The sequence below is a fragment of the Opisthorchis viverrini genome (assembly GCF_000715545.1).
Source record: "Opisthorchis viverrini unplaced genomic scaffold opera_v5_57, whole genome shotgun sequence".
Classification (NCBI taxonomy): domain Eukaryota; kingdom Metazoa; phylum Platyhelminthes; class Trematoda; order Opisthorchiida; family Opisthorchiidae; genus Opisthorchis; species Opisthorchis viverrini.
Genome location: NW_008751714.1, coordinates 1,150,749 through 1,222,837, shown reverse-complemented (window position 1 = coordinate 1,222,837; position 72,089 = coordinate 1,150,749). Strand labels below are relative to the sequence as shown.

The 72,089-nt window shown below is 45.0% G+C and overlaps 2 protein-coding genes across 2 annotated transcripts in view; one reads left to right on the top strand and one right to left on the bottom strand.

Moving 5' to 3' along the window:
* Positions 1 to 5,663, top strand: part of T265_03852 (hypothetical protein) — a gene marked incomplete at both ends in the record, with an annotated part of 10,545 nt that extends 4,882 nt beyond the window's left edge. The window contains 2 exons of the mRNA XM_009168433.1: positions 3,735 to 3,966; positions 5,219 to 5,663. Of these exons, the coding sequence (XP_009166697.1) occupies positions 3,735 to 3,966; positions 5,219 to 5,476 (490 nt within the window). The remainder of the gene's footprint in view (positions 1 to 3,734; positions 3,967 to 5,218) is intronic.
* Positions 5,664 to 13,247: 7,584 nt separating this feature from the next.
* Positions 13,248 to 48,874, bottom strand: T265_13347 (hypothetical protein; the record flags this gene model as incomplete). Its single annotated transcript, XM_009168458.1, has 14 exons — positions 13,248 to 13,428; positions 13,481 to 13,949; positions 15,709 to 16,237; positions 20,603 to 20,879; positions 21,308 to 21,577; positions 22,793 to 23,028; positions 26,266 to 26,537; positions 27,112 to 27,200; positions 29,102 to 29,279; positions 41,325 to 41,539; positions 44,436 to 44,560; positions 45,531 to 45,753; positions 46,610 to 46,711; positions 48,648 to 48,874. Coding segments are annotated over 14 exons (3,375 nt in total), but the record flags the coding sequence as incomplete, so codon positions are not given.
* Positions 48,875 to 72,089: the final 23,215 nt, after the last annotated feature.

Below are 72,089 nucleotides of genomic sequence, written 5' to 3'. Positions count from 1 at the left end.
AGCCGCTTCAGCTCTCATCCTGAGGGTCCGAACGATTCACCAGACCCCTCTCTGCGGGCCAAGCTGGCAAGAGATACTGCGTTCTACGTGAGCACCTTTTTAGTAGAACTGCATCGCCATTATCATCGGAATCATCAGTAAATATTAGCGATTAAGTAGCATAGAACCGGGACAATTCCTGGTGACTAATGGGACGAAAGGTCAAAGGAGGCCTACTACAAATGACCATATTTCCCTAGGGGAACAATTAGGAACAAGGTACTTACACTTTGTTACAGCAACCAGGTAAAGGCATCTGAGCATCATATCCAATTAAGACGCCATCTTATGGTTCTTTTAATATCCTTCATTAATCTCCCCACCATACAACGACACAAACTTTAGCTACCGGTCCGACAAGGAGGTGACAGCCCCTTGAACCAGTTAGATGTCATGTACTTAGGGTCTGTAACCACGTGCAAAATGGATCACGCAGGTCATGAACGAGAAGGGACGAAAATCACACAGCAGTCAGCTTGATTGCCGGCTCTTCCCGCGCGTTATTTCATCTCCCCTTGGGACTTTCAGCTACCAAGAGATCGCAATCGAAAAAGTGTTCAACACTGATGCTCCGGTGCCACACAACCATGATTTATATGAAAACCTTATTGTGAAGAAAAGAATAGAGGTGGATGGGGAAGGGACTTGGTGCTAGCTTCCCAAAATCGTTCCGAGGTGACTGCATCTCGAGACACTCATTCAGACAACCTGGATAGAAACTGGCAACCAGAATGGCATTAACATCGATTAGCAGTCCTATCTCGCACCGTCTCCAACTAGAGAACAGTACCCGGAGTGGTATCCTTAGACCCCAAAGTTCGTATTCTACATGCAAAATTCGGACGAACCAGGGTGGAGGCCCATTTTGACGGACCACATCGTGTAACCCTCTGGATGAATGTAAGACAGCTAATCAAAGTCCACTTCATCACGGAAGTCCTGTTATGTCCAAACATTTAGAAGCATTGAGGAACTTGTGAGCTATCTTAGCCTGTCCATATGAGGAATCTGGGCTTGTCCTTCCCAGTGAGACTTAGGAGAATAGCTGAACTTGCCGGGAAACTCGGTTGACAGAACAACCAGACTCGAACCATAAAACTGGGTAAACTGATAATATAATGACAATATATAATATAATATATATATATATTATATAATATAATAATAATATAATAAAAAACCGAAAATGTTTTGCACGAAGTCGATACCATCTATATTCAGCGCAAAAAATTTACATTGCTTGACACCAACCAGGTGTCAATGGTATCTATCCATCGTTGTGTTTATTCTCGTTACAACCGGGGTTGCCTGATTCCCCCGTGTTTACCAGACTCACTACGAGCCCCCCTTTTAGTGCCCACTTTTTTTTCAAAAAAGGGCTCGTAGTGAGTGTGACAACCACAGAAGGATCAGCCTAACCCTGGTTGTAAGGAAACTACTGATAGAACCTATGCTTCGTCGCCATACGGTGGCTCGTGAAACACTGATTCGAGATCAGCAAGCAGGCTTTCGGTAGGGGTTGCGTTGACCAACTCTTCACATTCCATCAGGTGGTGAAACAACTCCATACGTACAAGCGACCCACAATTCTAGCACTCCTGGATTTCCGAGGCGCATTCGACTTCGATGGTTCGTCTGTTCTCTTGGACACGCCTGCCCATCAAGGAATGCCCCGGAAGTTTGTGAACATAAGTTCTCTTCTCAGACTTCCGGACGTGTGAGAGTATTAGGAGGGCTTTCCAAAAGCCATGTGTACTCTTTCCATTCATAGTTAGTTTCATGATCGATGGGATAATGAGACGAACGCTGGAAGGTCTTCAAAACTCCGATATTCAAATAACCTTCGATGAAAACGTTGTCGATCTGGAACACATAGACGACATCGTTCTCGTCTTCGAAGAGGAAGAGGCTCAGGTGTTTTTGGATTAATTGACCAAAGTCACCCCGTCCTTTGGTATGCACTTTTCCCGGATATACAGTCACTGAATAGGCCACTTACAGTCTAGGGATAAGCATTAGACGTGGAGCGTTTTGCGTATCTTGGAGGTTGTATTAGTTGAATCTAGTGTGACAGATGACGTCATTGCACGAATCTGCGAGGCTTTGGTGGCGTTTGCTAATTTGAGACACAAATGGCGTCAAAGCGGTATGTCTTTGAATCTCAAGGGACGTGTGTATCAAGTTACAGTGCGGGCTGTCTTGGCCTGTTCGGGCAGCGGAACTGAGACGTCTACAGGTGTTCGACATTCGTTGTCGCAGAAACATAGCTCGTGTGGGTTTGTGTCGGCGTATCCGTAACGAGGCAGTTAGAAAGCGAGTTTTCGGTTGTGCAACGGACACTTTCATTGAAGAATGTGTCCGGCACCTGAAGCTGCGTTGGTTGGGACATGTGTTGCGTATGGCGAACCATCGTTTGCCTAAGAGAGTGCTGTTTTCCGTGCTCAGTCCAGATTGGTGGAAGCAACCAACCAAGTGGCCAACCATTGACCTGGCGAATGGGTATGAAGGATATTATGAAAAGTTTGGGTGCTGTCGCTGCTGTTCACCTCCCAGGTTGAGGCCGCGTGATCTCCACTGCGTCTGGTTGCAGACGCTGCAAGATATGGCTGCCAACCGATGTCAGTGGCGTTCTTGTTTTCAGTTTCTATCAAGATTGCCTGAATAAGTGTCTGTATGTGTAGGCTCCTCGGACTGATTGTAGTAAGCTAGCACTAAGTTCCTTCTCCGTGCACCTGTATTCCTTTCTTTACAATAAGATTTTCATATAGATTATGGTTGTACGGCAGCGAAGTCTCAGTGTTGCACACTATTATCATGCTGTCGGTGGTGATTATTCGTCAGCAGTCTAACAGCAAATGTGTTGGCCTCATTTACGAAAGATAACTTGGTTACTGGTCCTTCAAAGAACGGTCATCTCAGCACAGAAACCATGCTGAAACCAAAATTGTTAAGATAAGTTGATTTACCGCAGCGTTCGAGAACAGAGGAATTTTCACTCAAGCGCTTTTCCCGTGTAACCATGAGGCCATTTTTCTTTAATCTACTTTCAGCATCAAAGTCCCACCACATTTTCAACTGAGACCTTACGCTATCTGCTTCGATAACAGGAAAGCAAGTTATGCCGATAAACATGTTTCATTTTCCATCGATGTGGATTTGAACTGGGACAACCCATCTAGTGCCGAACGTGCTGTGATCGAGGCACTCCACAAGAGTTCTTTTGCTGATGCACAAACTGAGGCTATGGATGCGCAGTACATGGAGAGTTGGAAGGCTTTGAGTGTAAGTACATTATACTGAGCTGTACTGTCACCAGACGAAGATAATGTGATAACGCTTTCAGTCTTCGACGGAATCCTAGTAAAGCTACAGGTTTTCAGTTCCTAAATAGATCGAATACACGTGAATGCAATTTAATAAGTACGTTCCACTAAGTGCCAAACAATTGTTGCACACATCATGCTGTCGGTGGTGATTATTCGTCAGCAGTCTAACAGCAAATGTGTTGGCCTCATTTACGAAAGATAACTTGGTTACTGGTCCTTCAAAGAACGGTCATCTCAGCACAGAAACCATGCTGAAACCAAAATTGTTAAGATAAGTTGATTTACCGCAGCGTTCGAGAACAGAGGAATTTTCACTCAAGCGCTTTTCCCGTGTAACCATGAGGCCATTTTTCTTTAATCTACTTTCAGCATCAAAGTCCCACCACATTTTCAACTGAGACCTTACGCTATCTGCTTCGATAACAGGAAAGCAAGTTATGCCGATAAACATGTTTCATTTTCCATCGATGTGGATTTGAACTGGGACAACCCATCTAGTGCCGAACGTGCTGTGATCGAGGCACTCCACAAGAGTTCTTTTGCTGATGCACAAACTGAGGCTATGGATGCGCAGTACATGGAGAGTTGGAAGGCTTTGAGTGTAAGTACATTATACTGAGCTGTACTGTCACCAGACGAAGATAATGTGATAACGCTTTCAGTCTTCGACGGAATCCTAGTAAAGCTACAGGTTTTCAGTTCCTAAATAGATCGAATACACGTGAATGCAATTTAATAAGTACGTTCCACTAAGTGCCAAACAATTAAGGTAGTAAGATCTTACGACTCTCCAGTAGTGCTTGTCTGCGATTTGTCTATAACGTATAATTTTTCCGATGCATTGATTGCACCTCGTCGCCCAGCGAACCTCTGTTTTGGACCATAGTTTTACGGGCTTCACATCTGTTTCAACATTTTACGGTCATTAACACAAGTAGTCACATTGATAAGAGGAGTTCACGGGGAAGGACACCATTCAGCCTACCCTTCAGAATGATCCGCCTTCAAAGAGGGGAAGATTCCACCGGAACTTGTTGAGGGTTGAATGCACAAACTGCGGCCCGATAAGGAGAACGCAACCACTAACTTTTCTGTTCGAATTTCTCCAATTCAATCCGTAAAGAACGAATTCTTCGTATGGAAGGAGAACGAACACTCAGACAAAAAGCCCACTTTTGAGGTGAAGACACCGCGTTTCTTTTTTAAAGTTATGCTGCAATTGCTATCTCATTGTTGCAGATTAGATGTGGGAGTTTGGGTCCAAGATAATTAGCCTAGTCGTTGGATTCCGTTATGCAAGAAAAAGAAATAAGTACTGTGCAACCATTTCGTGAGCCGCAAACGCCCGACTGGCCCATGGCTGTCAGATTGTCCAGATAGGTCAAGATCTGGTTGACGTAAGAATCCTGTTTAGTTTAAAAATTTATAGACCGTGCGAACTGGTTGACGGGCTCGTGTCTGGAGGGCAGTATCCCAGCATTAGTAACCATAGAGTTACGCGACCAGTCCTCTTTTTACCCGGTAAAGATGAAAGACCTCGGGCTTTTTGGAACCCAACTCTGTCCTTGCCCTTCCGTTCTTGTTTTATGGGAACCAACGAGCATCCAACAAGGCTAGGACAAGTCTTGTAATTTGGGATTATATGCGAATACCATACATCATATCTGAAGTTAGTAAGCTTTATTTTGGTAGATTTCCAACTATGATAACTCAACCATACATTTTTGTTTCCTCTTACTGCATAACCAAATGCGAAACAATAATTAATTGTCGTTTAGTTTTTAAGTTGATACTCTGTTCTTGGGCGAACAGTTACCTTCCAAATTATCCATGTTTTCTACCTCTGTGTGAAGGATCGGATGGAAAGCTTGTTTGGACGGTTAAGACGCATCGAACATTTACAACAGAAGACGGATAATTTTGCCTCTGTTGACAAAGCATTAATGGAAGCGAATGGAGAGCGTGTTCTGCGTGGTTCCTTGGTCCAGATATTCATCTTGCTTACTGTAGCTGGTATTCAAACCCTACTTATTCGCGCTTTTTTCGACTTCAACAGTCGTTTCTACCGAGTATGGTTCGGCAGACGATCAGCAACCAGCGCCCGATGTTGACTTTGCCATTCTAGTCTCCTTTTCTGTTTTTTCGACGCCGCCATTCATGTTGCTGCTCCCGTCTTTCTTCGCCTATTGAAATACTCACAATCCCGAGCTTCCGTGATGTTATACCGTTTGTTGTTCGTTTCGTTGGTCGAGTTTTCCCACATCATGAGTGCAATGTCAAATTCCATATCAAATAAACACGTATCTTGTCTCCACCGTCTTCTTTCTTTTCCTGTACTTGTTGTATTCAGCTTGAGCCAATTCAGCAATAGTTGATCTGGCTGACTTGTCACTCAGAGTGCAGTCACGGTGTGCGGTTTTCACATGGGAGTTGGGCACCTAAGCTGATAGCATAGCCGTGGCCGGTTTCGCCTACCCTGAAGACAGTCTAGAACCCAGTGTCCAACAGTTGCTGCCGCTTGGATGTGATTTACGTTTCATAGCGCATTAGGTGAACAAACCCAAGTGAACCCGACGCGTATGGTGTGCTTGTTTGTTTTGAGGCTTCTTATAGAGATATCTGGTTGGTCAATAGTCAGAGGTGTGCAACAACAATTGCTACAAGTTGCTCAAACGCCATGCATGATCTGTTGCTTAGAGCGTTTTCTCGTTGACCTTTTCTGTCCGCGTGTGTGCTTCGGCAAGATAACTCCTCATCCGACAGACTTCATCATATTTTTCCTGAGTTCTGCTCCTGGTACGCTGGGTCAGAACTCGCGAGAACCTGTCATACGTGTTGAATCCCCGCACTTAAGTAAAGTCTGGGGTTTTTTCGACTTACTGTGGGACCGGGGTCAAATCCATGGATTTATGGACCTTGAGCGAGTGCTTCTCAATCAAGCTTCAACGCCATTGGCGCCAAAGAGTCACCCAAGTCTGGCAACTCAGAGAACAGTCAATATCTAGAATGTTGATTTCTTCTGAACGTATAATGCTTGTTTATAGAGGCGCATCTTTTCATCCCTTCCCTGTTTCACACATTTGATTCCATTCCAAAGTACGTATTCATTAATGTTCTGTACTTAACTTCAGCCAGAGAATGCATTCAGTCAAAATGGATGAAGATGAAGAGAAGCGCTGGCGGCTTGCTTCTGAAGCCGGGCAGAAATTTAGCTCACTCTACTATCGTGCATTCGATAAACCCAATCGTCCAGAGATACCTGGCTTCTTTATGGATACAGTGGTGCTCTTGTGGAATGGCAACCGAGTGGAAGGAAATGATGCCGTAGTGCAATTCTTGAACAAGCTTCCCACATGTTCGACTATGCTTCATTCACTCTCTGCTCAACCAGTACACAGTACGTTGTTCATTGGTTTTGATTGTTTTTTTATACGAGATTTTGAGTACTGTTTTGTCACAGCTCGCCATGCGGGGACCATCTGACTGAGCTACTGTGTTTCAGGTTTACGATCATCTGTCGCTCCTGAAGGCTTAAATATCCACTTCTCGGTAATACAGAGCTTCGCGCATATCCGCCGAGGCCTCTAAGATAATGAGGTTTAGCAGGAGCACTATTTCCACTGGAACGAAACGTGTTTATGGTAGACGGGTTTCAGAAAACTCCTTTCCATGACTCCCAAAAATGTAGGGAATTTTTCAGTATATTAACTTTTCATCTGATCTTGATGTGAGGGTTTTCAGTTTTAGAGCCTTGCACACCCTCACCTGCTCCTTCAGAAATCCACTTACAATCTGGATTCGTCAGTTTTTTTTTCGCATCCTGCTACCAAAATGGAAAAGAGTAACAGTGGTCAAACTCTAACTGAACTAATAGATGAACTCTTCTAACTGGGCTATCTTTGATGTTGTTGATTGGCGAAACTATGAGCGCCTGAACAACAATGCCCACGTTTTGGGCATTGTTGATGATATTCTTTCCCTGGCGCTGCCCCTCGCTGGAATTGTGTCATATCCGTTGGAACGCACATTGCTGGTATAGGTATCCTTTATAATATATATATATACATATAATATATGTATTATAATATGATCTACTACAACACCGGAATCCTTGAAAGGAGCCGTTACGGAAAACCAATCCCATATCATTATTTGGGTACTGTATGATCCGAAGATGACCCACAGAGGTACCTGTGGATATAGACGAAATTCCTTCAGCGGATGATGACAGGGTTGCAAGCGCTTACACAAAATAACCTGATCCCTTGCTGACTCTCACTACGGCGTAAGTTGTGTACAAGACGGTGTGCACGGTGTACAAGGTTGTGTAAGTGCATTCTAAATGACGGTTGTGATATTCGTTCGCCATTCGCAGCTCTTTCGTTTCATGGCCAGGCACACCAATGGGAGCACATGGACCACTTTTTCACCCTAACATCAATGGTGTCATTCGTAGATATGTCAGATTCAGATGTCAGATTCTAAGAGATGTCAGGGGTTTTTAAGTGGCCCTACTCTGACAGCAGTACTCCAGAGCGTATTTCGCACCTATTTAGCTGTGGACTCTGCACCTCACAGTTTGTCCAGATACTTGCTTCGTTTCCCCTTTCGTTCTATCCATTCGTCTTTTCCCACCACAAGGTGTCTTCATGGTAACCCTTTCACTGTGCTGCATTCCAAGCGTTATGTTCAGGTTTTGATATGTTCCACACTTTTATCGCGTCAGTAACTGCGCGCTATTACCGCACTGGAGTTCACATAATACAGCATACCTTGCGCATTCAAGTCGTAAATATACAGTTTGCTCCCTTCTGACACGAACTCATCATTTCTCGTTGCTTTAGAAAGCCTCAGTGGAGATCGGTTATTGGTCCTTGTGAATGTGTTCGGCACCATCAAATTCGACCAACATAATACCCGCCAGTTTTCGGAAACCTTCTTCCTCACACAAAAGGATGGCCTCTGGCGTGTTCAGTCTGATACATTTCGGTTTATCGATTGATGCAACTTTCATCCATTATTATACACTTTGTAAACATTCCCGAACCCACAAACCCATACATCTGAGATGCCTTCATATTTTCAAGTATTTTATGACAAGCTACAAGGGCGTTGGTTACCAGACTAAAATATTATTGCTGGGGCTTGAAACTGCCGCCAATATCCCTGAAATCCTCGTCATTTTTGGGACAATATATATATATATATATAATATATATATCTTATATATATAATGGGAAGGAAATCATTGCCTATTACTTTGCGTTTTATTACTAGGAAAACCTTATGCAGCATTCCAGAGTAGCTAACTCTAAGAAGCCAGATAATGTGTTTCTTACATTGTGACCTTTCGACAATTTTTGTGATATGTCCAGGTTAAGTTGGTTGTCCCTATCAACTTCTTAGAATGGTCGGACAGGAAGCATAGACTCTAGAATTCTATACATGGTAGACGTTGAATAATCCTCGGCTTTCTATTGAAACAGAAGGTCTTCCATAGGATCATGTGAGATATTTTAGGATGTCCGAAACGAAAAGATCCAATTTTTCGAGATTGGCCCGAATAATGGTCTACCTCAACTAGCTTTATTCTAAAACGATCAGAGTTGGAGACTGGTGAGGAAAACCAATGTTTTTGTATGGATATCTGCCTACCCCGACGGATGCAGTCCAGACTGATGTGGTGTGAGTGTTTCATATGCAACGAACTGTTGGGTAATTTGTTCCCCTATAGAATGATCATTTCACGAAACTAACTAGAGGTGTTCTTTCTAAAAAAGTTTTGTTCCTACGAAAGTTCTGTCACATCAATACGGAAAATTCCTTCGAATCCCCTAGCATGTTCTAACTGGAACGAGAGACTTACTCTCGTGAAAACCAAATTGATTTGCAAATGAGTGTATTTCTCGAAAACGGTCCAATTTGGGTTCAAGTAGCTCATAAGGTTGACGGAAACTCGGGGACTGCGCCTGCCTTATGAGCCTTAAGAAGGGCGGAACCGGTCGTGGGTTGTCGAAGAGTTTTCAGCAACTCTGTGAGTAGTTTCCTTTATGAAAATAACTAGAGGTGTTCTTTCTAAAGGAGAAAGGTTTTGTTCCTACGAAAGTTCTGTTGCATGAATACAGAAAAAATCCTTCGAATCCCCTAGCATATTCTAACTGGAAGATTTGTGGTTCAAAATCGTTTCTGTCCACTTATCTGGGTTATTCCAGGTTATTCCAAACTGGACCTCACCTATAGAAGTGTCTGGTTGAACTAAGCATCTGATCTTTATAGCTGCATCTTTTATAAAGCCAATGGCGAAGCATGAAATCAGATGACCAAAGTTGTGAATGAACATTGCTTTAGTTGGAATGCAGTTGCGTATGAAGAGACCGCATGCTCCGTTGCTGCTTATTTCATTGACGAACTCCACCCGAAAAAAAAACAGTTATAGTGGGTTCCTGAAAGAAACGCTTACTTTAACTTCGTCGCACCTGACTACTTCCAAAAATAAACCAGTCGCGTGAATGACCCTTACCGGGACAGCCTTTGTCCGTCGACTAACAAGTCTTGCTTGAAGGGGGCACCATAGAAGGATACGGGACTCGACTATGCGAAGTCTGATTCGACACTAGACTGTTAGGTCTTCAGTTGCCGCTGTAATGACGGCATCTTTTTCAGATTAATTCTCAGTCTGAGCCTTCCAAGCAAGCGTTTTGTCAAAACAACCAAAGGTACACGTGTATTAACACCCAAAACCAGGTCAAACACTTGTACAGCGCGTCATATATAGTGTGTATGCGGCGACTCTATTCTGGAATTTCTGTTGCCTTCTGGATGTGGTATTCGGCGAATACTGGATCATGACTGACTGTTGGGTCCAAACTTTCTGTCAATCAGAGCTCACCTTGATGCTGGACAGGCAAACGATCTGATCTTTTGGCCAGTCGCGAGCGGGATAGGCTTGTTGCCCGTAGCTTTACCTAACTGCAAGCGCTACCGGTGCAGAATTCCGCCTAAAAACTGCCTAAAATATACCTTTACTGTGTCGTATCCTGAATCGGATTTCAGTATGTGGGACGTTGCCTGGAACGAACGGGTTTCTCCTTTGTAAGTCTGTGTTCCAATGGTAAACCTAGGGATATGGCAGTCGGTTGCGCTACTCGACCTCATCATGTCAGTGGGAGTATGTGGAATTAGACGTAGCATTCCCCTAGTATACCTGTCTCACAGACGACGCGAACCAAAACGGCTAAGATCCGCCAGTATGCCTTTCATGCCGGACATGCCCTGTCCGCACTGTCTTCCAGTAAGCTTCGTCGTACAGGACAGGACAAGACAACAGATCATCTGCCAGACAAAGACCATGACCGGGCCAGTTTAGTTGGCTACTTCGTATGATGTTGAGTAATTGATATGTTGCCGAAAAACATTACACTTTGACGTTGCCGCCATCCCCGCGATAGGTGTGCAGTACAGGCAGTCGGCTTGTTTTTCGGATACATTGACTGAGCTTCCATACGACCTAATCCTGGAAGCATTGTTGTAAATCGTCCAATATGCCGATAAACTAACGTAACATCGTCACCAAAGATGCCTGGTATAAACGAAAACGACAAAACACCATCGAAATGAGATAAGCAAAGAGACTGCTCCGGTTTTGGTGTCAAAATCAGCGAGTTGCTGCGTCTCACACCAGAGAAGGTGCGAATTGTGTTCTGTGGCCCTTGGAGGTGTGAAGTCTGAGTACTGATTAAATCTCTCGTCATCGATACCTCAGAACCGCGACTGGGCTTGTTCCACTATTCATTTTGTGACCGGGAAACCATTTATTGAATATTGAATTTCCTAGAGAACGATGAAAGCCTGTGCAATTGCAGCCGCTAATTTATTTATTGGCCACAGCTGCGATTTGACCTGTACTTATCCGATGTTCTGTATACGAAAGAATATCGGTCAATCAGGCTGTATGGTGCTAGGCAGCCCTTATCTGTGGAAGTATCGTCATACAGCCCATTGGGAACTTATGTGGTTTGTTACGCAGTCTCTGGACTGCTTGCCAGATGTATCTGCTGTTCACTTGTACCTTGGATTTTCGTATGATATTGCGTGAAACTGTATTCTGTTGTTTTATTGACTCATGCATGTATCTGCAAATAATCCCCTTAATTACCAGCATTCCAGAGTTTTAAAGCTGCAATGGTGTTACAAGTGACATTGCGACCATCGCTATAGGGCGCAAGATAACTATCGACTTGCACTAGCCAGAAACCTGTGCCGTGGGAAGTTTCTGAGTGATATGGGCTAACGGGCTATTTTGCGCACACTGATTTAAGCTGTTCAGTGGCCCACCCATGAGTTGACAAACACGACCATCAAATTAGCATGCTGATGACTAGAAGTTCCCCTATCCTATTAACATTGGATACAGGGAGTTCACCCGATTGCATGTGGCTTAGCACAAACCGCTTGCGGTGCCGTGCATGCGGGCCCACCACCATAGTCCAATGGGACAGGCAAATCTGCGAACATATCAGCCCACAATAATTGGCCCGTTGTTGACTGAGGTTTTTCAACTTGATGTAAACATCTTATCGCCAGTCTGGATAGCAAGAAAAATGCAAAAGTGCAGTGTTTCATAGTTGTTCCTTGACGCTTTCTTCAACTGTTCAAGCCTTCGTAGAAGATGTCACTTTTAGCCTGTCTTGGCTGACGGAAGATCTAGCGCGATACTGTGGTTAGATATGCATATCACCAATGCAGCGAAACCTATTTAAAAAGATCCTCCGGGCCCTCAGTCGAAACCATTGGCTCAAACGTTTTTTCATAGTGTGGTTTCTGTAAGATTACCATAGCGAGAATAGGTAAAACAGTCGGCACATATGTCCAGAAATGGAAAATATATGAACTGCGCTCACTGAACGTGAGACATTGTCAGGGTCACATGAACACGCTTGCAGTGTAGCAGTTTATCAGTTGCACAAACCAAGCCATGGTAAGGTGACGCAACCGTGGAGCCCTGTTGTGTTGGTCATTCACTCGACACAGCCGAGAATTCTTTCATCGCGACAACTCAAATCACAACAACAATGGGAGATTCACGACGAGACAGGAGCTAGTACTATGCATAAAGTACCTAATATCAGCTCTTGTTATCTGTCCGCCAAAAGTCCGGGTTAAAACATCACTTCAAAGCCAACCGTTATGAAGCGTTAAGTGGGATCACAAATCATTGCTTAATGAATTTGACCATAATTTTTTGGCCAATGCGTTGAGGCTCTTTTATGGACCACTCAACGGACAATCGGAAAGATACCATGGATGGATTGTTAGGAGCTATCAGTTAAGCCACCCACGAACCGAAATCGTTTTGTACAAAACGTTTTTCACTTATAAAGAGGCCAAAACACTGATAAGTACTACTCGTAGGAGAACAACGCTCACTTGCCTAGTATCCAAACGCCTGAAACGGATAGGGAACAGCGGTCAACTACTCAAGTGCGTCAGGGCTCACCTGAAGCGTGTGTCCGGCGTACCATCTGACAAGGTGAAGTGCCTGATGCAAACAAGTGTGAGGTAAACTAAGTCTGGTTAAAACAAAGCGCGACTTTACAGTTTTATCTGTGCCCCTCTCTCCGTTTGAGAATAAACCCACATTTATTATTTAGTGTTTCATATTTGAATTTCTCACCACACAAATGAAACGACAGTTGTGTAAGAAGAATCATCTCGAAAAAGGATTTAAAATCTTGTGTGTAATGAATGACCAGGTTTGGGAAAAGACCGCAGCACAGAGAAATGATTTAGCATAATTATGAAACGCAGTTCCGAATGACGGAAATAAATGCAAAGGCGAGGAAAATGTAGACAAATGGACGAAAACAGCAGTCACCGGTAGTTATTTCGGTAACGAGTCTTTGTGTAAACGGGGTCGTTTTTTATCCAGAGCGGGACTGACAACCGACGGTCTTTTACGGATTCCATTCATTGCCGTCGTCTTGGAAGATGCATCGCTCGGTGAAGACGATGTTTCGTTAGCCGCCGCAAACGTTTCAGTCTTTAATTTCCGCTTCAATGTGACCTTGAGCGGTTCTACACGCCGTTCAGCTTCGCCNCAGCTTCGCCCTAGGTACAATCTCCGGCTGAACATTCTCGATTTCCTCTGCAGTTAAGTTTTCTGTGGTTTCTTTGATTCCCTTTGCTGCCTTTATTCCTTTGCCCGTGGGTTTTTTATCTGAATCCGCGAGCTGAGGTCGGTGGCCTGGACCGGTGATTTTCATGCCCTCGTGATCGGTACAAATCCAACGGAAACTGGAGATGATTGTTGAGCTAGTGATAGAATTCAGGCCGGTCTTTGCAAGATCCCACCGTTCCTTATCCAAGTCATCCACTTCGATCTTCGAATCGAGCGCGTGGTCCAAGCAGTATGAGTTTGGACAGCGCCAGCACAAGTGAGTCGAAGGATGTCCACATTGATCACAATAATGCCAAGGGCAGTACCAAATACCACTAGGTGGGCTGGACAGTCCCAAGCAATTCAGGTGGAACGATTTAGGGCAGCTGCTCTTGTCACAAAGCAATAATTCACCCCCGTCCCCACATCTGTAAGAAAATATAATAATAGTAGTAGTAATAATAATAATAATAATAATAATAATGAAATAAGTCGCTGCCGATAGTTCGGTAAAAATACATCCTAAGACTACTTTAACATGTATGCCTTGAAAACTGGAATGAAAATTGAACGCATCTCACGGTCCAAGCAATATTTTAATCCAAAAACAGTTGGCAGTGCTGCACTGGCAACAGAACAAACAACCCGAAACGCCAGATGATCATTCACTCATCGTTTAGCTGTAGCACCCTGTCGGTGACTAACTGCCACGCCATAAGAAGGAAGCACAAGGGCTGGGAGACTCCCAGGTTGCCCAAGCCTAGACAGGGGAAGTCGAGAAGCAGTGGTCGGGTTCAAATCACGGACCTTCCGGTCAGTAAATTCGCGTTCTAACCGCCTGAGCAATCTCCAAGGCGATGATCACGAAGAAGAGAATTGTTATTAGCAGTGAATGCGCACTGAATAATTTAATGGACGGAGGCTACGTATGGCTACTTCCCGTGAGTTGGATCCTCATATATTATGGCTGGAATGTTCTGTTTCTAACCATTCGCCAACAATCCGGGGAGCTTAATTTAATATCTGTAAGTTTTCTTTGAAGGATCTTTTTTTATTGAGACTCACGGTTATGTGAGGGGGCTGCGCGATCGCTTCGCTACAGGATGACCATTGACTGGCTATTTATATCAGGGTCGCTAACGACTCGTTATCTACCACGTCGATTGGTTCATCTGCAAGTGTGTTTTGGGTTTGACCTCAATCCGTCTTGCAGGGGTTACGCGCGTACTGAGCCGTGCAGCAGAATCACTCTAATGATTTCAGATAGTTTGCATTTCGCAGGGTCCGGGTAAGGAAGAGCAATATCTTCAGTATACTTGATGTCCGTGAGCGAACACCCTAGGAGTGTTCCCTTGACCTCTGCCTCTTGACTTCTCCTGTCTAGGGTGGGTAAACTAGCAGCCCTCGTGCTTCTTTCAGGTGGCATGGCAGCTAGGCACCGAAAGGGTGCTACAGGTGAACGACTTTTTTAGATAATGAAGACTCATACATCAACGATCACGCAGTTAAAGTGGGTGACAGAGAGGACCCTAAAACGACACTACTGGGTTTTGTGAACCCAATGGAAGATACGCTTTAGGCACATACGGGTTTCAGTTTTAGACCTTGTCTTGAAGTGAAGAAACAACTGATGTAAACCTGATCAGAACGAAGCCTAGCTTGATTCCCGCTAATATTACTCTCCTGATGATGGCTAACCTGCGTAGGATAATAGCAGGTGTGGTCACTAGACTCGTACCCCGGTGGTACTCGCATGATGATCTTGCGTATTTCAAAATGAGCAGCAGTATCTTATCGAAGCTCACCATAGGTAGGTGACTGCCACATGGTCCAATTGAGGCCAGGGCTGACTTGGAGTTCGTGGCCTCCAGTTGACGTGGTGTGAGCCCTTGTGCTAAGTTTTTACTGCTTAAAGACCGCTGATACCCAACAAAGGATTGAACGCTTCGCTCCTCATTGTGTGTGAGGTGAGTGCCAACCCCAATCGTTCGCCAAGATGGGTTACCTCCGAACTTATTCAGCCGACGTGAATATTCATATCATTCAGCAGAATCACGAGATCTATACCGTCTCATATAAGACTTTTGCTACGCCATGGGTTAGCTAATCCTGCTTCAAATACGGCAGAGCATATGAATTCACCGACTGCTTGTGCAAACGAACCAGGCGGAATCGCTTATACGTTACCTGTAGCAAAAATCTTCGTGTGGTGGAGGACGCAGACCAAGCAAAGCATACTGATCGTGCGCAATGTCTGGCTGAGGCGCCGGAAGCTTGGCCTTGGACATGGCGGCTCGTGCTGCTGCAGTTGTTGGTTGAATGAGTGCGCGGTCCCGACGAGCCGAAGCATGCGTTGAGGCTGCCGCAAGTAAACTGACCACAGAGAAAGCCTGCGGCTTTTGTTCTGCCACTTCTTCGTTTGTTGTTGAGAGAGACCCCCGGCTAGCATTTGTGTCTGCAGGCGTTTCGGATGCAGACCCTTTTGCCTTCGACTTCCGACGTTCGTTAATCGCCGATTGCGAGGACACCGGCACTTCAGCAACGTGGGATTGAACCGATTCAAAACTTTTTGGTAAGTTGAGCGTGCTGGCGCATGTATCTGCGCCACATAAACAGAGAGAGGCTGCCCCCATCAAACCAGTGGAAAGAAACTGCGAAGTCCGGTAATCAACGGTCAACTCCTCGTTTGGCGCGATTGCCTTCAAGGCGAAAAGACCTGTAAGGCAAATAAAAAGGTATACAGTAACCCCGGGGAGGAACAGTCGAGATTAGGAAAGCAAAAGAACGAAAGGTATTGAATGAATGAGATATGAATAGATAAAAAATACCCCTCGGCTTCTGAGCATAATTTCTATCGCTGAACGAAGACTTGGCGGTGGTATCTTCAGTCTATAAGAAACGACTTGAGATAAAGGGAATTCCATGCAGGTTAATCCGTCACTGGCTTTACTCAACACTTAGCCAACACGATACGAGTGTATCCCAGTAGCCAAATCTTCACGCAACAGCGACATGAGGTGGAATGGCGAATATGAAGGTCATCCTAGATAAGGACTTATGGTTAGTCGTAACTGAAGCAAACTGCAATGTCGAAGGACGGAACTATCGACAGCACTAGCTCGATCTATAAACTTATGGATCGAAATCGTTTCTTAAGAAGTTCGAAAGTAAGTTGGAGTATGTTACAGATGATTGGCGCCATAATATTGACTGATGGCCCAAGCAATTTAGTAGTTTGATTAGGGTCACAACCATGGATGTTTTACCAACCTGGTAGGCAGTTCTCGATGTGGACCGTAACCAGAATAATGTGGCTAACATCTGTTGCCCTGTCTATAAGGATGTAAGTCACACCATTAGGTAAGCAGTGAGATAAACCTGCTGAGAAAGACTCACCGTTGTTCGCCTGGGGAACGGTTGTCTACGCAACTTTGAGGCCTAAAGAGAACCAAGCCACCCGGACAGTGTTCACCCTAACACGTTTGTCAACTGGCGCTCGCCACACAAGCCTCTTGGGTTACCAACGCTTTGCGTTGTTCGGGCTGCCCAAAGTCAATACGTGGACCAAAGCAATTCCTTAGAAAACAAAAGTGACTGCCTTGTTGCTGAAATGGCACCAAGTCTTCAGCTAAATCAGCAGCTCCAGACCGGAAGCTGCTACAGTACTGACCGTTGGCTCAAATAGTTTCAGTTTGTTGTTTGAATGATTTGACAATCATCACCAATTTGTATTTTCGTTGTCCATTTTGTCATTCGTACTAGAAGTTTGAATGGAACGGGTAAATGAATAACATATTTCGAAAATAACTAGTGACACCCTGCAGTAATAGCCATATTTGCTGTTGGTTTATTCGCTGAGCTCAGCAACTTGATTACAAACGTTTCATCACCAATCGAGATGACATCACCAGTGTGTTGTTAGGCAACGTAGTGGTGCGTAGCGATGGGTAAATGGCTATGTGCTGAATAGTGCTGCGTGTGTTAAACTACGTGCTGCTAGCAGGGGCGACCTTCGATCACGATTGATTGTTGGGTCGGGAGATTCCATCGGTTGGTCTGTTAACCTGTGATCTAATTTGTCGCTGACCATTTGGTCCCACTCTCGTATTTTGGTCGCTGCTCGAGTGACCTCTGTCACTGAACTCTCTGGGTTCCAGTTTGTGACCTCGATTCGTGATGCAATCAAATCGCCCAGCTCAATGAACAAACATGACCCGAGTTACCAACATTCTCCTCAATAGTCCTATTTGTGTTCCCGCTATAATCGTCATACGTTTAACACGTCGCGTAAATCTAAGGCCCAAGCGAGGTTAAGAAACTAAGACGACCGATGGTAACGTCTGAAAAAGTTGTTCCAACCATTTGTTTACTGTTGCTCATAATGGACCATAAGACACCACACAAAACAGCCAGAAGAAAATATGACGATCTGGCGATAGGATTTAAAAAACAACACATCTTTGAGCCTAGCCTAAAATGAAATGAATAATTGTTATTGTAACTTGCTGTTGCGCAGGCGGACAAGTCGTTAGCTCCACAGATAGAATTCGACAGAGTCACATTTAAGATACGACCTTGAGAAAACAAGGTCCGTGATTCGAGCCTAATGCCGGCAACTCGACTGCTTCTATCTAGGCTTAAGCAAACTGGCACTGTCTCTGCCCTCGTGCCCCCAGTGACTTGGTACTTGGGTGTTACATCTGAACGATTTTTTTAATCAGGAATCAGAACTGGAACGTCACACTGTACCACAGTGTTCGTCAAAATATGGTTCCTGCCTCATGCCTCCGTCACCACTCATTAAGTCGCTTTCCACACAATCAGGTGGACCTATCACGAACAGATTAACATCGTTATTTTTGAGTTTCGTGTAAGTGGGCTCATCTTCCATTCTATCAACCGTACATCACATACGCCTGAAGGGCATTTGTTTTGTCATTCACGCCGAGTCTTGTTAAGTCCCTGTTCAAAGTTTTGAAAGGAATAATTCTATCAGATCACTCACTGTTGAGAATTTGATGTTGACACTTTCATCCAGCTACAAGCTTAGAAACAAGCATCAAATGCGATACCTGAATCCAGTAGCCCATGGAACCGTGAACTGATGTGAACGCTACCATCATCCGGGAATATAGATCGTTTTACCGATGATTTGGAGGCGCCTTCGAGGCGGTAGTTAATACAATTGATGCGTAAGTACGGGCCTGTCAGTGGACCTTTAAGTGGGGAGATTGCGAGGAGAGCTATGCATTGAAGTTATTAGCTTGGATGCAAGAGCGCCATTGAGGTCGCGGCTGAGCCATGTCTGACAACGTCCATAACCATTGATGTGGCCCGTCTTGGGTTCCCCATTCATGGAGACAGTAATGACGGGCGCAACTGAGTTCGCTGCTAATGGCTTTTATACATCGCTGCCAAATAATTGTTTGACTTCTCCTGATTCGTCTCCACTCTTAGCGCGGTTGTGCGAAAAGAGCACGCCGAGGGAGTCGGTCGACCTGACAAAACCATTTGACGTACTTCAACATCACTGGTCCGGTGTTCACACCGGACTCGGGCAGGGAGGGGAGTCTGGTAGGGAGACTTCCATAATCCTATTTATGATGCAGTTGAAGTGGAAAGGTGGAAAAGGAAAGCCTTGCCTGATGTAGTGAACCCATATTAGAGCTTCCCATAGGCCATTACGTGTCCATGAGAGTTGGCGAACAACACCCTAAGGAGGGTCAAGAATTTATCGGGGGCCCCTTTGCTCCACAGACACTGCCATAGTGCCTGAGGTTCCACAGAGTCAAAGGCAGCTTTCAAGTCAAGCAAAACAACCAACAGTGGTCGCTGGAAGCAGCATCCCTGTTCCATAATCTGCCGCATGGTGAAAATGTGATAGATGCATCCACTTGCAGGATGGAATCCTACCTGGTCTCTCCCTGTGTTCAATCAACCTTTGAATAAGAAAAACGAGGGAGCACCTTCAACGCCAGAGCTACCAGGCAGATGCCACCGTGGTTTTCACACAGCGTCCGTCAACATTTTTGGAGATAGGAATGACTGCCGATATGTCCCATTCTGCAGGTAGTTTCTCTCCACTCTATATCGCACCAGTGAATATTATTAGATGGGTCACCAAAGATTCTCCACATTCTTTGAACAGTGATGGATACAGACCTTTTGATCCTGGTGCCTTCCCAAGTTACAGTACGGATATTTCGTACTTTCTTTCTTCTTCCGACAGGCGACCAAGGTTTACATTCCATTCGCCCGTACACACTATTTTTCACAGGGTGTGTTGCATAAGGCCAGCTAAACTGTCCGCTGAAGTGTTCGACCCATCTTTCCAGTCAACGCTTTGGGAGTGAATTTGTGAACCGCCTTTTTCACTTATCGTTTTACTGAATGTTGGTTTCCTAGCGCCAGTCGTTGATGTACGTTGATATAGGATACGGCTTTTCCTGTAGCAAAACCCTTCTGCATCTTCCGACCTTTAGACATTCACCAGTCTCTCAGTCTTTCATGAGTCTCTTCACTGTTTAGCCTTTGAGGGATTTGCATGAGCTGTCGTATTCCTTGCCTGATTGTATTGATTTCCTGACATCAGTCATGACTAGCGTCTCGACAATATACAGTGGTCATTTGAGCGTATCCGAGACGCCGGACAGAGAGCACTGAAAGCCACTAACATAGATCCTTTCACATTATGCCACACTTCATCCACTTGGTCGCTACTAGTACAGTGTTGGGTTACCGTGGAGAGTTGTCGGGCTAGTTTAGATCGACACTGCATTTCTTCGAAGATGATGGATAGGCATGTTTCTTAGTGATTTGCGGGAGCCGATTTCTCACAAACTGAGTGTCAATCGACAATCCTGCGCAGGCGTCCACTGGTTGTATCACAATTGACTCGAAAAACCCCTAAAGAAACCAGCGGATCGTATGATTATCGGGCGGTACATAAGTTGGATGTTGTGCTTCTGACCCGTATATTGGACGAAAGGAAGGAAACCCATCAATAAGGAAAGGAAAGCCATGGCAATTTAGTCTGGAGACAAGTGATTCAAATAGAATATGGAACATCGGAACAACTCACCAACATGTGGTTTTTCTCCAGTAAGCCAATTGTCAGCCTGCAAATTCGGTTCACAGGAGTGGTTGATGAATCGGGAAAGGTTACCCTGTTTGTGCGCATCTACAACGAAATCCAGATCGGAACTGAGACGGGCAAGATAGGTTTCGGCTAGTGGTTGAAAGCCTTTTCGTGACGAACTGATGTTTGCCAGTGCATTTGGACCAAGAGCTTCGAGAATTCGCTTATTGGCGTCGTCCAGTGTGATGATTTCTCCGACATATTCAGTGACTAAATCACCCTGTTTTGTGAATTGGCAAACAAAAAGAGAGGCGTGGTTAGAAGACTGAACAAGCAGAGGAAAGTATGGTATATTTTACAGAAACCATATTACGGAAATGGAAAAACACGACCACTCTCGTAATCTACCTTCTTATCTGGCATACAGCCAAGGATGTGGTCCAACACTTCATTTCGATAGTGTTAACTGGATGGGGACTCTTGCCTACATGCCAGAGTTTCCATTATAAAATTCTTTGGTATCGTTCGCCGAACGATCCGAGTCAAAAAACGGTATACTGAGCGATTCGGAGCTTAGTATGAATCCCAAGTAGGTAGAAAAGCGATCTGAGATTTCGTCTCCTGAATTATAGTGCCACATGCAACCACTGGCAGTCAGGTTGCTCGAAATGAAAACAGTTGAATGGAACTGTCGTTGCTGACACTTACTGATTTGAACGATTTGTTGGCTTTCAACCCGAAGCCACGATTGACAGTCCGAAATAAGGTCACCCGATCCGCCTCGGATGTGAGAAGCATTTGGGCGAACCGTCTATTACCACAGTCCTTGGTCCCAAAGGAGCAAACTGCACTGGCACAGTCGGCTCGATTCCGTACATGAATGCAACCGGACTTGTTTGAACACATAGTATTTGTACTTGATGAGGTCGCACAAGAACAAGGCGAGGATGGAACTCTGGAAGTAATGAGTTTGTGAAGCTGGGCAAAAAAGAAAAACAGATGCTGTGATGAAGACCAACAGAAACGTAGGGGTTGCTCACGAACAAACAGTTGGGACTTTCACCTCTATGACTGGAAACAATACATTGAAGGGCTAATCCCATCCTGTATCGATCTGGCCACTTTTCTTTTAAGCTAACCCTAGCTCCCTATTATAAGGCTTTATTCAGATCAACCAAAATAGTTGTACTACGGAGAAGCATCATTGTTTCTATCTGGTGTTGCTGTCAAGGATGATGATGATGAGGATTAGCGCGGGAATGCGAGTGGCCGGATCATGCATTTACGGTTCAGTTCAACCTTTCAGCTCTTGGCTATTTTTCGTTTCATAACTTTGAGATACCGTCCTTCCAACACAGGGTAACTACATCTACGGACAGATTAGAAGTGCTTTCGCTTCCTAGATCCCAGTAAGTTGCCAAAATGTACCATGTCTCGTCCGTCCGTCTATGACGTGACGAACATCAGTTATAATGCAGACGAAACGCTCGTGTTACGGTGGTGAAGTTCCTTTCGGGTACTAATGTTAATCGAACTTCTGATGTAACCCTGGCAAAGCCATTTTTTATTCACGTCAGACCCGAAGATAACCGAAATTCCACAGAAAATTAGGAGATAACATGAGTAACACAGCACGCCCTATGAATTGGGTAGTCCTGCATCCGGTCCTCCCACAGGTCTTGGTCTCAGATACCGAAATCTATCGGAAGAGCGGTAATCCATGAAGTATCTGACGGGAGGATTAACATCTCACTATTGTTCATGCGGATGTGTACTACTGACGGACCACGTGATACCCAAGTGCACGATAGTTCAAAACACAGTGGTTTTAACCAAGTTGACGTGCCTGTAGTGCGTGAGGAGTTTGGGATTTCAGATCATTATACGGGTTAACCTCAGGACAGTCTACCTCTAGGTAGTGCGGTCTTGGAAGAGTGATCCAGTCAGGCAGGTCGGTGCAAGCACAAAGTGATTTCCGAAAGTATTGAAGACAGGTGTCTGTACAAGCAAAGAAACGGTACCTGTCAATACAGATTAGGAACTTACTATACGGATTCCCTATAGATGGTGAAAGGACCTTGTATTTTTCAGGACTTCAACTGCCTCATAAAGCTTTATGAATTCTAAGGCGATCAAACCAAATCACACATCCATATAACTGAAAACTGGTTGTGGTGGAGCGTCTCAACTTACTTTAGGCCACAGTTTTTCAGGGAAAATACTGCTGTGCAATGGTGTCAGTTCAGCCAGTGCAAGTGCTTTACTTTCTTCTTCCAAAGACGGATGGATACCAACATCAGCGTCCATGGATGCCGGTGGCAAGAGTTCCTCATCCGGCAAAGGATCGGCATGCATAGAAGTCAATGGTAAACCTCGTTTGAGCACATGGTTGACGTATAGTTGATAGGCTTTCGGTGCGCGCTTCAATGCTGTGGATGAGAGGTAATAATAATAATAAACTGAGACAAACAGAACAAGGATCACAGTAATGTGGTAACCTAGCGGCCACGGGGGGTAAATAAAAAGTGTACTGTCATCGTAATTTTTCATAACAGAAAGGTGATATAATCTCAACAACAAAAACATAGTAAGCAGTAAACAGGTTTGGATAAGGTTCATTCAAATATTTTCAGTTCACTGGACAATTAACAGACTTGAATCTAGAATCCGTTAAAAAAACTTGCACAATACTTGAAGCCCTAGTGTCTGTTCCTTTGGATAGGAACACGAGTCCATCATACAGCTTAACACTATTGGTAATAATAATAATAATAATAATAATAATAATAATAGGGGAAAATAAACGTGAGTCAGAGAGCATCTATTTTCTGCTTATCGGATCCCAGGATCGTAACATAAGACAGCAACTATGTCCGGCCGCTATGAGAGTGGATGATTGGAAAGTTCGGCAATGCAGAAACTACCTGTCAGGGCGCGCCCAGACAGAAGAAAAAGCACATGTGCACAGAGTGACGCATCCCCAAGGTCACCATCGGTTCGACACGTCCGGAAAGTAGGTGAGTCGGCGGCTCCCACCAAACACGGTTTAGCAACACACGACCAGCGTAGTGGGCCTGAGAATGTTCACGACCGGAACACCACCATTGGCTGTACGGAGCGAACAAGTGAACGACCATATTTGGCCAATTAGTCATCCTATATATTTACGCAGACGCTCTGTATGTTTTGTCCTGGCAATACAGCCGTGTCCCCAGTTCTCTGTCTTCTCCCTATCGCGTAGTCTGGCAGGCTCAGTGCAGGCGTAACCAATAGCTCGGCCACCTAACGTAACCCCACGGTCACTGCACACTCTAATCAACCAGCTTTATCTGAAACTGGCTTCTTGAAGTACCTATGACGCCGATACAGCTGGAAAAGTCTCGAAGTCTATCCAACAAACCTGAATCATGGAGTTATAAACTACAATTCAGACGATGATGATGACAAAAGATATCGACTGCATCAAACTGAAAAGCGAAGACGTGTCCCTCCGAAATGTCCATATTGGACAGCTCTGATGCACAAGATTTCCAAAGGGAGGAAAACAATGACAATAAAAGGGGAGGAAACCACGGCGAAAGGTTATTCGGCCTTCCCTGAGTGAGGGAGCGATGCATCTGTTTCGGTCAGCTAGCTTTTCGGCTGACTATAGTGCAGTAGTTCCAGGTGCTATAGTTCCATTCACAGAGGACAAGAACAAAAAAATTACAGCAACGCGTTGGAGGTGCTAAATGGTTCTATTTGTCCGGTATGGCAGCTATGCGGTGAAGGCAACAGTTTCGATGCAGGATTGCTGGTGACTGTGAGACATGGCCACATCCATAACGGTCACTTGCCATTCACTTGTTCCATCCCAGGGTCCCTCCCAGGGGACGGCAGTTAGCTACGCGACTAAGCTAACTGGTAAGGGCTTTCACGCTTCGTTTCCAACTGGGCCCTGGGTCTTGTCTTCCCTACATCTGGCTCGGAGAGTGTGCCTCTGCGAAATAAACGGTCCCCTGGCGTATATGGCCTAACCAGCGTACTCTATGGAGTTTGACCAGCTAATCAATCGAGGGAAAAGTATCCCTATTGAAAACCATCCAGGATACTTCAGTATTTATAATCATGTGTTCCCAATCGACTGGAGAAAGCTTCCGAGGGACCGATTGTCAGATATAGATTCTTCGAAGACATGCACCTAGAGGCCACGTCTCCGATTCACACATGGGGACATACTGAACTGCAACACTGTACACTATCCTTGACAACCAAGCTGCCATGGCCTTCTCGATTCGGGGAGTGATTTCATCCCTTGTCCGTTAACTATCTGGCCACTATCTAACTATCTGCCTACCCATCGATAGGTTTATCTGCAACCATGTGATTTGCGTTTGATCCTGTCCAGTCTTACAGAAGTGCTCTAAAATTTGCTGATGTGAAACGCATGCTGAATACTGAAACAGAATAATCTAGGTTAGTTAAACTATTTTGTATTTCTAAAAGGTCTCTGATGGGTGATTCTTTGCTGAATCTCGACTGACGGTGAACTCTTGCGCAACCTCTTCACTCGCGGATCACTTTTGGAGGATTAAAAAAATTAGGTTATATCAGACGGGTGAGGATAATTCAGAAGGGCCGATGATTTCTTCGTTGTGGAAGTTCTGTGGTGCTATCTAACATTAGACAAGAGTACTTACCAGGTCAACGGACGGTCTGAGTGCTGTTTCTAGGTCCAGCTAGTTATCACTGACTAGTCAGGAAAACTGAATTGAGAAGTAGCTAGCATAAACAATTTGTAAATACAGCACGTAGAATAAAAAAGCTCATTGGTGCAATGAGAAACAGCGGTAACGTTCGCGGTTTCAGAAACACGAAATGACCTTCAATTTGCGCCAAAAAACCTCCAGATCTTGTAGCCTACCATCTGGTTGACCCATCGTACAAGGATATATTTTTATGACAAGCGTGTGACCTTGTACGAAGCTAAGCCATCGAAAAAAACTGTTGCCTGTTCCAGCACGTTACGAACGGACCGCTGTACTTGGAACACGTCATGAGACCCTGCCCAAGACTTTTGGTTCACACATACAATCAGCAGAATGCAACAAAATGCAATCAAAAAATACACGGTCGCTTCTATTCTTGGATGGCATTCATAGCTCAACTAAACAATCCTCAGCAAAATCTGGCAGTACCTTTAACGATGGAGCTGATTCAATGCATTATAAAAGACACTGGCTTCACGTTACGGGAACTACTCAGCCTCTCTAAGCAACCATAACCTCACACAATTGACCGGCACATCAAGATAAGTGTCCGACATATCGAGACGAATCTAATCAAACTGTGGCACTCGATCACTGAATGAAAGTGCACCAGATGCACGCAGTCAATAAACCAAGAGCAAAGTGCACTCAGCGACGATGGATACACGTGACGCGATTTCCACGGTGCGCGAGGGTTACGGGTGTACTCAGGTCCTAGTGCGCAATTAGAGTTGGAAACTGATGTATCCAACCACATCCTGAGTGCTCGTTATCGTCCATATGGCCATCTAATGTGGGTGAGCACCGATGTCAAGCCGGATGGTATCGGACCTGTAAAAATTGAGCGACAAAAAGAGCTGAACATCGTTAGAAAAGACCGGATTCTTTACTATGCAAGAGAAGAAATGAGTGACTCACCACGCGTGAACGCTTTTTCCACGCTCTTCGTACCGTGACTGTCTTTCGCGGCGGAAGACTTGAGGCCGATTTCGTAGGGTAAAACAGCACCCCGAGCTACCCACTGATACTCGTCCGAGCCCAAAAAGTGCACGGGGAACGTGCCCTCAGGATGAGTCATATTGAGGATATTGATGGGAGCGTTGCGGGCGTGAATAATTTCACAGGGCCACCAACGAAAATGCATGATCTTAGCCCAAATGATTTGAGCATAACGTGGAAACACTCCGTTTCTGAAGTACATGAGAAATCGAGGTAGGGAATCGTCGGGTTTGCGAGCAGGCAAGTCACCCATAGGGCGGTCTTTCAGAAAATACTGCTCAAGTGTGCATCTGCTGCACACCGCCCTTGACTAAATGTTAAGCTGGTGATTCAAGAATACCCGTGTGATATGAAATCCAAATGGCTGTTAGTATTTTAAAAATTGCACCACTCCGACGACAAAACAGTTGTCCACCTCCGGAGAGAGTGCATGCAGAGTACCGGACGTTTGAATAGGTTACGAGCCCTGGGAGAAACGCGCTCAAAAGATGCTAGATAATAATCAAGAAGCATTGCATACTATGGATAACTGATTGTTGTATAGCACCTATGTTAGGAAGTTTGGACTCAGTGGAGTCATTGCTTCCTTTTCTGATTAGACGGTCGCAACTTACAGACAGAAAAAAGAAATAAGCGACCTTATGTTGAACACGTGCTTCATTATCAGTTCGCACGGTACCCGCAATGATATATCACACAAACATGACATTAATAATAGCGCGTAGATTTTATGGCCATTAATCAGCACCTATCACAACACTTTACCTGCAAGACTGACAAATAAAGTTGCCATCGTTGGGAGCAGACTGACTGCATTCTTTGTGGTATGTTGCTGGGCAAGTTTGACACAACACCTGAAGCAAAATAAAAGGGATTCACTTGTACAGTTGGGACATATGAAACTTGAATCCTACTAGAACATAGACAGTGAAGCTAAAGCGGACAATTTTTCATTTGGTCGGTGGAGAATGCGAATCAACGATGTGACGGTAGCCTTGTCCTAATGAACGCTTTTTGAGAAGGTGCATTAGAGTGTAGGCGTCTAATCTAACTAATCACTAACCGTTCAGCTGTAGCACCCTTTCGGTGCCTAGCTGCCATGCCACACGAATCAGGCACGAGGGCTGGAATACTGACAGGGCGCCCAAGCCTAGACAGGAAAAGTCGAGAGACGGAGAGGCGGCTAGTCAACAAGCAACAGATTAAACCTTGCACTGAAGTTAGCATTCGCAAGCGTGAGTGAACCATCAACCACTGGATGAACCGATGGGCCGTAAGTTATCGGACTCCAAAAGTTATGAATTAAGGCTCAGGGTGATCGGAATATGGAGAACGGACACCAAGTGTATTGCTGCGAGGGATTCCACCGCTACAAAACCAAGGGTTTGGCAATTAATGGACGTTATAAAGAAGCATTCGGTCAAATTCTAGGGAGCTCAGACACATGAAGATTCTCGCCCTTATTGGAACGCGTTAGACAGGCGTACAGAAACGAATATCTCAAAATTGTGTTTGGAGTTCCAGGCAGTTTAGCTTCGCCTTCGATCAGTCGTTGACTTAATCTGACTATTAGCAAATGGAGGACAGTTGGCACTATCGATGAACGTGAACAGGTTCCCAATCTCACTGACTAACGAGTCTGCAATGACGCACAACACCGCAAGATCCTTAAGGTGCACCCATCTTAATAGTATAACTATTATTGTTATTATTAGGCTTCCAAAGGAAGTCAGAAAAAGAAGTAAGGTCATTTAGAAAAGTGAGAGTAACCGGACGTTAGACGGTACAGTATTAAGCATTTTTCTACCACGTGATTAAGATCACCCGACCACATGTTAACTGGCTGGAAGATGGCGGGTCGGACTATTGCTACGGACTTGTTGGAGGCAACCCACGGATAATACCCAGTATGATTGAAACAGATCTTTGGCTTTTCAACATAGAATGCGTTAAATTACATAATGAACCAACTCTCTAATAGCATTTCAAGATCTCCGTACACTACCATCTCCTATGAGAAAAAACACCCTGGGACATCAGTGAAAAACCTATAGGAAAATTAACGGAAACCAGGCAGATTTTACGTCTTTTTGAGGAAGGCATGTCGAATTTCAAGGAATCTGTTCTGAGGCATACCCAGTGGTAGGAGTCACACCAGTAACACGTCTTCGATTGTTCAAGACCAGAAATTTCCACCAATAAAGTAATCCAGAGAGTCCAGACCGGAGTCAAATAAACTGCTGTGTCGGAAAGTGGCTCTTGGCATGGCCATGTAATATAACGACGTAAGATACACAAACCCAGTAACAAGTGATTTCACTGGAAACGCAACAGATTCTCATGGCGAGCGTAGCACGAGGTTCTAGGAGAAACAGAATCAATAGTGAGAGCGTCTTGTGCAGGAGTGATATAAACAAGAAAGCTATACAGTTTATATTAGTGTGTGACCAGACAACGGTCAGCGCGAATTAGCTCCTGTGCTACAGTTCGCTCCCCCCCAAACCAACAAGCCCTAGGCAACTAAAGATAAATCAAAGCTTTCCTAAACCCTAGTACCCTGGACCAACCGTACTCCTTACAATTCGTACAAGTCAATCATTTCACGGGTAAGTTGCTTGTCTGTGACACCAGTGCTCCACTGACCAACCCAAGGCAAGTGAAGTCTGCTCCGACGAACTCAGGACAACAAACTCAGGAAAAACAACACTTCGAATTAGAGATTGGAAGACAATGGCTAATGGTTTTAAAAATGTACCTTATCCGCAGCTATAGTATTGAAACACTGGAAGCACCAGTTTGGATGTTGGGTTTTAAAACCGTGGGTCGAAACCAAAGTGTCTTCGTAGTGCCGTGGACAAACAATATGGGACAACGACACCTCTACGGATCCGGCCGGCGTACACAAATCACCGGTGTGGAATGCAGCTGGACACCTGGAAGATAAGAAAGCCATGAAACGAGTGAATATTAACAACTTTGACAACAGTATGGAAAAGAATATCCGCGGGTAACAAAAGATTTGAAATCCAACAGTCAGTGAGAATATGTGCACACTAGATGGACGGCAATTGACATGGTGGTTGAGATCAGGCAACTCAAAGTATGAACTTTGATTGGCTGATGTGTTGATCCGTATACGGCCGGTGACTGGCCGAAAAATTAGACTTAAGATCATATTGGTAAAAAAATAAAATGTTATAGCTTACAGGGAATATCGTAGCTACGAGAATTCAGAGATATCGAATGAAGGCTACTAAAGAGGATTAGTTACAAGAACTGCTAGGATCCTCTCAACAAAACTTCCTCGATAGAACCGCCGACATACAGTAGGATCCCATTCCAGCGACCTAGTTAGGACTAGGAGGTGTTGATTGTGACGAGATACACAGAAATCATCTCCGAAAACGCCCTGCTTAGAATAAAATGGAAGAACTGGAGAATCTGCAAATATCTGTGCAAGAAACATCTACTACGTAAAAAGTAACGAAGGGTAGGTGTGAAGATTTCAGTCACAAACAACTGAGATTTGTCATTTTTCGTTTATAGTATTTCTCCTGATCTAAAGCGGTCACCATGTCGTGGTGGTCGGGCATTTGTGGTGCAATGATCTTGCGGGCTATACTGGATGAAACTCAGTTCCTAAAGGTCTCATCATGCCAGGAAGGCCAACAGGGAGCAGCCCGATGAAGAACAGCGAGTCCTCGTATTGCGAGTAATCGTGTTACGAGGCGGTCTGGAGTCAAAGTCGTACTGTCCTCTGCGATAGGAGTGTGGGGCATTTTCACCAGGTGACCACCATGTCCGTATTTATGGAAGCAACGATACTGCCTTCCCCCGACGAAGGACGGGTCAGAAAAGGACAGTCCTAAAAACCGCACATTCCGATCGGTTGACCATGACTGTCGGTGCATTATTCAATACGGTCGAAATGCCTCTAAAACCAAAGAGTCTGGTGCTGCTCAAAAGGTACCTGCTGTGCACAGCTGCATTAGAAGTGATACTGTAATTCTTTACTACCTACGCCATCGGAACAGGCCGGTCCCCTGCAGCTAAGTGGGTATGACTATTGAGTCATTGGCTCAGGGAAGGGTTCCCCAAGAAGACCCTAACAACCTCTGTCTCGAAGTCCAGACTGTTGAGTCAAAGGCTCATAGTTGAGTACGTCAACTAGATACCCCTCTTCGCTTGGACAACCGAAAAGTATCATTTTCCCTTGCAGCTCATCGCTCACCGGCCTTCTCCCTCATTCCCTCCCAAACCACCGTACAATGCAGTTCAATCAACCCATCTGCCAATCTCCTGGCCACTACTCCGTGTCTAAACCACCACCGAAAAAATAAACCGAAATCACCTATTAACTTCAAAAGATCTGATCTACGTTGCAGTCTTTAATGTCTGTACTCTATATCGAATTGAGCAACAGCGTCCCTTGCTGAAATCTTGCTTTCTCTTTCTATCGATGTATGTTGCGTCTCCGAAAAATGCATATAAGACCCTACTTCGGTCATGCATCTCAAACCGCTTAGGACGAGCCCACCTATTCCACATTTTACTCTCCGGGCATCCAGTAATCCTGACGCAATGGCTCGTGGTATCTACGTTATGTGATTTGCACTCAGTCCCACGGCTGAAAGCGCCTTACTGGATCCCAGTAAACAGCCGTACTTGCGCTGTGCGGTCGCCTGACTCAATTAATATCAATGGGGATTGATGCAGTGAATGGTGTTTGTCTGTCGTATCAGCGCACGCCCTGGAAAAGTGACTGAAAAGAGACTGAAAAAGTGTTCGGAGGCCAGCCATCCCTAATAACCGAACATCACATCATTTGGACAGATGTGTCACGTGCAGGACACGGGCCAAACGAAGGCATGCCCTGATTGGTCAGAATGCCAGCCAATCCGGACCGAGGATCTTTGAATGGACGCTTCTCGCCCCCTCACGGTGCTTCTAGCACTACCTTGTGGAACACCCTGTGATTACTCTATAAATACAAATGTAATGATTCTCTTTTTGTCTCCATAAAGGGCTGTGTAGAGCTACCGTGCCTTTTCATATACGATGGTGGGCGGAGCAGGAAGGCAAGGGACCGATACAGAGTTGCACTACCGTCCAGCAAGTCACAACAAAAGGATCTGTCGCGAGTGATTCGGCCGGCAAGAAGTCCGGAAGAAACGCTATTGGGTAGTAGGTTTGGAGTCGATGCTGAGCGTACGGTTAATGGGGAGCGGCTCCTTCAGTTCGATTAAATGAACACTGGATATCGCCGAGATCAGTAGATCTTATTGCTGCCAGAAAGACTATACCAGCCACTAGCGATCTGATGGTGCACACAGATCCCCCAAACAAGGGATAATCAGTAGCTTGAAGAACGATAAAGAACACTGGTGGTTTCGCTGCAGGCAAAAGCAGCTGATTCGATCGACCGGCAAAAAGAAGACCTGTCAACGAAACGATATTCGAAAAGGACAGAACGGTAATTCACTTCCTCAATCGTCGTATTGAGCAATGGGCTGAGCAATTCAAAGAACAGTTCAGCTGGTCTATTTCAATGGAACAGCTAGAAGAACACAGTGGGCCTGGATGGAATATCGACAGCAGCCAGCCATCAAAAACAGAAATCAAAGTGAGATATCAATTCTTCAGTGCAACAATGCATCAGACTCAGATGATCTGCATCCAGCAATCTTCAGAGAAGGTGGTGAAAGGTTTAACAACCATACTGCAGATTTGGAACGAAAACAGAAATCAGCCCAACGGAGATCCCTTACCGTTAAAAAGGGAGCAAGAAAATCACCGTGACACCAACATGGTATCCGTCATATCTCAGGTGCTCGCTGAAATTATTTTGCTTAGGCTGGGGGATTACCGCGAGGGACATTCGTAAGAATCAAGCTGAGTTTTCCCCTGGCCGAGAGACAATATGTTGAACGGTGTCACTCCTTCAAACGTCCCATGTCGGTCGTATTTCGTGATCTGAAAGCTGCTTTTAATTCTGTCGATTGTCAGCAACTTTGGTAGTGTCTGGTGATCAAATGTCCTTTCCAAATTTCTTTCCCTTATGAGGGTACTGTATGCGAACTACCGTGGGCTCGTACAAGTATAAGGAAAGTTTTCTCCTGAGTTCACTATGTGTTATGTCTTGAAGTACGGTAGTGCAACAATTTCTTTCATGAGGGTACTGTATGCGAACTACCGTGGGCTCGTACAAGTATAAGGAAAGTTTTCTCCTGAGTTCACTATGTGTTATGTCTTGAAGTACGGTAGTGCAACTCTGTATCGGTCCCTTGGCTTCCCGCTCCGCCCACTATGTTATATCAAAAGGCACGGCAGCTCTACACAGCCCTTTATGGAGACAAAGGAAAATCATTACAGCTGTATTTATAGGGTAGTCACAGAGTGTTCCACAAGGTCGTGCCAGAATGTCCGTGAGGGGGCGAGAAGCGTCGAGTCAAGGTACTTGGTCAGCATTTCTGAGTCTTAGCAGCGTGTACTCAAATTGCTTTTGTTGCTGCAGCTGCGCGTGCTCAAACTACCTTTGCTGGTGTTCCAAAATCATCTGAAATCGATCAGCTGGAATTGGGATCGTGGGAGACCCGTCACAAGTGTTATGTCAAAAGTGACCTAGCTGGGTGATTTAGAAGCTTGATAGAATTTGTTCTATCATGATTGAGGGTCTAGTACACGAGTGGTAAAACCTCAAAGAAGGACAAAGGACACCGGAAGAAGATCGGCTATATTACAGATGAACCAACGGACGAGCACTGCGGCTCAGTTGATTCCAACAGAGAAAATGAATTGTGAAATATTACAAACAGTAGAATTGTTTGTTAAGATCTGATCGTCCTGACGGGATGAAAGATTGATAGGTCTACAAAGGAAATTTTACTAATGGGGTCATGAAGGGTGAGGAAAAAGTATATGAAAAAGAAGGGGGCCTTCAGCAGTAGTCTGTTTTTGTTTACCTATGGTATATCGAAACACAAGGCCACCCGGATGGTTACCTCATGCGACTACCACTGTGGCATGACAGCGTTTTTAACTGCAAGTCATGATTATACATCAGTGGGGACACTGCCAGTATACTCAGTTCTGGACAAGAGGACGATTAGGGTCCTCAACCAAAGCCCTTGGGTCAGAAACCTGACCGTAAGACAGAGGCGTTTGGTGGAAAACGCCAGCGCATCAAATTTTTCAATGAACAAGTCACTATACACGTTCCAACTCCCAACCCGATCAGAGCTCTAACCACTAACCAACCTGGCATAAGAGACTGTGAGTATTGTGTGGACACTACCCGGTATAGCTCAACGGGTCATGGAGGCACACGAAGGTCACATCCCCCCTTCATGTTATCTTCAGTCGTTTGATCACCAGCGTCTCCATAACAAAGCAAGCTACATCACGCAACTAGGTGATGTGTACTCAGCCATTTGGCGACGAATCCGAATAGTTAAGCAGCCGATTAGACTTCCCAGGTTAAAATGGTTTATTAATTTATTACGTACGGCAGCGAAGCATCGGTGCTGAACACTGATGACATGCTGTCAATGATGACGAATGTATTACGTATTGCCACTATCTACGCAAGAAGGCATTTTCTGTTCCCATCCGTTGTCGGCGGCAGCTTCGCGGAGGGACAGGTCATTACATTACAACGCGAAATCAAAGCGGTCAAACTGAATGTTGTGGAATCTTCGTGGCTTCCCCATCGGACTATTGTGAGCATAATTTCATACGGTTTCATACGGAAACCCAGGAGGACATGGCACACAATCGACCTCAGTGGTGAGCATGTTGTCACTTACTAGCAGGATCACCCATTTGTCTTTGTCGCTGAGCTTACGTCGGGCGTGGCTCGCAAAAGACTGGGTCAATCACGCTGATCGAATTTTAATTCAGATGGTCAAATGCATACAAAGGTCTAGGCACGCTGTCTACATTTAACGCAATATTTGCTGAGTTGCTGAAAATTCTTCGACAGCCCACGACTAGTTTCGAGCTTCTTGAGGCTCCTCAGATAGACGCAGTCCCCGGGTTGTCTTCAATCTTATGTTCTGCTTGAACTCAAATTGGACAAATTTCGATAGAAACTTTCAATTGTGCATGAAATTGGTTTTGACAGGAGACTCAATTGGATCCAGCTTAATCTCTCGCTGTTTATTATGGTGCGCAGCCACCTTATTATTGATTGTTTTCCTTGACGACGCAAGAATTCATCGCACTAAGTCCGTACCTATTCTACTCTTCTCTTCCCACTTTCTACCAAACCTGGTAGTTAAGCGCTCGTATATATCAGTGGTGGCCTGCTATCGCTGATGATGACGATGACGATGCCCAGTCCTGTGGTGAGTGGTAGAGACCGAGAAGTAAACAGTCTACCCCATAGTGTAAAACAAGGCTGCTCTCTCACCTTTTCTCTGCAAATTTGTTATTTATTTGCCGCTTGAAAATCTTACGCCTGACTCTGAAAACCTCGGGGGTCGAAACAATCCCGCTACCTTCGCTCAAAGACTGAGTTTGCGAACGTTATTGCTCTCACGCGTTCAGATCGCTCAAAATCACAGGCCATTTTAAATAACCCAAATAATTCCGCCGAACAGTTTGGAATGTTCACCACACATGCAAAGCGTAAAGTGCGGCTACAAGACTCGGTGGGACCAAACCCAAACTTCATGCTTGCAGGTGAGCCAATCAATGTGGTAGATAAAGTTGTTCACCTGGGCAGCTGTATGTTGTATATTTGCTCTGTTTTTCAAACGTTTCATCATTTATTGCTAAACCACTTTCTTCCGTTTTCAGCTCTCAGTGTCAAAGTTTTGGATGAATAAAGCCTGGATTTCGGGCCCTCAGTCTTTTCCATTGTCATTCTGATTGTCGTTGCACTCCGACCCTCGTCGTACACAACAATTTATTCATCCAAAAAAGTCTTTTTCGAACAATGGATCGATTATTACGTACTGTACGATTCGATACCGACCCCAATACTCAAGAATTGTCATTCGTCGTTGCACTCCGACCCTCGTCGTACACAACAATTTATTCATCCAAAAAAGTCTTTTTCGAACAATGGATCGATTATTATATTACGTACGATTCGATACCGACCCCAATACTCAAGACTCGGCAGATACCTGGGAGCATTGGTTTTGTACTTTCACAAACTTCCTAGAGTTAATCGGTTCTCATTCACCAGATAAACTGAAAACATTGTTCAATTACGTCTCCCCTAGTGTTTACCGATTCATCAAAGACTGCAAAGACTATGAATCAGCCATCGAAACCTTGCGAGAAATTTACGTACAGCCGAAAAATGAAGTTTTTGCACGGCATCTTTTGAACACTTGTAAACAGGACGGAGCTCAGAACCTTGATCAGTTTGTGCAGAAGCTTCGCAGTTTATTGCCAGACTGCCGCTTTACAGCCGTCAGTGCAGAACAGCATACCGATGAAGCGTTGCGAGATGCGTTTATTAGCGGACTTTATTCCAATACTATACGCCAGAGACTGCTGGAACATAAGTCGCTGGATTTTAAAACCGCGTACGACCATGCAAAGTCCCTCGAACTAGCGCAAAAACAGTCGTTGTCGTTTTTGCCGAACACTCAACTTCCCTGTGCCACCGTATCGAACGACCCGCCAAAGTCCCCACGTTCTCAAACGTCATCGCACGAGCAGGCGACTGCTGCCAGTGTGGGGTCTTCATGTTTCTTCTGTGGCTATGCTCGTCACCCGAGATATAAATGCCCCGCTAAAGATGCGACCTGCAAAAACTGTGGGAAGAAAGGGCATTTTCAAAAGGTATGCAGATCTACTGGTCCGCGGAACACCTCATCTGTTTCAAGTGCGCTATCTTGCGTCACTGCAGCGGCTCCCGAGTGTCTAAAAGAAGCAGTCACCGATGTGAAAGCCAATGGTGTCCCGCTTCGAGCTCTTGTTGATACTGGTAGCTCAGAAAGTTTCATTTCCGAAAAGGTAGTCCGTCGTAACAAGTGGTCTGTACTACCATCGTCATCTGAGATAACTTTGGCATCTATCCAGCACAAAAGCTTTACTCTTGGACATTGCTTTTTAACGTTGCAACACAAACAAAACAAGTATCCCTCTTTCAAGTTTTCAGTATTACGTGACCTCTGTGCAGATATTTTGCTAGGACATGACTTTCTTAAGCTTCATAAGTCCCTGGAAATCTCATTCAACGGTGACAAACCTTCTTTTTCCCTTTGTGGTCTAATTGCTGCCAAAATTGAACCTCCCACTTTGTTCGAGCATATTGACCCAAGGTGTAAGCCAATCGCCATAAAGTCCAGGCGACATTCTGCAGACGACGAGGCCTTCATTGCTTCTGAAGTAAAGCGTTTACTTGACCAACACATCATTGAACCCTCGAAGTCCCCATGGAGAGCGCAAGTGCTCGTCACGACAAATGAACGACAGAAGAAGCGAATGGTGGTTGACTATAGTCAAACTATAAACCGATTTACGCAACTAGACGCTTATCCGCTCCCCAGACTTGAAGATTTAAGTACTAAAATAGCTCAATATCGTATTTTCAGCACGCTTGATCTTGAAAGTGCGTATTATCAGATACCCATTAAAGAAAGCGACAGAATCTACACGGCTTTTGAGGCTTGCAACAACCTCTATCAGTTCCGTCGAATACCTTTCGGAGTAACGAATGGGGTAGCCTGTTTTCAAAGGGTAATGGATGACATAATACGCGCCGAACAACTTACCGGGACATATGCGTATGTGGATAATGTTACCATTTGTGGAAAGAATCAAGAAGAACATGATCGAAACCTCCAGCTTTTCCTCACCGTAGCACAAAAGTACGGCCTTCAGTTAAATCACGATAAAAGCACGATTTCCACCACTAAGCTCAGACTCCTCGGCTATGAAATTACTGAAGGTGTCATCAAACCAGACCCTGAACGCTTCAAGGTATTGCAAGAACTGCCCGTTCCGAACGACATCAAGTCTCAACAACGAGTGGTAGGATTGTTCGCGTACTATTCTCGTTGGATAAGCCGTTTCTCGGATAAGATCTACCCAATCACTCACAATACAACCTTTCCTGTCCCTGAATCTGTTATAAAAGCATTTGAAAGTTTGAAAAAGGAGTTGATGGATGCAGCCTTGGTCACTATCGACCCGAGAATACCTTTGGTGCTCGAAACTGATGCATCTGATGTCGCGATTTCTGCTACACTCAATCAAGATGGCAGACCGGTCGCATTCTTCTCACGTACACTGTCTGCCAGCGAAAAACACCATTCCGCTATTGAGAAAGAAGCTTGCGCAATTGTCGAAGCAGTGCGCAAATGGAGGCATTACCTACTCGGGACCCATTTTAAAATCATAACTGATCAGCGATCCGTTGCATTCATGTACTCAACACAACAAAAAGGGAAAATAAAAAATGACAAAATCCAACGGTGGCGGATGGAGTTGTCGCCTTTTTCTTTTGACGTTACCTACAGACCAGGCATAGAAAACAAAGCTGCTGACACGCTTTCTCGAAGTGTCTGTGCGAACACTTCATCTAACCTGGATCTAAAACGCTTACACACAACCCTGTGTCATCCTGGAGCAACACGCATGATGCATTTCGTTCGTGCCAAGAATCTACCATTCTCCCTAGAGGATATCCGACTCGTCATTAAGCAGTGTCAAGTGTGTGCGGAACTAAAACCACGTTTCTTCAAGTCATCTGGCGGTACCCTCATTAAAGCCACACAAACGTTTGAACGCTTAAGCATTGACTTTAAGGGACCACTGCCTTCGACGACTCGAAACAAATATCTACTGACGATCGTAGACGAATATTCCCGTTTTCCGTTCGCCTATGCATGTCCAGATATCAGTTCGTCTACGGTGATATCATGCCTTGTGCCACTGTTCGCCACATTTGGCCTGCCAAGTTTCGTGCATTCGGATCGTGGCTCATCATTCATTTCGGATGAGATCAAACGATTTCTTCATGAAAAAGGTGTAGCCACCAGTCGGACCACTCCATATAATCCAAGGGGGAACGGCCAGGTGGAAAGATTGAATGGAACTTTGTGGAAGGCTATTACGCTTTCATTACGATCAAAGGGTCTTCAAATCAGTCACTGGGAAGCCGTTTTACAAGACGCTCTCCACTCGATTCGTTCTTTGTTGTGCACGGCCACCAATGCTACTCCACACGAGCGGATGTTTCATCACAATCGAAAATCCGCAGTCGGTACGTCCTTGCCACAGTGGTTGCTTTCGCCAGGACCAGTTTTGATGCGGCGAAACACACGATCTTCAAAGTACGACCCCCTAGTCGAAGAGGTCGAGCTCCTGGAATGTAACCCTGAGTACGCATATGTCAGACGCCCTAACGGCATGGAAGAAACGGTCTCCCTACGCCACCTGGCGCCTTCAGCAGATTTCGGATGTGCTCCAGCATCCGAACAGCAGCAACCGCAGTCCAACGCTGATTCATTTATTAAGCCGGAACTATCTGACTCTGCTTCGGAAAGTGAAATGTCGAATTCTTCTGAACACCCATTGGTTATACAACAACAGCAGACACGGCCGTATGTCCTGCGCAACAGAGAGGCCTGACATTATTCAACTATAAATCAAACTATTGAGAACTTTCATCTCTGCGGGGGGTGAATGCTGTATATTTGCACTGTTTTTCAAACGTTTCATCATTTATTGCTAAATCACTTTCTTCCGTTTTCAGCTCTCAGTGTCAAAGTTTTGGATGAATAAAGCCTGGCTTTCGGGCCCTCAGTCTTTTCCATTGTCATTCTGCACCCCAACCCTCGTCGTACACAACACTGTATAAGTTCTGGGGATGTGGTTGATGAGATTACTTCTTGAATCTGGAAGGCCAGGACAGCTTTTGCCAACCTCCGATACCTATGGTGCCGAAGTGACATCAGTTTTTCAAGGGCAGATTTTACACTGGTTGCGACCCACACTGCTTCATGCATCAGAGACAGCGCAGAGGACATATGAAAGATGTCAGTGTTTGACCATCATTGTCTCCGAAGCATTAGTCAGGTCCGGTGGGAGAACGTATTAGCAATGCTGATGGTCCAGATGGTAACAGGAAGAAGGAACTCTCTCGCGATAGATGAGTTACTCATGCTTCGTAAGTTACGGCGGTTAGGACATTCTCCGCATGTCAGAAGACCGTCTGCCTCGCAGCGCTCTTTTCATCCAGACCTGTGCTGAGTGGAAGCGACCGAACAGTGGACACAGTATAGTCTGGCAGCGAAGTATGAAAACTCTAACCAGTAAACCTAATCGGTTCGACTACTGTCGCCCTCTGGAAGGAGGCCTTGAGACTCAACTCATCAGTGGACAATGACAGTAGCAGATATGGACCAATCACGCAGTAAGTGGTGCCAGTGCTAGTTAACTGAACATATCATTACTTCAAAGGCTTGGCCGTATCTCCCGCACTCTTCTACTTTCCGATGATCGAAGATGCGACAGCTGGAACCAGTATATCTATGGTACACGGTTTATAGCTAATAAACAGATTGACTGTATAGTAATTCAGCAAAGAAATTCAACACCATCCAATACCTGCATAATTTCATCCAAATAACTACCACCACCCAACTTAAATGGGACTTAAACTAATGTGTTCGGGATTGGTTCACATTCTCGACTATAGGGCCCCATTTCATGGACTCCTAAGGAGCCACACCGGTGTTAATTACAACATGTGAAAGAACCAGTGACAGCACACTACCACCTTTTAGCCCCCTCAATCTTGCATTAACACTCCACACTTTGCAGGTGTGAAGCGCATACCTAACCGAGGTACAATTATTTAGATTATTTGATGTTGTCTAAGTTACCATGGCATTAGTTCCAAGAAGAGCTGTTTTTTGTTCATTCAATACCTGTGAACGAACAGATGGATTATCTCGACCCGTTGAAGACCGAGGGTGAGTCTCCATAATCATATCGATGGTGAATTGGAGGGGAAAGGTAAAACAGGACAGCCTTGCTTGACATCACTTGATGTAGTGGACTCACGTGGAAGCTTCCCATAGGCATTCAGGCGCCCTCAGGAGATGTCGTACAGCGCCATACAGAAGGCCAAGAGCTAATGGAGGATAGCTTTGCTTCATGGATAGTGTCATGATGCATGACGGTTCACAGAGTTAAAAGCGCCTTTAAACCATCATTGTTGGTTACTGGAAAAAGTACCACCCTTTATCTCATCAACCAACAGGACAAACAAAGTGGTGATGTTTACACCCGATTGTAAAAATAGTGACGCCATCGTACTACATGCTTGACCGTAAGGTAGTCAAGGGAGTGATGGCAAGATGGAGACGTGAGGGTAAAATAAAGACAGACTACCTGAAATAATTGAGTAGAACAAATTATAAGGAATCGATGGATACCCAGCTGAGATAAGGACACTTCAAGCGAACGCTGCACTGACGGTGCCTTCTGCCCAGTGCAGAAGCAAGTAAACACGGAATCCCATACTGAAATGAGATCATCTGTTTCGAAGACCAGTATGATGATTGCCCCATTCACAATAACCGATACCGTGTTACGGCAATGGGTCCAACTCGTAAGGTCGTTCACGACAGAACTTACTTTCTTCACGAGTTTTGTTGCTTAAACTGAGTACCAGCATTAGAAAAGTACATCCATTTGCGCAAAAACTTAGTTTCTACGGGATATCCGAATGAATGCCAGCTGGACCTATCGTTCAGGATGTTCTCCTTCAACTGAAAGTGCTGCACCAGGCCGCCTCATGGGTATCAGTATGCTTTATCAGTATTCATGCACCACAGTAGCAAAAAGTATCACTATCGGCGAGTTTGGAAACGAGTCAAGGTTACGATTCTGGCTTCTCTCTGCACACACGAACAAAAATATTCAACAGTATAATATGGTTGTGGATGGATGCAAACCGTCAGAAAAGAAAATTTCAGGAAACCGGGAAGTATGGCACTCAAACGTACCGCACACACTGAAGCAGAGGAGTCTCTGATGTGGTCGGCTGGGGAGCAGACGGGTCTCGTTCCAACCAGCAGGTCTGGCAGCAGTGTGCAGGACAGCGAATCAACTGGAAGGCGGAGGAACGACTCGTTTTGTGCTCGGATAGGGATGGTCTACATACGGTTCCCGGCCATTCGAGCGCGCAATCTCGATGAAAATGTCGACCACAATCACGAACCTACAGCAGGAAAACAAATAGTGTGGGATGACCAACGCGATTCAAAGTAGGTCGCTCATGGAGAAAGGGTGTCCACTGCCGAACCACAATCATTGCATCTTCCATCAACGCTTGTCATTGGACACTGAAGGAGCTGTCACGTAGTGGACTTAGAAGTAGAGACGACAGACCGGATGATAAACCCTCATGTGCATTCACTTATGGTGATACGCACAGCAAGTGGATCGGTGTGGATAAAGAACGTAGTGAACAAACATAACATATCTTTCAACCAGCAAGTTGAAAATTGCGTATCATTCAGCCATCGTTAGCGAATATCGAAAACACAGGTTAGATTTTCTCCACAATCAAAAAAGTGCAACCCAAAGTGCCCCTATGCCGAACGTTAGAAAAACAAAGGTAACCAAGTAGTCTATGGATGCGCGAACAAACATGACGATATTCTGAAATCAAATGAGGCAGTTGGAAAGCGCGTTTTCGGTTGTGCAACGAGTACTTCCATTGAAGAATGTGTCCAGCATCAGAAGCTGCGTTGGTTGGGACATGTGTTGCGTATTCCGAACCATCGTTTGCCGAAGATAGTGCTGTTTTCCACGCCCAATTCAGAGTGGCATAAACAGAGAGGTGGCAGAGGAGTATGAAGGAGATCAGGTAACGCTTGGGTGCTGTCTGTGCTACTCGCCTTCCAGGACGGGGACCGCGTGATCCTCACTGTGCCTGGTTGCAGACACTACAAGATATGGCTGCCAACCGATGTCAGTGGTATACTCGTCGTCAGTTTCTATCCATATCGCCTGAGTGAGTGCCCGGATTTATATGCACCTCGGAATGATTGTGGTAAGCTAGCACTAAGTCCCTCCCCCGTCCAACTTCACTCTTCTCTTTACAATAAGGCTTTCAAATAAATCATGGCTGTACGTCAGTGGAGCATAGATGTTGAACACTGATGTTTGGCTATCGATGATGATGATGAATCAACTTCCAACTATCAATGCTGCCGACTTTCACCATGGCTCAAAGACAAGGGAGCATTTTCTGTGTTTTACAAGTCGGGTTGAAGCTAGAACGACGCTTCAGCACTTGAAACTGAAAATGCTGTACCGTGGACGACTTCCTCTTTCAGCCAGCCTGCTGAAGGGTTTAGATGATTTTACACACAACAACAAAGGTTGTACATGACATTGATAATACTTTAGCTGGTGACATCGGTGGTGCGAACTAAAAATACCTCCTTCTCAGATATATTGTACGTAGTCCATATTTCCTGTTTTGGTTAAAAAGCGATTCTCAAGCCGGCAGTTGGGTTCTCCTGAGGGGAGAGCTTTCTTCATTGTTCGTTGTGCACAGACGTTTCAAACAGAACTGCACCATTGAGGAACATAGACACGTGGTTCCATGTATGAAATACACAATCAATAAAGGGTTTTACAAGTGAGGTCATAAGGTAGGTACTTAATCACTCACCATCACTCAGAACGGTGTTCCAAAACTTTGATATGCGTTTTTGCCAGAGGGTTAGTCATAAACTTACACCTTGTTCACCAGTTTGCCCTCGTTTGTATTCTCCAGCACAAATCTATTTTCATATTTCGGGCTTCGATTTACCAGGAGCAGGCTCATCCGCTCCCTGTAAATAATAGATGACGGGCTTCCAGCCTTTCCTCGCAGAACCTACCTATCTTCTTCGACAAACAAACCAATGAGGGCCGTGGACATCACCTGAAGTTGTCCTGTGACGCAGTTCAATAGCAAGTGGTGCTTGCCCACTCTGATTCAATCTCAGGTCGTTCTTATTTTCTTGTCTGAACTTATTATCATATTCAACTAGAAGCTACCAATGATTTCATTTCGAAAGGATTCCTTATTAATGACGGTCAGATGGGTTAATCCTTTCGGAAAGAGGTACACAAACAAACCTGGCTGGTTTAAAGGTAGGTTTGGTCGAGTATTGTAATCTTTGTTAACTGCTACTAGGTCGGGTACCGATAATAAAGCTCTCCAAGAAATGGATCCAGAAACGGTCAGGTAGCTTCAAAAACGAAAAAAAATTGAACTAATTTTTATCAAGAGGGAACACTAGAATAAATCGAACAATAGGACAAGCACGTAACTGGTGCACTTAGTAGGTCCCACCTGAGTTAATAATTGAAGACCATCAGTTGAACGTTCTGATACATTTAGAGGGGTTCGCCTTTGTCCATCCACCGGTAGACACTTCAGTCTGCTTGACATAGGCCAGCACTAGGTCCCCTCCCTCCCTCACTCTTTTTCTCTTCTTTTACCTCTAGGGCTTTTAATATAGTTATATGTATGTATATACACATACATACACATACACATACTTTGGGATTCACCTCATCAGACTGGCACTGCCCTTGGCATGATCTCGAATGAGACGTTTCTCTCTTTTCTCCCATATTCTCCTGTTACTCTTTCGCATTCATCGCTTGCACTCACTTTTTACGTTTGTAACCATGCTCTTCAAAAATAAATGATAATAGTTGTGCGGCAGTGAAGCATCAGTGCCAACACTGATGTTGCTGTCTTTGATGATGATGATAATTCCTTCGGGTTTATATCGGGTTACACACACAGTTCAGCGCCAACCGCATCGTAGATTACTTGTGACGCGCATCGTTCGACGTGACAGATAGATCCGGAATCATATCACCCCACTGTGTGGGTTTCCAGTCATGCGTTTAAGGAAAACAGGCTCGAATCTCAAAGAATCTATGAAACAGCTTGTTAAGGTTTTTGCTACCAGTAGACTGCCTAAACATTTAAAAGGTTGGGCTCATACTCTCATATGAAGTGACTGGAGGGGAAATGTTCGCTACGTGAATTAGCTGTGGATTCACACAATATAAACAAACTAATGAATGTGACAGAAACGTACTGGACATAAATACAGGCAATTCAGATTTCCTTTTGCCTTTGGGTCTGCCGGTTTACCACAGATAGTGCAAAGATAATCACCACTCAAGCATTCAGAGCACTTGAACTTGTCTGGACGGTTGTTATCTGGAAAGAAAAAGGTGGTTGACTAGTTAGGATTGAACCATTGAAAAAAGAAATTAGGGAAACAGAGCATGAAGGACAATACTACTTGCTATTTCGAACATTTTGTCTACAAATTGAGGGTAAGTGCGGTGTTCTACATAAAAAAACTCAGACTTTTCATACCTTTTGTTGAATGGCGAAAAATGGACATAAAGCCCAACCTTTGCAGAAATGACATCGTTTAGATGAAAGCTGGACACATCCCAACCTGCTGAACCTCGCCAGTAAGCCCATGGAATCGGTATACAAGTACACATTGCAGCATATTTATACACCTACAAAGATGCACGAAAGTAAGCTACGGATTCGCCCTGATTACGATATTACTTATAGGGATGTTGTGAACTCCTAGACAGACCACGAAATTCCAAGAGTTCATCCGGCAATCGTGGTCTTCGAAGCTTCATTTGGCTTATTTCGTACTTGAACACCAGATTGGACACCTAAGAACTTACAAACGAAAGTTATGTTAACGCGAGGCACGATAGTTTACCGTTTGTAGTAGTGTTTTCTATATATTTTCACCTCTCACTGCAATAACCATAACGAACAATGTCACACAAATTCGTCCAGGTTTGGTGATTGAATTATGATGTGCAAGGATCCGGCGACATGAACTTTCAGTTGTGAGCCGTGAAAGTCATAAAACGGTGTACAGCACAAGTTAAGCAGCATCACTCTATTTTGACCTGCGGGAATATTCGGTCAGTTAAGCTATCGACGGTTGTAGAATTTCGTTTCTGTGAGTTAATTATGGTTCCTGAAGTAAACGATTGCCTTATATTGAACAAATGAGAGTTGCTCTGGTAGTCGTGACCCAAATTAACCTAAACCAGTAAGATGTATACATTCGGATTACTGACGGAGCGCGAAGTGAATTCGAAGGGTACAATTTCAACAGTACTGGGGATGAAGAAGAGCTGGAATATACCTGGTGGTGGCGGTGTTTTGTATCGCATGCAGGATGGGTGTACCAAACGGCCACAAGGGCCGAGGCATTTCACCATTTGACCGGGAACATTGGAGTAGACTTCACACGCGGGACATACTGGCTGCCACCGATATTGCGCCGGAGAGACGATAAGACGATGGATCTCGATGTCCAACTCGCGTGGTTCGTCGCCGCTTTTTGCAGACCCGTCTGTGGGTTTCTTCTACAGTAATGGACAGAGGAAAGATAAAACATAAAGGATTATTTTCACGCAAAAATAGCAATACACATGAGTCCCGATAATGTGGTGAGGTTGGGGAGTGAGCATTGAAGAAGACTGACTGTGATCGACAGAACAGTGGATGTCTGACGGAAAAGACAGATCACGACTAAATTCAAACCATCCAATCGAGATAAAAATGACCCCACAGCCCACACCATGTGCAGCCAGTTGAAGCTCAGTGAGTTGTGTGAGTTATCTTCGATGACAAAAAATAATAGTCCTGAACCTATGAGCACAGCTTCTGTGCCATATGATTAACTCAGGTAGAAATCAACATGACTCAAATATCCGTTTCGAGACTAGCACTGGCACCGTGACACTTGTGACGCAGGTTGGTCGTGATAAATTTCTTTTCTTAAAAGGTCAATGGGCAACTCAATGATGTGATGATAGAAAAAGACCCTTTGACTGGCGATTCGGATTGATATCACCAAAAATGCTACTGGAGGTTAGAATCAGAATGGCTTATCAATTTGTTTTTTCATTACCCCTTCCTCCTCCACAATAAATTCGAAAAGGCCGAAAATGCGGACTTATTTTGGAGGGATCATCAATGATGGGCAATCGAATTCGTCAGGGAGAAAGTACTATGCAAATGTTAAGCAACATAGTAGAAGCAAGGTTATCCGGTCTGAAGAGAATATTGCAAACTGCGTAACATGCACATCCAATCTGTTCACGTCCTGATACTCTTCGACAGGCTACTAACAAGTTGCATATGAAGTGACGATAAAAGTACCACGGTACTGCAAATTCACAACAGGACTGAAAAATAAAGCTTCGAAAACATACTTACTTTATGTGGCTTGGTTGCGGATGTTTCGTCCTTTGATTTCTTCAGACAGGGCTTCGGAGTAAACTCGATGCTCACTGAACTCTTCCGTTTCGGTCTATCAGACTTGAAAATGGAAAAAGTGTGATCATGCCAGTTTGCGATTTTCGCCCTATTCAAGTCTTCTGTCCCAATTAAGATTTGAATATAACGACTTCTTTCTTGTTGGGATGAAGTGTGGAAAAGCCTATGATGTTACGACGATTCTGGCTTGAAGTCATAGCTTACGCCAGGAGCATCACTGATTAGCTGGAAAAACTGAAACTAGCGAGGATGATAGGATCAAGTGATATAGAACGAATTCACAGTAGTTTTCAGTCTGAGGTACTTTAGGGGACTTGCATATGCCACTTGCAAAATCTGTTCGCCTGTTGAGAACACTCGAAAGGGGAGACAACTCCATTAAAACGAGCAGTCGCTTGAAAACATTGTGTCCTAATCCCTTGGAACATGCTTGAACCTGACTTACTCTCAGTCGCACGAATGAAGGTGAAGATGCATCAGCTTACTTGTCACAGAGAATACACTTTTTCCCTATCAGTAGTGTATTTTCTCATCCTGTCAGCTGCTACTTGCATTTTAACATCAAGTCAGATTCGTTTTGAAACTTTGAGTATTCACTTTCAGTTTTTACTTTTATTGAAAGATAACTTGTACAAAACCCAAAAAGCCCCTTGAATTTTTTCGAAACTGTTAAACCTACATACGTTCAGTTCGGCATAAGGAGGGGTGACTTGGTCAGGTGTGAGTTGTGGTAAATCTCGGTTGTTGAACACGATCACGAGTGGTTAACTAGGTGAAATGAGGCCAAAACACTGTCCAGATGGACTCAACATGTATCTATTCCACTTGCGGCACAAGAATACTCGTGACCATCAACTGTCAAGTAGCCCATTTCCTGATTGATTCCCGGCGGACATTACAAAGCTTCCTTAAAAGCCATGGGGTTTAGTTACCAAATTCTGCTACGTTTGTTCTGTGGTGCCTAGGGGCAAGTCAGATAGGGACAAGCCCTAGATAGTCACACGAACGCTATTTCCTTACGTTTCCGTTTAGGATTTAGAATCATTTAAACATCTCACATGCGCCGATTGCGCCACACAGCAGCTGTTAAACAATTTCTGACATGTCAAACGAGTTCAGCTTCAGGATTCTGGTAGGCTTAGTATTAAAAGCTGTCTGATCGGTCACACGCACAGTTGCAGCTTCTATATGTGTTTCGAAAGAACTACGGAAAACTAGCAGTTCTCAGTGGTGAATGGATGGCAAAGTGCAAGTGAAGGCAGCATGTTTCTGGCTTTCGAGAGATCCATACAGGTGCCAAGTGATGGGTTGTACAGACAGCGGTTATATGCAGGCTGAGGTATTGCCAAGAATCCAAAACCTAGATGAGGGGACCACTACCGCCTTACAACCAAAGCCTTCAATACAAAGACTCGAATACAAGGCAGCGGTGGTTGGCGTATAACAATCAGAGTAGTTTGGCCTTGAAACAAAAAGTCAATATGAACGTTCTGCTTTCCAACCGGGTGGACCTAGTTAAGACGAGGACCAGTATTAAGCTGCCTGTGCTCCCTTGATCAACTTACTATGAAAGACTGCGAGTGTCACACAAGCAACTCGTACTATGGCTCCATGGGACATGGTGGCGCACAAACCATCCCAGCATGCCAAAATTCAGTCCCAACCTCCCAGAAACTTCATGAGTACTCATCAGGCCGGGCCACCCTCATGTAGGAGTCAGTTCTCGTGAACTGGACTAAAAGTGCCTGTCAGATAGAGGTATCAGGTTAACAGATTTAGGTACAAAAACATCGCTGCCAAAACTGACTTGTGCTCGTGATGGATGACCACGATTACACCAAAGTGGCACAGGTCGGTACGCAATGTTACAGTGCTGTTAACAAACTCAGTATGTGCTCTAGGCAATGGATAAGTAGTGTGAAGACAGAAAAAAAGAGTAAACAGCAGAAAATGTTAAGCAATCATCTGAATGGATCACCTGGGCAGAAGATTGGAATAATCCCAGTTTGTTTTGAAGGTAACTGCGCTTTGTGCTAATGTCAAAGGCAGGCCACTGAGCTTTAAGTTCTTCCTCCAAGGCAACTCGGTCCAAATCAGGATTCTTTGAAATCCGCGATTCCGACTCTTGATGTACATAAGTCTCAAGCGCTTCTGCTTCTTCCTCAGCAGTCAAAGGAACGTTTGCCATTAGTTTAAGAAGCTCGTCTGAAATTTGAATAAAAACGACAGACGGTAGAATTACTTTCTTCCGTTTTGCTTATATGCCGTGATTTATCCACCGCGATTTTCCCAAATTTCTCAATACGTTTATCTGGTGGCATGTTCATAGCCTCTTCTGCTTCCCGCCAAGATTGAACCCAGATATTACGACTACTTGAAGTAGACTTGGAGTCGAATTTGCTTTTCTCCTAGCGGAAAAAGGCCTCACATGCACGTTAGAAAAGACTTACGTTTTTGTCCTTGCAGGACTTCAGCTTCTCCTGCACATACTCATCAAATTTTTTCTTACCATTAAAAGGTATCAGATTATTTGGATAAACCCAAGCCCGTTCGACTAATGGGCCTAGGAATTGAACATGGTAACATGCACCCCTGTCTATGGGAAAATGAAGTTACACGTTCCAGACTCACGTGTATTACGTATGAAGGATTCACCATCTGGGGTGTAGTAGACCATACATGGCCACCACGGATGTGAACCGACTTTTGCCCAGAATACAGATCCAAGTTCAAAAGAATCCATCGGCTCACTCATGATTAGATATGAGTAAAGAAAACTATTTATGTCCAAAGGTAGTGGAGTAAAGGCTGGAAATTGTGGCGGGTGGTGTCAAACGACTGCAAACAACCAAAGGAAACAAATCTGAAGATCAATGAAGATCGAAACTGGTGTCCGAAAGTTGAGAACAAACAAAAAATAGGGTACTACGAAATGTGCGTAGTAAAAACAATCAACAATGATTCGACAAATACTTTCACTTGGCCACAAATTAGGTTTTGACAGGAGACTCAGCTGAATTCAGCTGAATCTCGCGTTCATGGTGGTCAACTGCGCACTAATGAAGTCTCCTTGGCTGGAAACGAAATGTCAGCAAGCCAATTGCCTAGCTCAGCGAACAGATTAAGGCACATCTAAACAGCCAGTCTTCAGCTAAGCTGCTAGCACGTAAACCGGTACGCCTGCAACCATAAGTCGTTGCGTAAATCCTTGGTGTAAGTAACACAAAGAATGAGTGTTTTGTGACAGTAAACTGCTTTCGTTTGCCTCATTTTAAGAGCTTAGAATTTTGGGTTGATCTTTAAAGACCATACCTCGTCAGTGCCAACCTCGAACTACATAACAAGGAACGGCGGTCCCAGCTGCCGTAGTTTTTTATCACTGGCAACGGAAGAGAGTGGGGCAACAAAACGATAGAAAAGACAGATTGCATCACTTCAAGGTAGACAATATTAGTAAGAGATAGGTTGCTGATGGAGACGATGTATGATTTGTTGGTAAGTAGTGTGGGTAACTATGCATTGGACGTGATAGCTGTCGTATAGGGACGTCAGCGACCGCAGCCTGGGTATTTGTGAAATCTTACTAGATCGCTAACGTTTATCAGGCGCAACGACCGTGTGAACTGTTGAGCGGCTCGAAGTAGCAGGTCCACCGTTTGCCAACTGAAGTGGGTTAAAACGGCATATCCTCACCTGGGATCTGACTCCGAATTCACACAGTTCGTTGCTTGGCCCGCGTAATTCTTCACCAAGTACCCGTTCACGGTAATCCCGAAAAAGATGCGTCACCCCACATAATACTCCAGCAGTAAATTTGCTATCGTTCCGCCTTGAATGTCTGTATCAGCAAGATGTTCTCCTTGAGTATCTGATCACAAGGTGAAGCGTATAATTTGTAAGTATATTGTGCTTCGCTATCAACAAAGCTTCTGGAAACGGACCGAAATAACGCTATCGGTGTTGGTGACGGTTTGATCGGTCGCCTCGATGTAATTATCAGGTTTGAACGTTCCAAAGTTCTGACGGGATACGCTGGCCAGAACTTCGCACTTCAAGATGCAGTCACGTCAGGAAGGTCAAAGGAAAACAACCAAGCTACAGAAACCACGTACTGAGGTCGTATTGCAAGACGTCTGAAGGTATATTCGTAATGTGCTAAGTGTAAAAATACCCGTTTCTTTCAGGCGACAATATGTTTGCATTTAAAAGAGCCAATACTTTATTTCCCTGCAGATGAGTTATGAAATGAAACGCCAAAATCCGCACACTCCGAGTGCCTAAAGGCGGACCCTGACTACCGGTGCTTTATTCAATAAGAATGCAATGTTTTCCAAAAACGAAGGCTGTAGTGCTATTTAAAAAGTATTTGATATGTGTGGTGTATCCGTTTCGTGTTCCCTATGCCCCCGGGCAAGGCAAAACTCCCACCAGCAAAGTCAGGCTTTTACATACGAACCTTGAATAAGGCCTTTGAATTCAGCTCCCTTCAGTGGAATAAGAGATAAAAAATATCAGCGGTTACAACTGTTTCGAGGACCGGAGTGAAAATTCCTATTCCACTACTGTCTTTTCATCTCATATTTTCGCTCCTCTCGAAATCCACAATCTACAGAACCCACGTTCAACATCTCCACCCCCGAAAGGAAACAGATGTTTAGCTTTCATACACTCATGGAGACAGGAGATCCCAGTATATGGTAGAAACAAAGAAGCCCCGTGTCCCATGAAAAAGTGGTCTACAGCCTCGAAACATTGATATAAGTACACCTGATCATCACATTGAGGCAAAATGCCATCAGTGGGTTTACCACAATGTTTGTGAAACGCACTCAACTTAAGACCAGCACGCGACAAACAGTGGATAGACGGTCTGCCATACAAGTACCACGTCCTGTAGCAGTTCCCACCAGCAGTTCCGAACCAGCAAAGCAAGTAGCTCCGATGACACTCAGCTTTATAGTAGCTATCTTTGTCCCCTATTACCACCTCATGATTGGTACTTCAAGGATCCCTTCCAGTAAGATTCAGGATGATAAACGCTGTTCCTTAGTACATGGTGGTCGGAGATGCATAGTACATATCTTAAATATACCATTTTGATGGTCTCCAGTCGTTACCTGAGTGGCTGTGTTTCGTCACCATGTATCTGCTTAATCAACACCTCACTGGGTTCAGCTCTTCAGTAAATAGACGCCATTTCATCCAAAGGAAACAAAAGGGCTGGAATACTGTTCGGTTATCCGAGCCTAGACAGGAGCAGCCGAGATGCTGAGGTCTACGCAAAACGCGCACACCTAGCTTATCCACTGAGAAGCTGGTGAGCCCAGAAATCAAATGACGCTATCCGAATCGGTTCCTCGAACGTCTGCCCAACGGTCAGATGTCGGATATTAACGACTACTGGAAACACATATCCACGGTGCTACTCGGAGCCGGAACTTCCGTTTGCGGTACAACTAGGCCATCCTCATCCAAACACTGGACCTCTGATAGGACCGTGGCTTTGCTGGAGGCTCAGCGATAGAGTCTTCCTGGCCGCAACCAAAACTACGCTCGACGCCAGGTAAAGCTGAGTGTCCGTGCAGACCGTGAAGCTTGGTAGATCAGAAAAACCTGAGAAATGGAAGAGGCGAAAAATGCTCACTGTGCCACTTGATTCGTTTGACTGGTCCTCGGGAGTCTCTCATCAGAAAAACTACCGGGGACCAAAATGGCTCACTTATATGGCAAGAGAGAACGTTTGGACCGTTGGACACAGTACCTCGAACGGCGATTCAGTTGGCTGACTACCTCCAGTACGAAATCCTGGCCTTCAATAGAAAGGCGGACTGTGAATATGGAGCCGCCCCTAATCTCAAGTGTCCTGGTTTGTATCTCTATTCAAGCATGACCGTGTGGCTGGTCCTGAAGATCTTCCACATGCTCTTTTAAATGATAGCAGCGAATCCCTCCGTCAGTGCCTGTCTAGCCTATGTGTGCTTATCTGGTAGAAAAAGGCCAGGCGAATCGACAATAGTACCTATTTTCAAGAAGGTACTCGTGGTGAATGTGGTAACCACAGAGATGAGTTCGGATCCTATGGTGACAAGGTTTCTGGCGTAACTGACTCTTCGTCGTCTTACGGGGGAACACGAGTCCTTGACCGTGAACATCAAGCGAGATTTCGACCGGGCGGAGTGTTCGTTTGCGTAACAGGGACTTCCATCGAAGAATGCGTTCAGCACAAGTAGTTCCGTTTCTTAGGCCATGCATTACGTATGCTGAGCCAGTTTGCCAGAGTGCTGTTTCTAGTGGTCAATTCAGAGTAGCGGAAGAAGACAATTGGCCATCCTTTGACCTGGCAGAGGGTTATAAGAGAGATTAGGGAATGTTGGAGTGCAGTTGATGCCACTCGCCTTCCAGAAATGGAGCCACGTGATCTCCACTGCGCCTGATTGTAGAGGCTGCAAGATATGGCTGATAATCGATGTCAACGGCATTATCGTTGGCGATTTCTATCCAGACTGCCTGAATGTCTGGAGGTGAAGGTATATCGGAACTGCTAGGACTAAGTACTCTCCACGTGCTTTTATTTTTCACAATAAGACCTCCAAATAAATCGTGGCTACACGGCAGCAAAACACCACTGATGCCGTGCTGCCGGTGATGATGATGAGTGCACAAGCGCCTGGCTCTCACCACCTTATTCCTCTCGTCCCTGAAGCAACTGAAATCACAGTAATTCGTTGCACAGGTTGACTTGGAAGAATTGTTCAGCTGTAGCACTTTTTCGGTGCCTAGTTGCCAAGGCCACCCGAGGAAGCACGAGGGCCGGGTTGCCCAAGCCTAGACAAGGGCAGTCGAGAGGCAGAGGGCGGGTTCGAACCACGGACCTTCCCGTCAGTGAATTCGCCCTCTAACCACTGAGTCAATTCGCCCCCAAGGTTGACTTGGAAGACTGACTGAATGACTTTCACCTAGTAGGTACATCACAGAATGTCTTCCAGGATTGGGCAATTAGGCGTATTGGGGTTTCTGACGCTCGGTAGGGTTAGTGGAGATTTCAGCAAAATATTTCATGCCAACACTGTAAGCCGGTACCAGGTACTAGTGCATTGGATCATGGAGGTAGCTTGAACTGACGTGGAGCGGAGGAGGAAAAGTAGTGCTCAGAATCGAACATCTTATTCTGGAATTTTCATTGAGTAAGCTTTTGCTCTTCAGAAGTTGTCACCCTCGGCCGTGACTAAAGAAGCTAGTCATACAGGAAGCAAGTATTCTTATTACCGGAGTAGAGCCTCCTCAGCAGGAGCTGAGAGTCAAGCAGTTTTCTAGAGTTCGGTCATTCGGATATAAAGATACCGTACGCAAAGAAGTACTGCAACTAGCTTGCTGGTTGCATAAGCCTGATCCACTGATAGTCAGCCGGGAATTCTACCACGTGTTCGTCGCTAGAGGGTGTCGACAGCTTTATTACGTGAGTTTCGTGAGTTTCCATCGTAAATGAAGGACCTCCACTCATCACAATGAAGGTAGTTTGCCACAATTACGGCAAGTTTTACTCACCTGCAAGTCTTAAAAAAGTCGTCAAGCTAGGATAATACTTCCGTCTCCTGCTTCATACGACTCAGAGGAAGTACGGAGGCCAGGTTGCTCAAACCTTGCCAGTAGTCCAGATGTCTATGTCGGGTTCGAACCACGCATCTTCCGGCAGGTAAGTCGACGCCTTAACGACTGAGATATCACGAGCTCCATTTACTAGATTCGGGCAGTGTAGGATATCGAGCACATTGAATTAACCAGTTTCTGCTACTCTGTCAGACGAACTCTTTGAGCAACGACGCCTATATCAGTAGGGTTGTCATCACCATCAAAGACAGTAACATCGGTGTTGACATTGATGCTTCACTTCTGTTGAGTTAGAATAAGATCGAACCAGTGAGCAGTATGGTCGTGATTCGGGTGACACGTTGACGTGTCACTATGGGCGTTGAAAAAAGGTCTTGCTTATTGCCAGCCCGTTGAATTTCACGAAAATCCCAAGCCAGGAAACGTCACCGGGTTCCTGTCCCGGGTAGGAATTTAAGAGGATGTGGCAACTAGAGTCTACATCATCGGATTCCAAGCGCCCATTCTCACAGTATACGTTTTGTTTTGGGCATATACATGGCCAAGCTACCCTTGTCCAACCTAAGGGAGACAGACAGCTGCTAATTTTGTCACGTTGCACCTCAGTAACTCACAGCATTCTCATTCAATCTTCGTTCCGAGTGACCGATATCCCAGCACCATCCCAGCGCAAACATCTTTGGTTACCGACAACTTTGGACCTACCCATCCTTCAGGATTTCATCCAGTCAAGTAGGACATCGGTTTTGTAACTTACATTCGTTTGGTGTTTATCTACCGCGAGGAGACATTCTTCGTTCACGATCACCTCAAATGTCATAGACCGCACTGGCAGCCGTGTTTTGAGAAAGATAAGGCTCTACTGACGACTCTACAGCCATAAGTACCTGTCTGTGGCGATCAGTTGGGTGGATCGCGATAATCAGTCTCATTTACCTCATTTTGTCTTGTCTGTATTTAGTTCAGCCCTAAATATTTCCATCCCAAACCATTGTACATCCAGCCGCGTTCATATTCCGCATTACCCACTACTCCACTTGCTACTTTGGATCAAATCTGAACCCAGAGACCGTATCATCCGACCCCCCCCCCCCCCCATTAACCCCGCTTCACCGACTAAAACTTGCAGTATTCAAACTACATCGACTTTCTAGCGGTTGTCAATCGCTTATCTGTTGGTCGGTTCCCTGGTAGGACACTCTTCAACATGTCATACTTTTCGACGGAACTTTCCTTGGATCGAAGAGAACTTGGCTCCAACCCGCTTACCAATTTCGGATGTTTGAAACAGCAACCCCCGGGAGTCGGCGTCCGGCGCAAAGCTGCACGGTCCAGCGGGTTGCCGCAAGTACTCGGCGATCAGTATTCGCACAATGGAAATGAATTTTCGAAAGTCGTGGCGTGCCCTTGATGGACTAAACCAATTGAGCAATAGAGTTGAGAGTACCAGTCCAAACTTTCAAGCCCCTTTTAGGCATCCCGGGGTCTCAGCGATGCTGGAAAATTATCCCACAAGACATTTCAGCCAGAGGCATGGTCGCTCCAATGAACAACGAAATTTTTTGTGCTGCAAAAAAATGAATGTAGATTAGAATTATTTTTCGGTTTGAGTACATACGCGACAAAACTTAACATCATTCCGTGGAAAGTTTTACTCCATTTCTAACGGTTTTGCAGCTGAGAGCATTGTGCTGATAATGGTCACCCAAATACTGCGCACTCATTGGTCAGGCTCGGTCAGAAGTCCCTGATTTCTTTGTCGGTTGTCGTCCGGGTTCTTGTACCGGGGTCGTTCTCGTGGCTAAACGGGTTTTCACTTCATGGAGAAGGAGTGGTTTATGTGCCAGCACGGTAGCATGCATTGAAGCTGGACGAACTCAGTGGTTATATTTTTGGGAAAGCGCCCGTGTTTAGGGTTCGTGTGTGAGTGAGCAGGTGATGGCGCATACGGCTAGGTTGACATCATGACAAAACTGCTTGGATTTGTTTACCGGATCAACTTAGGGAAAGCAGAACATTAATGCGATTGACTTGGACAAATGGTTTTGGCGGTTCAGGGCGACGATTTCAAGTGGTTTGTATATACAGGCTGTAGTAGCTGGTTCGGTGTGTCCAAGAGTCAGCGCGTGTGTGTGTCCGTTCGTCGTCCCACCATCGATCTGACGTGTGACTTGAGTGGCTAATTGGATGCGTGTCCGATTGGTTGGCTCGCGTGAGCGCTGTGGGCTGACTGGATATGTGACTCAGTTGTTTTGCTTACCTGCCACGAAAGCGGACCAGTTTGGCCGCGTGTACTCAATACACCCGTGTCCATACTGACGTGTTCTTCTGGCTAACTGTGAACTACAATACAGGCAATGAGCGTGGAGGACGTTGTCGAAGCCATAAAAATGATAGCGAATTTTATCAGATCTGTGATGACGGTACAGGTTCCCATTACAATATCAGTCTTTGATTTCTGAGCCATCCCATAAAGGATGCCATGTTTTCACTTGTTGTCCAGAAGATGTCCACTTCTGTGTAAGGTCAGCTGACTCTGCCGCATGGGGTAGGGATTCAACGGTTAAGGATCATTGATAGAGAAAAACCGATGCGAAGTCAAGGTAGGAGATTGATGCAAGTCTACAAGCTGACGTAAATATGGTTAAATGTACGTTCTTTTCTTCACCTCGACCACTGTAAATGGGGTAACTAGCCGGATTCCTTTGAGTGTTTTGTGAGTATTTGGCAACCTCCGCCGAAATCGGGGTTTCTGTTCACTTGATGAACCCTGAGGTATACAAAACTGGCTGTGGGTTGATGGGGAGTTTTCAGCAATCTAATAGGTAATTCGTCACGTCCATAAAATTCAGTCTGTATTGTTGGGTCTTCTGGCCCGTTGGGCCGTGTCCGTCGCCTGTTTTGCTCCGTTTTATTTGGTTTGGTGGCCCCTGCTTGCTTCTCCGCTGGATTCTTGTGGGTTTTGGTCAGGCGGTTCAAAAGGTCTTTATACTCAAAAATTTTATGCATCCAGTCGACTCCCATTTGTCCATTACTGGCTTTCCCATTTGAATACTACCACTTCCCAAACCGCAGGTTGCCCTTTGTTCTCAATGCGTATAGCATAGAGACGTTAGCTCAGGTAAGTCCAAATCTTGCCTGATGTTCGTGTGCAGAAAACAATATGAATTGCTCATGCCGCTGAGCATTTTCTGAAGTATGCTGGATATTCTCCCAATCTTTTATACAACTTAGTGTTCGTCACAGGCTGTGCATCGAACTGCATATAAATGCCGATTTTTGTCGTTTTTGGTTTTCCTTCTGGCTATGCTATGCTTCCCAAACTGTATGTGTGCTACAGTCATACTGTTCATCTGGACACTTCTGCAGCAATTTAGGGAATTTACCTGACAGATGACGTCATGGACCTGTCAGATTTTATCTTAAGTGGTTAGGCTTTGTTTGGGATGTGCCTTCTCTTTTCACTTCAATGGACGTAATATTAACGTCTGAATGGACACCACTGGTTTCCATCACACGTCGGTCGACCAACAGGCTCAAAGCACAGGCGAATATTCTACTGCTTAGTTTGTACAGGGTAAAAGAAACACAGAGAGCGAACGCAGGTCAACGTTGTACCAAGTAGCAAAGGTTAATCTAATTGTAGCAGATCTTCATGGCAGCGGGAATAACAAGGCCAGTGACAACATGATGGGTCTATGGTAGCCTCTATAACACACCAAGCCCGTCGGCAGATTTACCTGTGCTGGTAGCTGAGGCGGAGCAGTAACGGATATTTTAAGACTGGTTGATGCTAATTTACAGAACGATGGGACCCGAGAACAAGCACCCATTTTTTCCTAATAATGTAATGATGATGCTAATACTGTGCTGTGGTTTGATGATTTTAGTCAGTGCTTGTTGTCAATCAATGGTGATAATTTCGCTTCTACCGAAGGGGCTTCAAGGAAGCTGATTTGAAGAACATTCATGTGTGCATTCCTCGAACAAACGTTGACTGTTTTACTGCCTCTTAGGATGACAGCAATATCCCTTCTCTTCCACAATGCATTCACAACGAACTTAAAAACATTCTAATTCCATACTGTTCACGCCCATCCAAAGTTCCTTGGCTTCATCCAGCAAGTGAAACAGCAATCGAAGTACGAATTTGCAATGTCAGCATCGTGATTGTGTTCACTCTGATGGCTTGTCGTTAGTCCAGCTTTCCTTCGCTCATTCCAGCTGTGTCACCTAGGCACTAACGACTGTCCCATCTCATAAAATTGTTTGCGAAACTCCAACATAGTGGTCGTCCTACATAGTTATGAGCGGCGATCATCTGGTTCTGAGCAACGTTGATACTGCCTGCCCAGTAACTATGGCCAAAATTGCGCACACTCCTTAGGACCATCGTGTTTACCGGTTTTCATTTCAGCTTGCATATTTTGGTAGAAACCAATTTTCTGTCCAAGCTGTCTAACTGCCGCTGGCCATCCGTGGCTTGTGTTAGTAAATTGACTGCCCAAGATTACCCAGTGTTTGTAATGGACATTACATTTGATGATACTTACACCACCCCGAAATCTGACTTCCCGCAGCCCGTTGCCACATAACCCACATTTCACTTGTGCTTCGTTTATTTACGCCTTAAAGTCCGCCGTGTCCAGAATTTCAACGAGCCTAACTTTACGTTGCACAGTGCTTTTGTTTATGCACCTGCCGTTTCCCTGACACACTACTAATTATATTCGTTCTCAGCATTTGGGCGGCATCCCTAATGCATGATCCTAATGGTGCGGCCAGAGTAAATGCGATGGTCTCTCTGAAACAGAGCAACAGCCTTTGTCAGAACATAATTCCTGTGCAAATTAGTGTTTAGCAGCTTCCATCCAATGTGTTTTTAAGTAGAACGTTGAGTTGACGAAAACTCAGAAGGACAGCTCACCTTATGAACACAAATATTGCAAAACCGGCTGTATACGGTTGAAGAGTCCCCGGTGGTCTGTTGAGTTGAGTGACAGTTCCAGACAATCATAGTTATTATTTTATAGGGTCTTTGGACATACTGTTGCTGTGTTGCTTATTTGTACATTCTGGTTATTCCGATTTTCCTCAAGTTTCGTGTCCTGTCGACAGCAACTTTTGGCTACTTTTGCTTTTTGCTGACCACATTGCTCCGTAAACACTCGTTCATCATGTGTTTATATCCCTGTTTACGGGAGTCCATCCGATTTCACATCACCGGAGCATCCTAGTTAAATCATAGTGAAAAAACAAGGTTGGATAGGTGAATGTCTTCCTTAGACATTGTGTCTTGTAGAAAACCTCTGGTAGAATGAGGCTTGATTGACATGAAAAATTTAGTGACATTTTGAGGTAGCTGTCAACCCCTGTCCGTTGGCTGTGTTGGTGATCCAGTCCTGTGGCCTAGCGTTCATCAAAAGCAGGCTAGTTAAGACATTCTCTGAAAGCATTACACCTGGAAATTAGTTCGCGAAGAAAAATTCTACCACAAACAACCTCCTAGATTACTCTCTGCTGTGTACAAGAGGGTAAATCATGAGCAGCTATTCAGCTGGGCTCCCATTTTTGAGTGATTTTTATATCAAGTTTCCAGTCAATGTGAGTGAGATGGCTCTGCAAGACGCGTAATCGCCCAAGTGAGACTGGATCAGGTCGTTGCACTTTGAATGTACAGAATGACAGCAAAATGGAGTGGGGTACAAGACCAAGGTGGCATGCTTATCACTTGATAAGCAGTTGTTAATTTTGCAGAAACAAAACCTAGAAAAATGAGGCAGTAGGTCTAACGGATTCTGCAAAGTAGCCGCTTGGTTTTGACTTAATCTCAAAACCTTTGCTTTTGTGAACAAAAACGCCTTGGCTCCAAAACGAAAGGTAAGAATGGAAGATATTTCAGCAGCCTGCACGAGAGTTTCTAGTAGATATGTTGGAAGCGGCTTGTTCCGTAGTCACAACTACAGGAAAATAAAATTTTTGTCCAAATAGCGTTCCACAGTTTGATAAAGAGAGCAAAACCCATAGTCGCCGGTATTTTACGGAGGGCAGGAAAAACTCATTGTGCTAATCAGGTGGTGCAAATGGCTTTGCTACGATCCAGTTTGCAAGAATTGATCCAAAATTATACCTAACAAAAGCGATATGGCAGTGTGGATCACACTAGAAAGAGGACTTATTAGACGAGCACCACACACTTCACAGCAGCCGACCTGCTTGTAAGTGCTGGGTAAGATCCCGGAATAGGTCTAAAACCTGCTAGGGGGTAGAAATTAAGTATGGTTTTCTGCGAAATAAGCTTTGAATAAGGCGCAGAACTTACAGGAATTAGCCACTTCGCGTCAAGTACTTTGGGAAAAGCTAGAGGCGGAAATTACCTACGATCTGGGTCTATAATTTTGAAAAGAGTGATATTTGGGAGTTCAGTGATAGTTAACTTTCAAAAAGGAAGTTGTACTAGATAAGCTTAACCTGGACATCTTCAAACGGTAAGAAATAACTCGAGAGATGAATTGAAGAGGTACAAAATTTCCAGGCCGGAATGTATGCTCCTTTGGAAAGACGCAGTGTCGGTGGCCTGAAACGTGTATGCTCCCTTAATGTCATCAGCTAATAGAAAGGCAGTTAGCGACATTACCGACGTGCAGCAAAAATGTTTTGGGCCTGCGCGGTACTCTGATAACTTTGATGTGGTGGTAAGTAGTGAGGACCAGAGATATACGACTCCGGTAACTATGGTTCTCACAATGAAGTAAGGTGGAGCTGACGCAGATTGTAATTTATTGAAGGTGACATGGGAGGCTTTAAAGGTGGATTAGCATGATACAATGTCATGCACAACCACCGATCCATCGCTACACACCACTACGCTCCCCAATAACGCATCAATGATGTCATGCACAGTATGCAACTGCCAAGCCATTAAAGTCTATGCGGTCGAGTGGAGAAGCCACGTCAGGTAAAGTAGCTGAAAGTATGCAGAAAGAGCCATCCCGTCGGTGCTTATCGTACTTGGGACCGTACAAAGAATGTGGAACCGACTGTGAAAGGAGCGCCTCAGGATCTCCAACTAATGAGAATGGGCTAGGGCGGTTAACCCAAGGGCTCTTTAGGAGCTAGTTCACCAAGGTTATTTTCAGTAGTAACTTTGTTAATTAGAATAGGGAGGGACAAGTCGTGGGTTCCACTGGAGACCCAACTGTACTTCCGAAGGTAATGGCCTAGAACACCCCACCCCTCCTACACCCCCCTCCGCTCCCCAATAACGCATCAATGATGTCATGCACAGTATGCAACTGCCAAGCCATTAAAGTCTATGCGGTCGAGTGGAGAAGCCACGTCAGGTAAAGTAGCTGAAAGTATGCAGAAAGAGCCATCCCGTCGGTGCTTATCGTACTTGGGACCGTACAAAGAATGTGGAACCGACTGTGAAAGGAGCGCCTCAGGATCTCCAACTAATGAGAATGGGCTAGGGCGGTTAACCCAAGGGCTCTTTAGGAGCTAGTTCACCAAGGTTATTTTCAGTAGTAACTTTGTTAATTAGAATAGGGAGGGACAAGTCGTGGGTTCCACTGGAGACCCAACTGTACTTCCGAAGGTAATGGCCTAGAACAAAAAAAGCGTGTTGCTGACTGAAAACCAGAAAAACAAGAAGCTCCTGTGGGAGCAACTAAACATAGTAAATGTAGCACATGTCCGCAAAAAATTTTAGCCACTCTTTAGGGCTCCTGGGATGAAAAGTACACATCTTGGGTTTTCTGGCGCATGGGATTTGTAAAGGTCTCAAAGAGGCTAGTGAGCGGATGAAGGAGCTTAAGTAGTATTAGGAGAAGGATGTGTACTCATCCAGCTTCGAGCGAAAACACAATGGTTACTACCAGAGAGCTTCTGACTCACTGAAGCAGTTATATATAGATAGCCGTTGTCAAGAGAAATATCGAAGATGTGGGTACCGAGTGTGTAGTGCCTTACAAGCTGAGACATCGAACTGTCCCCCGAAGAAGTGAAAGGCGCATGAGGGATTTGCGCTGAGGCCAACAGAGACCAGCAGAGCTTGGGAGAGTGAAAGAACCGTAGACAGTTGGCTAAGCAAGCTAGGGGATTGTGAAAAATGAATAGCGGTTAAGACTGACGGGCAGAATTCAGAAGAGGGTCCACGGTGTCTTCCAGTAGTGAATCGTAAACAAATGCGACAGTAAACACCACGGCGTTTGCGGCGGTTAGAACGCGAAATAGCGTATCCCGGATTGGAGATAAGAGCAGAAGGCACGCTTAGGATAGAGCCATGCTTCATTGATGCACTTAGAGGCCGGAAAAACTACAACGGAGATTGACTACATGCATTGTAATCGGGGCAATAAAAAGCGGGTAGCGATTATAGGAGCCGAAATGTTATTAATAGGCACACAGGAAGTATGTAGGGTAGTTAGCAGAAATTTAGTGAGCCGAAGGAGGGCCACGTAGAATACAGTAAGGACAGGAAGTCAAGAGTTATCGAATTATTTCGTAGAGTAGAACAAAGGCACGAGAGAAGAAAGTGCTGTGAAGTATCAAAACGGATATGGATACAACTTTGTGGCAGCGAAGTATATTCTATGGGTCCGATTTATGCCGCAACTTAGACGTACAATGCCTTTATCTGATGAAAGCCTGCGCAGTTAATAAAATGTTGTGCTCCAAAGTGTTGCATTGTGTAACGTATTCGCTTAAGCCGAAAATCACCCGAATCCTCCGTCGTTTTTTAGATTTGTTCTAGTTAACCCCCTTCTTTATTTGGAGCCTCATTATCATTTGAACCTTCATGACGTTTGACAAGACGTTAAATGGATAGATGAAGGATAACTACGTGGTGGTTGTGCTTTCATCTGGTAATCGAAGCACCAAAACCATTGTGTTACAAATGGGTATACAGGAAATGCAGCAGATGTCCTGCAAGACACAAGGAAATTCGAGTAATTCGGGGAAGGTAGCAAGTAGGGTGTGTTTTCTAATACAAAACAGTACGATAAGTAACGGCTGTCCGGTGCGTTTTTTTGTCCAAGGAGGCAGGGAAGACATTTTGCGGTCACTTTAAGGTTTTCAAGTTTTTCGCGAAATCGGCCTTCGGAAATCAATGGCTAACTGAAAATAGTTTCGGCACTTGCGGGGCCCTGCTGCAGTTTGGAATGTCATCGTGTGAAGTATGGCACTTTGTGGCAGACGAATTTGGCAACATCCTTACCAATGAGTACGTAGACAACTATCACCAAATTGTCGATTGTCTGTGTTGAGTAGGTGCCGCATATTTGGGTTTTATTGTGGCAGAAGCAATGCCTTTGGTCCTAGCAAGTCTTCTGTAGATCCGATGCATCCTTGTACTGCAATTAGAGAGGGTCACCATAAGCACATATGCCTCTCCAGGTGGCAGCAGACAGCGTTGTTTTAACGCTTCCAAGATGTATTAATTGTCGACCAAAAGCAGGTAACAGAGCGTCTGCGGGCAACTCTTTAGAGCAACCAATATCCCGCCTGTAGATACAAGCTGTGTAACTTTCTGTCTACGGATTTCATGGGCACCGGGCGCCCAGTTATAAATGCCTCCGTGAAAAGCGAACAGTTTGCCCACGCTTTAGCTGTTTGGCTTATTCGGGGAACCGATGGCATAAGGGTAGCAAGTTGCGGACTTGTTGCGGACAAGTCGGTGACAAAAATACGGGCTACAAATTAGCGTTCGGCTGTGATCTTATGTTGTGTTACTTTCATATGAGAAAAGCTATGGGGGAGTACTTCGTGCCATATGACATCCATGTACTTTTGGTCACAGATATAACCTGCGATCAACTGGCACATATTTTACCGCATGGCCTACTTGAACGATCCTGTACAGTGCGTTTTTGGTTTACCATAATGCATGGAGCACGCGGATCCAGACAAGACCTGCAAACACTTCATCGCACGGACCAGCGATTTATCTCAATCTTACGGCCCGTTGGTTGCATATCAACTACAATGCGATTAAGCCGTTGGTTATGGCGTTGTGTAAACAGGCCTATACGAGGTTATCGCCATTGGAGCGCTCTCACTATAGGGTAAGCGTTGCTCGGCGATTGTCAGCCGACTGACTCATAGTGGTATTTCGATAACCTGACTTATATTTTCTTCTCATTTCAGGATGTCACTATCTCGAAGAACACTGATCACCAAGACAGCCATACGCTTCACGTAGGGGCAAGTGTACTAATCAAACGATCTGTAAAATTCAAATTTTCGTCCCACAATTTGGGGATTCGACTTTCTCCTGGTAAGGATGGATGGGGGTTCAATTCGTTCAGCTGTCCGCAATGACTGACTTAGGTTTCATTTAGCCAACTAATTAGATATAGTGGACCCCTAGCCGCATATTAGTCGTGTGCGTCATCTAGATTTGTTTAGTTTTTGACTACGCTTGAAGACATGTTCGTCCTGGCATATTTTCTAAGTTATAATGGAACGCTCCACTGTCAACCAACAAACATTTGTGACATCTGCAAACCCGAAGTTCCTTCCGCCTGGCAAGATTTATGCGGCGATAATGAATTCAGCTTCCGCGATTTCAGCCCGGAATAGCAATTATCGAGCTTGGTCCCAGGCCTTGTCTTCAATTCAGGAAAACCATAAATGAGCACCGTTGTTGTTCGTCCGTAGCTGGATTACACTTATCCCGATGTTCACCAAATAACATAAAGGAATACAGGCGAATAACAACTGTTCTTTCTCTTGGTTTAGAAAATATATGCATGAGGTAGCCTGAAGGTTCTGAGTGGGGCCTACGACTAAGGTAAGGAAATACCACCGTCTTAGGGGTGTTGCACCAAATTGGGTCCACCTCATCATTCCCCACAACACACGTTCTTCTTGTTCTCTGAAGTGATCGTATACATATAAAATATAGCTTCTTCATTAATTCCTGAAAAAAGCAGTCGCAACTCGTGCCTAATGACGGTTTTCGCCATGCAGCATTCGCTTCTTGGAGCTGACCGAGGTGACTTCGTGACTGGCGACTTTAACTCTTACCATTCCTCAAGTTAGCATAGTAGATTTCGGCAAAACCACGGTTCTCATCCACTATCTCAGAAATTGTTTCCTGACCGCTTAGTACTTGTCTACGGTCCCCGTTCACATCGCTCCCATTTTTACGACGGAGACTCACTATGGTCCACCTAGTACATGGTTTCTAGGTAATCAAACCAATTCGTTACTCCATGGTTTCATTTAGCTTGCTGCCATCCCCTTCTAGATTTGTTTCTTTTGACAACGTTTCATTCGATGGGTCCTGACACTCATCAGACGATTCTTCTGTCATCCTATTCCTCCCTTATTCCTCCCCTTCCCGAGCTTCAAACCTCAGCTGTAGTTGCGCAAACGCCTCATAAAACAGTTATTCATTCAATCTGACTGGTCCGCGGTCTACACTTGTGTGGTCCTTTGACTAAACGGAAATTATCCGTGAATCTGTACTGACCAGGTTCTATCTGTGGCGATCTTCTCGTCCAAGTCCAGCTGCCATGGAGATGTGTACCTTCTCTCCGAGTGTGGCATGCTTGACGACCGTGTTAGTGTGACGACAAAGTATCAGGACGATGATGTCATGGCACTACCAACCCAAGGAACCCTTCGTTCGAATTTGACCTACCTGGTTTTCTGTCGCCAATTCGGTTTGCCGCTTCGACGAATTCAATTTCATATACGCTGTTCGTTTCGCCCTACAACTAGGCACTATTTTTCCATCGAATTTATCCCCAACATCCGAATTCCTCACAACTGTGACACCAGTGAGTCTACTTTGTTCCAGTTTAGACCATATTTTGAGAATACACTTGCCATTTATTTCAAATTATTCCATATAAATCTCTCTTCTTGATTTTTTGACCTTGGCTGTTTACCCAATTGTCGAAGGTCGTGCTTAGCCGGCAATTGTCGTCAGTTTTAGTTCATGTCAGCTGTCTTCATCGTTGAACTATTCCTACTTCGTGCACAGTGTCCTAGCTTTTTTCGGCTTCCACAAAAGCGGTGATTTTTCGCGCAATAAACATGCCTTCTTTGTCGCACCTTCCTCCCCGCTGTACTGTTGCCCGCCGCGTTCAGGTTGCAACGACTCGACTGCACTTCATTGGCCATGTTCTCTACAGGTTGGAAAATGAACCTGTCATTATCTAGCGGTGACACTGAAACTTTCGAGAAACCAATTTCACTGTGCGACGTACAGTCTAAAATTAGCAATCCTTTATAATGATCTTGTCATATTTTTGGCGATCGAGGAGAAATGTTCAATTGGTTCTTGCAAAGCGGGTTGGTCGATGGGGTGCCCAAGTAAGTAGGGGTGGGACGTATAACAGTGGTATCAACAGGGTAGGAGGGTATGGTTGTAATGCTCTCATCACTGAATGACGCAGAGCGGTTTACGGAGAGACAACTAAAGTGGTGGGAGATGACGCCATCACCTACAACTGCGAACGAGCACTTTACCTGGTTCCAGCTGCCTCTGAAACCGGTTCATTCTAACCCGCTGAATCTTTCATTTTGGATTAGACCACGTCGTTGACTTTCATTCTATCTCCCGCACAAAGCCAGGCATTTTCTATGAAGTTGGCATTCCGTCTTCTGTGTTACAACTAAAATCCCTCCGCTAAGGAAATTTTAGTTCCAGACCCCACTCCAGCAATGACATTAGTGGGTCTCTACAGTTTAACATACACCATGACTATAAGATTCCCGCCGCCATTTGTCCGTAATACTGATTCCGCTACTTCATCATCGTCTCCATTTCGTCTTTTATGATCTTGGCCGTAAGCACAACAGTCCAACGTCGAATAAGTCTTATTGGTGGCTTTAAGCCTCGGTTCAAACTGACCCGACAGATCGTAGCAATCCGGCAATCGCAAAAGATTCGTCCTTCTGGATCATCATGTTTCGCGATTTGAAGTTTTCTCATCATGCACCAAGCAGGATGCATCTTCTTCCCCTTTTCTGCTCTGTTTCCGCCCGCCACCTCTTAACCTTAAAGATTCGCTATTGGTTCAGCTTGGAATATTCCGTTCAAAGTAAGATAAACACCTGCGTCTCTTCTCCCGTGGTTCAGGTGTGATCAAGACTACATCGGATATTTCCCACCGATCATAGCATCCCCACCATCTAGCAATCCCTGCAACCCCTCAGTCGTGCTCTATTGTGACTGCAACTCGATTGCCTGACGGTAAGTCACCCGCTATCTAGGAACAAGGTTATTATTATGGCATGCCGTCAGGCATAATTATAAGGTTACAGCCAGGATAACAGCATGACTGGTGGCGTTTCTAGGTACAAGGGTCGGCGCGGAAAGGGGACAGTTTCATAAACAGTAGGTAATATTCAGTGTAGACGTCAGAATTTGAAGGTGGTGGGCAAAAGCAAAACGGAAGAGGGCGACAATGGGTTTCATGCCTGACACTCGACAAGAAAACTGCAAATTGCGAAAGATGATGGATCAAAACAATGGATCTGGTGAAACAGAAGTTTTGGCGTAATCCTGCCAATCAATTAGAACAAAAACAAGCTCGCCACCTCTGCCTTGTGGCCGTGGAGTATTGGGCTTATGGCCAGCGTCACGAGAGGCGTAAGTGAGGATGATGGAGTGCAGGGATTAGCAATGCGGAGAAATGGTAGCTAGAAACTCAGAATCATGGTGTGCTTTGAAACTGTAGGGCCACATCGGTGTCGCTGATATATTGCAGTCGGGTGTAAGAATTCCTTAGAATAGTGGGTCGGTGATGGTTTGGGAACAAGTGTAAGGGGTACACCATTTTCCGGTAGGTTGTAATCTGACAGCCATCGTTGGTGGATGGGAAAGCAAGCTAAGAAAAAGTCAATGATGAATAGTTCTTGCTGCTCGGAACGGACTGATCTCGAAATACAGAGAACAGGTGTACGCAGGGGAGCCACATCGCCTGATAGAAAGGGCATGTGCATTTTCCAGCACAGGGGTCGACAGTAAGGGGGCATCTGGGTGTTTGCAACACAAACTATAAGTTAGTTTACGTAGATCGACCTCACCTTGTTTGTTCCGACACTTTCATATGGCAGCCGCGGCGTTCGCGGACCCAAGTGCCTCAAAACGAGAGAGCATGCATATGTCGCCACCCTCAAGGATTTGCCGCCTGTCTCAGTGGTACGACGTACGCATCTCAAACTCCCGCATGAGCCACTCGGCGTGCCGGGACACCTTTTGAATGGCATGCTCCAACGTGTCGGAGTGGTGCACCTGATCTTTAAGGCGAATGTTTGCATTCTCCAGTCGGTTGTTGGTCACATTACCGAAATGAACCATTCCGGACTGTGCGTGTATGGCCCATTTTCGGGCGATGTACAACCAGCGAGCCGTAAGATGGGAGAGAAATCGTGGATCGGTTCGGCGCAGAAGCCGTAGACCTTGTCGGAACCTGTGTGCTTGTAATATGATGAACATAAAACCTACCTACAGCATTGTCCAGGCAAGCCATGCGGTGAAATATGTGCCGGCGGTTCGCACAATGTGTCTACGACCAAAAATACATGGATAATAAATGATACATACGTGCTTCCTGATGGCTTTTTAGACATGAATTTAGCAAAGCATAATGTCACAGCCGAACACGGCTCTTGCCGCACGCATCTGCGCCGCCAACTTGTCCATTACAAAAGTCCTGACGGGATAAGCTTCGCCCATCATTTCTTTGAATAACCCGAACAGTTTACGCATGTGAGCAAACTGCTCGCTATCTAAGAACGCATACATAACCGGACGACCAGTTCCCATGTCATCCGTTATCAAGAATGTGTACAGTTCATATCTACATGCCGAATATTAGATGCTTTATTAAACTTACCCAGGGCGATTTGTTCCATGCGTTCCGTCAACATTCACTACATCTGGAAAGCGTCGGAATAACGCTATCTGCTGCCATCGGGAGAAACATGTGTGGCTATAGTGACCTTCCTCTTACTGGCACACGAAGACGAGTCCGGTCTCCTGAGGTTTTGCCAGGACCGAAGGCCTATCATTTGTCACATTAAAACCCAACTATGCGGCACCTACTCAGCATAGCCGGTCGATACTTCCGGCGGTAGTTGGTAAGAATCTTTCCAAATTCATCCGCCACAAAATGCCGCAACTCACATGATGGTGTTCGATATTTCAGCAGGGCCTTGCATGTGCCCCACTCGTCTCCGGCTAGGCGTCGATTATCTGGAAGCCGATCGTTCAGAAACTTTGACAATTTGTGGTTGTGTTCAAGAAAATAAAACGTCACTGCCAGTTGGTTCCTTTGCCTCCGTAGACAGCTGGTGCTTTGCGTACTTTTTTTCACTAGAAAACACGCTCGCCTTACTAGCTTCTTCGGATTCCACGGGTTTCCATTGGTCTTGAAGGGCGACTGCTGCATTTGTAGTACACCCATTCGTAAAGCAAAATAGCGTTGGTGCTTCGATTACTGGATGAACGCACAAATACCGCAAAGTTATCCTTCATGTATTTATTTAAAGTCTTCTCAAATGCCGTGAAGGACAAAAACGATACACCCACAAATTTCTCAAAGAAACCCACTTCCAAAGCCATAGCAGAGGAAGTTCAAGGCCGAATGCGCGCCAGTAATTTTCAGAGGACGTCGATTAAAACAAGTCGCAAAGAAATGACGACAGATGAGGGGGGTTTTCAGTCTACGCGTATATGCAAAGAAGTGCAACGTTTTGACGTTAAAGTTCTTATGTCGCCCGCAGGGATTTTGCAGAAAAATGCATTGTGCGTCTAGCCGCTGGCCCACTTTATCTCGTTGTGACTCCGGCCATTTACTCAAATGCCCAAGGTCACTCGTGGCCAGCAGTGGTTTTCCAGTTTTAGTTCATGTCAACCGACCGAGTCTTTGAATTCGTCGGACCTCATGCCCATTGTCCCCTACAAGTTGCGAAGGAAACCTGTTATTATTTCATCGAACACTCCTCACTGTTCATAACGTTGTCCCCATTTCGCGGAATCCCTACTAGCGGCAAATCCCCCAGTCACATGCCCCATTCCGACTGTAAACGCATGATCATGCCCGAAGGTATGCCACCCACAGGTGGCCTGGTTGGAGGCACTACAAGATACGTCTGCCAACCGATGTCAGTGGCTTTCTTGTTGTCAGTTTCTATCCAGATTGCCTGAGTGAATGTCTGGAGGAGTAGGCACCTCGGAATGATTGTGTTAAGCTAGCACTAAGTCCCTCCCCCATCCACCTTCATTCTTTTCTTTAAAATAAGGCTTTCAAATAAGTCATGGCTGTACGGCAGTGAAGCATTGGTGTTGAACACTGATGTCATGCTGTCGCTGATGATGATGAAACAGAATTGCGAATGTGAAAATGTTTGTCAACACGCTAACAAGAAAAATGAGCTACATTAGGTACAGTACCTCACAACAGACCTGGGAATCAAGATACAGGATTGGAGTTTTACTCATCATGTGCACACGGACTTGCGACTTGGAGGTTCTTTTACAAAGAAGTCTCCAGCCGAATGCTGAAGATCACAACAGAGTCTGCATACGAAAGTAAGCATGAAGACTAAGGCACCTGAAAATTGAGCTAACACTTTATGCAGGAATGCATATATGGTTAATTATGGGTGGTTAAAATTATGGTGAAATTGGTTAAACTATTTTATTGTGCGCCATGGTGGCGAGTATTTAGAAGCAAAAGGAAGGGTGAGATAATGAATGGGTGGGTTATTTTATCAGAAGCGCTTCAGGGAACTGGTACCGATTAGTTTAGGTGTCTAGAAATCTCAACAAAATGTGTGAATTGCCAGCGGGAAGGGTGAGTATAGCTGCTGAGCCAGCGCTCCAACTTAAAAATCATCTACTGCGCAAAAATACATAAAACGCTATGGACTGACTGGAGTATACATATGATTCAACAACACCTGAAACTGTGGCCCTAGTTCTGTGACCAATTTTTGTGCAAAAAGCATACCTCAATAAAGTATTTTATAGTGCCACAGAGCTCACTCGCAGGCATGCTGGCGATCCTAATATCAAGGCCTCTCACTAATGATGAAGTAACGGACTCAAACAAATCGGTTGGCTGAAATATCCCACAGGAAAGCGGAATTGCTTAGTATTAAACTTTTCAGCTTCCAGATGACGAATAAAGTGGCCCTGGTTTCTCCCGAATGTATATCTTCATGCTGTATTAAAAGCTTACCAACATTGCACCAGATACTGTACGTGTTCCGCGCAGATTTTATCCCTGAAAAGGACACACGCTAGCTGAGTTGAATGCAGCAAGCTTTCGCTCCAATTAACTAATTCAAGTGTGGTTCCTCACAACATCGCCCTATAGCTTTGTAATTGAAATATTTCCTGAAGTTTATCTGCCCGGCACAGAAACTTTTAGAGTCGACATTCTACTGGGACGTTTGCCAACAGAGACTAGGCGTGCGGAATATTTCGGACAACTTGGTCCATGTTGTCTAAAGTCCCAAACTGATTTGGATGGTCTAAATAAGTCTGCCGCACGGTCTTGAATCAGCTCAAAACCTGCGAATTGTCAAGTGCCACTACATAATGGTGGGTACAGACGCAAACCTCATGCTTACGGACAAGCTAATCGACGCGGCAGAGGAATTCGTTTACCTGAACTGCTGCATAGGTTCCAGTGGATTGAGTAAAGACGAGATCACCCTTACGGTCATGGACGTCAAAGTGGTCTGTCAACCCCTACGGCGTCGGTGTGACGGCAGTTTGCCTGTTGGTGGCACAGTTTACACAGCGTCAGTGATCCATGCTGCCTTATGGATGAAAAAAGTG